Source organism: Megalops cyprinoides, chromosome 6 (assembly GCF_013368585.1).
Source record: "Megalops cyprinoides isolate fMegCyp1 chromosome 6, fMegCyp1.pri, whole genome shotgun sequence".
Classification (NCBI taxonomy): domain Eukaryota; kingdom Metazoa; phylum Chordata; class Actinopteri; order Elopiformes; family Megalopidae; genus Megalops; species Megalops cyprinoides.
Window position 1 is genome coordinate 29,618,596 of NC_050588.1, and position 60,948 is coordinate 29,679,543.

The following is a 60,948-nucleotide window of genomic DNA, read 5'->3' on the forward strand; positions in this document are numbered from 1 at the left end:
TTCTATTAGTTTCTTTATCAGTCAATGTGGACTGGATGTACAAGCCTACTGCAGTCTACCATATGGGGAAATCCAGTTGATTTCCCATTTTTGGGGCCTTGTGGCAGTAAATAAAGTTTATCTTCATGAATTCAAATTGTTGAAAATTAGCTCATGAATGCACTGCCCATACCAACGCAATACACTTTTCCCAAACAGAAAGCATGAAAAATGTCAGCGTTGGAGAAACACCACCGGATATACCGCTAGTTATGCTGAAACAGCTATCGCATTCTCAAGTGCTTGTGACTCCCTCCTCTTCAAGGTTATCAGCACATATCCCTTAATAGAAGAGCTGTTATTGTTGTTTTGATTGTGGTCTAAACATGGAGCCGATGTCTGTCTGCCTGGTTTTTGCTACTTTTGCTTCTACTTCAGTGGGAATTCAAGACCCATCACTGTCTAAATTCTCCCTCCCTCTCCACTCTCCTCTCGCCCACTTGTCAGTGTTGCCACCTTTACTTCAGTTATTTCTGAAGTTTTTTCAGACGGTTACGGAGGTGTTACAATTTTCTGATTTTTAGGTTTTCTGTGTGATATTGTTTTCCACTGAGGTTCTGAGTCCCCTCTTCACCTGTTTTGTAAATCCTGTATCAATCCAGCTGGATGGGTGGAGGCTGAAAGACTACCGTTCCTTCTAAAACGCAAACAGCATGTCATTTGTATGGAGACCATGTCTTGATTTGTAAGGCAAAAAAGCTGTGCAACAACATAATTGTCAGAGGAAGTAACTCGCTTAGTAGAAGATGTCTGGTGCTAGCAAAAAAAAAAAATCAGCATATTAGTTCATTCAAAGATGCATGTGATGTGTAGTTATGCAGCTAACCATCAGAGAGGAAAGGAAGAGTTTGCTCCTTGCTTTCAAGAAAAGGCATGGTATATTGCAGATATACAACTGTGTTTTTGGAGGAGGAGCAAGATCAATGGAGAAGGCAACCAGACACATTGTACTAGCTCTCGTCATTCCTCTGCTTTGTGAGAGATTTAGGTCACACTTAATTGAAATGCAGGCACCTGTTAATTAGAGAAAGCGATGTTTTATTTTTTCACTGAATGTCACTAAATTAATACCAGCCTCCTTTTAATCAGTATGTAGATCGTCATGTTCCAGACCTTCTACCGTTCTGCTGCTCAGCTGAAATCAAAGCCAGACTGCAAAGATGATCATTAAGTGATGCGCAGCATTAATGTGCCAAAGATTTATTTCTGATGTCATTACTTTAATTGAGAGAGACAATCTCTTTCTTCAAGAGGAAAAGAAGCCGATCATTGCACCTCCCCCAAGTTAGTCTGCGTAACGGAGCCTGCCAAAGTAATGCGTACCTAGTTTTCTTCAAACTTCATATGTTAAAACACTTTTACGTGCCGCATGACCAAGGCCTTTTTCCTTTGGTTCCCCGAGGTAAGTTATTAACCTGTAACCTTCCAATCCAGCGCTGGATTTCGTCCCTCTTTCATTGCACCGCGTTATTCCTCAGAGAGTTTTGAGTGCTTTGAAATGAGTGCTCTCTTTTCTGTTTTAATACCAGTGATACTTCTCCACCGATTCAGCAGAGCCCAGGGGTCCCTGCTATCCACCTTCCCTCGCTTACACCGTCTCACTAACATGGAGGACTGCTGACGGTGCTTGGTCGCTGTGAAAGCACTGTGTCGTGGCATATTCTGATAAACAACACTCAACAATCACATCTTTTTAATCCTTTTTTACTTGCCCAGATAAATCAAAGCCTGCATAAATTTGGGAGTGGAGAGTGGCAGATCTGAAGACTGCATTTCTTATTTTGCAACCACAATGCAACAATACGCTGCTGCATCGCTGTTTGAGTGAAAAGAAGGATGTCGCTTAGAGCTCACATTTTCAAAACAGTCTTTCTGCAGATGGAGGCAGTCTGGGAAGGATTTTATTCAAGATAACGCAAGGTATGGGTAATATTTTCAGAATGAAACGACAACTTGCAGTTTTTTTTTAATTGGGAATGAAAAGCAATCTTTGTGAAACAGGTGCCTGATACACTTGTCAAAACAATTAAGTGCAGTTACTTAATTATCACTCTTTCCTGCTTTTTGAAGCTCTTGAAGGTTGAAAGGTGTATCTGACAACATGAGAGACTTTAAAAGAGTGGCAGTTGAAATCCCCAGAATGAATTAGCTTTTCTCTTTGCAGTTAACTAATTGCGTTTCCATTAAATGTAATCATTTGAATATAATTTGACAAAAATAATGCTAATCATCACACTTAATGCCTCAGTAATCCTTTCTATTTACCAAAACAATGAAGTAGAGCTACTTGGCTCATATTTCTAGATATGGTAGCATGTGTTTTAGAAAATACCGCATTTTTTCAGGTGGAAGAGTGTTATAAATACCTTCTTTTCATTTAGAATATATATGTTTATTTTCTGTATTACTTTAATGTCCATAGAAATCACCATCAATGATAATACTGATAAAAAAAGTAATACTGTGTACTCCTAAGTTAAATTGGAGGGTACAGCTACCTGGTGAATTTATCTCAAATAAATTCAAATGCGCTCAATTTTCTGTCCTGTTTTACCTCTGGGGGAGAAGTTTGAAAGATGCATGGCCACCACCCATTTTACATGGAGGAAGAGAGTACAAAGTAGAATAAAGATGGCCGCCAAAATCCAGCATTGCAGCCCACAGACCAGCAGGCCTCCGCTCATCCGCGTAATCGAGTTTAACACAAGCAGGGTTCTCTCGTCTCTAATGTACGACTTCGCAGAGGATCTAGGTCAAATGGCTTGTCTCGTTAAGTGGGAGAAAAGCATCATCGTTGGGCCCCCACAAAAGTGGGTTAGCGGCTGACAAAGAACAAAAGCGAGTTTGTCCCCATATCCAGTTTTCCCCATTCTTGCACGACTGCACAATTACTTCAAGCGCAGCCATGACAGATTGGAGGAAGTTCTGTCCCCCTCTGACACATGGCTAGCATGAAGGGTTAAGGGCTTGGGCAGAAATGCCAGTCCACGTCGAACACGGTTTAAATGTCTCACCGCGTCATCGAATGTTTACATTTGAAGGGAGTGCGGTTTTGTAGAGGAAACGTTTCGGCACGACACGTCCGAGCTGTCGGCCCGACGAAAAACGAAATAAAGTTGGATCAATGCGGAGTTTTAGGCGCGGTCAGCCCCAAGAATGACACGCGGCCACAGTCGTTGCCATCCATCTCCCTCTCCAATCTTGGGAGTTCAGGTGACACAGATAAATGTCCTGTGTCAGGAGGGGTGACACAACAGCAAATGAGGTCACACCGCTCCAGCATCAACGGAAAAAAAACACACTCATTGATTCCCTCTATTAATTAAAGGCTGTTCTGATGTACAATGGTTGGTATGAGAACCCGAACATCAGCAGAGCACGGAGCAGGGGATTGTCAGAGCATACAAAATTGCTAGGATTTTCTGATTTTCCACATCCTGAGTTCCTCAAATGTTGCTGGCTGAATTGGCTTTTAAACTGCTGCTCTTCAAGCTATAATTTTTTTTCCTACACTCTCTACCGTCTGCTAAGATGATCATCTGCTTACAGACTATCTCCTCCATCTCTTTGTTCTTCCATTTTCTAATATCTGTCTCTCTGCATCTTTTTGCCTCTGCACTTCCCCCAGTGGCGGCTGAAATGTGCAGTCTTAGTGCCTTAGCTGTCTCATGAAATACTTGTGGCTTCTTTTTCTTCTTCTTTTTCTTCTTCTTCTTATTCTTATTATTATTATTATTATACATATGCTCTACAGAGACACTTATCAAAGATGACTCTCAGTAGTAACATGTCATAGTAGCATGTATTCACCATTTATAGAGCTAGGTCTTTTACTGAAGAAATTTAGATTAAGTACCCTGCTTAAGGGTATAACAGCAGTGTCCTACCCAAGTCAAATCCTGTTCCATAATAACTACACCATTGCATAATAGCTCTGCTTTTGTGCTCACCAGTTTTTCTACTGTTCACACCTCTGTCACTACCTTCATTGTACTTGCAGCTTGCATATTTCTGAATCACATTTTTCTTTGAAATCACCCGTGGTTTCTTTGTAATCGTGATATCTGTAATGTTTTCCACTAGAAATAATTCTTCCCAAGGTTAAATGTTTGCATATTAATAATGATTCCATTAGTAGTGATACAGTGACTAGTTGATGTTTTTTTAAATATAATTATTCACTATGGTTTTATTTTAATGTTTTATGTTTGTCTGTATTGTGTGTTACATTTCATGGAATAGATGTGCTGGAATTCATGACATTGTGGAACATTATTTCATATCTATTATTTGTAGAATATCCCATTGCCTGATGGTTATAAGAAATGGCAATGAAAACACAGACACTGTAAACACCAAAGCATACAAAATAACAAAAGTTGCTCATATGCCTTGGAAATGAAGAATGTTCCCTTGGCCTGGTGATTATATGAGGTTATTTGTGGGGGCTTGCGCATGTTTATTCATTAATGCATTTGTGGAATGCAAGCGCTCACAGAGTGTTACTGTGTTTGCCTCGACAGTCCTTTTCCCAGCGCACAAGGGGCAGCTTTGTGTCTCTGTCACTGGGCACAGTGGACAAAACCCGAATGACACACAGCGTGGGCCAAGCCAGAGGGAGACGGAGAGCGCGAAATGTCAGCTCTCCCATGCCTCTGCCCCGCGGATCATGAGGGTCCAAGAAGGGAGAGAGAGAGAGAGAGAGAGAAAGATCAGCACAGTGTCTGCCGAGGCAACAGCAGCAGTGACTCACGTCCCCTATTTAATTTCCTAATGCACTCTTGGAATCGCAGATCTAATAAGAGGGAGAAGGGCCCTTTCGATAATGAAAACTAGCCCTGCATCTCCAAGGCTGGAAGCAGGGCGATGGTAGCAGGTCAGGAGGGATGAAGGCTCCCATAAATTACTGAAGGACTGACACTCTCATCACCAAAGACTGGGAGACGGCAGCAGCCCCCCCTCATTTACACTGCAAAGATGCCTCAGTAGCGGTCTGAGGCGAAAGGCTTTCGGTCGAAGGGCTGACGGACTGCTGAGTAGCTTCTTCTTTGCAGTGGAGAAGAAACATCAATGATTTTTCAAGTCTGATTTCACAGCGGCCTCTAGCTGTCCATGTTCCCGTCCATAACAATGATCGCACAGCTGATCTCTTTGTTATGAAGCATTGAGGATATCATGTCAATGTTAATTAGGAAAAAGAATGGGCCCGGAGCTGACAGAATCTCTCATTTGAAGATATAATCATGTTTCCTTTTAGTGCTCATGGCTGTTTTTCTCTGATTTTCAATGAAACGCTTCTATTAACAGATCATAGGGTCTCTGAAAATAATTGATTAAATTGGCCTACTTTTGATCCCATACACACAGACGCATATACATACAGATACAAATGCAAACAACAAATTGGCACTGGACAGATGTTACTCGACCTTCTACATTCCAGCTTCTTTAGCTGACAGTCTTCAGTGAACTGATTTCCCATTCATGTCTTAGTGAAAAATCTGACTGAAAGAAAAGAGCCCATGGGGTCTGGGCATCTAAGCACCAGAATGCTATATTATTACAGATGTATGAGAGTACAGCGTGGAAATACCTCATAATGGTCCAAATAGTCCTCTGTTGGCTTTATCTGCGCATGTTTAATAGCAACCTGAATGTAAAATTAGCAAAGCTGTCAATAACAACAGCTGTCATACACATGCTTTGCTTATGAACAATAATTCATCTTTACCAAATCAAAGAAATTCACTAGGTAATTCTTACATGCAGTCATTTGAAGGTTAAATTGCTAGGTACACCTCACAGCATATTGACTAATACCTACTGGAACATTCCTTCTTGAAAGCGTTGGTGTTTGCTGACGCCACGTCATTATGCAGCTATGTTAACCCAGCTAACCTCCTTGCCTTGGAAAACAGAGAAGTGATATAGCAAATTTAATGAGCCTGATTCTGGCCTGACGGTGGAGAAGGGCACAAGTCCCAGCTTGTGAAGAGAACCGGGCTGGGTTGCAGAGCTGAGGAGAACATCAGAATGTTCTTCTGAGAGCATGCATGCTTTTCTTTGTCAGTTTGTTTGATCACATGGATGATTTCACCCGCATGGCTCTGTGCGCATGCACTTGTGAGTTTGAGTGGCTGTGAGTGCATACTGACGCAGGGACACGGTTCGTCCCTTTACTGGCTAGCAACAGTGGTTTTAATGTAAGCGTATGCTTGGGCTCCCTGAGCAAGCCATGTTACATCACGTTGCAGCCAAAATCTGGTGTTGCTTACCGGAGAAGCTTAGAGAGAGAGCTGCTGTAACCGTCCTGCCCTGTTTTGGTGTATCTGCATTTTGATAGGGAAGGGAAAGGGTTTAATGTCCCCCGGGGTCCTTCTAAACCTGTGTTTGTGACTGAGCATTGCTGGCATGACACGGGACAGTTTTACCATTCTAAAACCAGCCTGCTTTCCTAGCACGGGATTATCTCTGTCTTTTAGCCCTGCACCACTTCAACAAAGCCAGTGCTGAAATAACCTTGCTGGCTCTGCTACAGATATGACCTGGCCACAGCTAACAAGGGGTTGTGGGTCCGCGCTGTTTGTCACGGGGGCAAAAGCCAAGCCGTTCATAAGGCGTCAAGATGAGGATAATAAATGTATTTATGCGATAAATGCAGGTTGGCTGAATCGTTCTGCATCAGTGTGTTTTTGTTTGTGGTTAGGGAAGTCTCTCTCTCCCTTCTGCTGCCGAGTGCCTAAAATATTTAACAAGGCTTGCGCTATTTTTGGAATTGTGCGCAGTTTCTTTTTTTTTCAGCTTATGATGCAATAGCTCTTGGTATCACAGCCCCGGCACAATTTATTGGTGTGTCCACCAGAACCAAACGGACAGCCACTCAGACGGAAGGCTGGCTTCCTTGCGAGGGGCCGGTCCTCCTCATAGTTCAGTGTTTGTTTTCTATCACAAGGGATTCGAGGATGTATGCAAATAGGGCGGCTTTAGACGCTCGGTCCACAGACAGGCTCCGAGCCTGGCGGTGTGCATGTTAATCAGTCTCGTTGCATCGTAGATCTTTCTCTCTTTTTTTTTTTTTTTTTTCCCCAAACATTTTTTTTTCTCATGCTGCTGTGCACCTGTCTGTCAATGTGACAGACAGCTGGCTTCTGGAACAGGAAAGCTCGCCTGAAATCCACTGTTTTCTCAGACACATCCCTGTTTAAACACAGCGAGGCACGGGTGTGTGGTCCAGGTGCACAGATGTACCTTCGGAAACACCTTGCTTGGTATTAAATACAAATGGAGAGCGGTGAAACCTTGGACCTCCCAATAAAGCGGGAATGAATGTGGAAAAAAGGGGGCCTGGTTTGATCGATGGATCTCAGTAACTGCACTGACAGTTGCTTTCTGTTTGATCCTCGCATGTACAAACAGCAGCGGTTGCTAAATATATACTTGCCTTTGAATTCATATTTTATAGACATTCATGCGTTGACACTGCGACAAACACACCTCAGCATTTGTGAATTTTATTCAGCCGGTTCCTCATTAGAGACTCTAGAGACCTCTTTGTTATTGATCAGCTTTCTAGAAGTTGTTTTTTTTTAGGGGAAGCGTGATTACTGGGCTCTCTGAGCTGTTTTTGTAGGCAGTTGGTGTTATGAGCATTTCTTGCCAGGACTACAGCCATACAGGCTTATCATAAATGTGGTCTAGACATGATTTGGATTATACAACCCTTAATGTCCTGGATTACTGGATGACACAGTGAGTGAAAGAGGGTCCCAGTTATAATTTTTGCATTTGTGTGTATGAAAGATTCATTGACTCTGTGTGTGTGTGTGTGTGTGTGTGTGTGTGTGTGTGTGTGTGTGCGTGTGTGTGTGTGTGTGTGTGTGTGTGTGTGCGTGTGTGTGTGTGTGTGTGTGATTGGTTGTGGCTGTGGTGCTGCTATGTCTTGTCAATGATATTGAAAATCATGTGGACCAGTCCCAGGCGTGTAACCTTCTAGGGGGGGATACGGATTGGCCACCCAGTGTTTCCTTTGAAATAATGGGATTAATAAATTGCTGCATTTTGAGAAGGAAAGCATTATTGACGGCGAATGTAGAACAGATGGATTTTTACAGCAGGCTTGGGATGGTTGTGAAGGTCACACATATACTTGCCCGCTGTGATTGAAAGATGCATTTAAATTATTTTTATTTACTTATTTGGCTGACACCCCTATCCAGAGTGACTTACAAATCATAGGGCCCATTTTTAGAGCCTGTTATTTACTGAAACATTCCAGGCAAGGTACCTCCTGTACTCAGCTCCATACTTCTGATTCTAACATTATCTACAGTAGCCTACAATATGTTTGTGCTCAAAGCACAGAGATTGTCCTGGTTAATTTAACAGAGAGATCATCGACCTAGCCAGCCCATGAATACGGTATTATGTACCTTAAAAAAAAAAGCAAAAGATGATTCCTTGAGTACTAAATTGAAATTGTGATCAGAATTATTTTATAGGAGAAAGATGGGGACATTTATTATTGGCTACAATGCTTTGGTATTACTTGGCTGTATTAATTTCACCAAAAGTCACCCATCTAATGAGGCATCATGCCCCTCCTCTTTTCCCCTCCATGCAGTCAAGACGAGAGGCAGCAGTACATGGTTTTTGCATCGCGTCTGAATTTTTAATCTGTGCTCTGGCGCCAGAAGTGGGTCTGCTGCCTTCATCTGAGATCAATCAAACCTGCTGGAGATCTCCTGTTAGCCAGACATTAAATTAAAAAATCTGTATTTAGCATTATGAAGAAAATGGATTTGCCCAAAATGTCCTACTTTGCCATCATAAAGTTGTCTGCAGAGTGGACCGCTGGAATATTACAAAAGAGAATGGAGCTCTGACTGTCATCACAATAATATGTGTAAAATCATTCAGTGAGACCACTGAATGGCATAAAAGGAATTTTAAACAGTTTGAAATACCAAAGAACACCCAAAAAACAGGAATTACTCACAAATCAAAAAAACTAAATGAACTAGCCCAAAGGTGAAGGCTCATGTTAAAATGAAAGCAAAAACACACACGTACCAGTGAAAATGAGCTTCTTGTTCCATTATATTATATCATATTATGTACAGTATAATGTTAAATTATGTACTGTGTTATGTATGCATGATATGCATTCATACCATATATATGTGTATAATTACATTCTTTTGCACTTATCTGCACATCAAAAAATTACATTGGAAAATCTTTAGAAAGCTATTTGGAATTAGTTCTAATTTTCTGTATGTGAAGGCTTATCTAAATGAATATATGTTTTGAAGCTATACACCTGCATTTCTTTATGTGTGGATGAATTCTTCAAACAACTTATTTCTGTCTCCTAGAGAGATATTAGCAGTGATTTGCTCAAATCAAAGATAGCTCTGCTTTCACACATTAAAATAATCTCAGCTGTATTGAGATAAAAAAAGAGTTGAATTAAGCTTGACCTACTTGGTCAGAGTCTGACAATCTCCCCAGGAAACAACGTCAGAAATGAGGAGAGGAAAACTGAAACCAGAAGAGAGATCTGGAAAATTTGCAGTATCTTTTCAAAGAGCATCAATATTTTTTTTTTTCGTTGGCTTATGAAAGCGGATGTTGCCCTCAAACTCTTATCCTTATCCCTTAAAGTTCTTTATACTTGCTTATCCTACTCTTAACCTATCACCTCCTTTGGGCTGCCCCACACTAAAGGCAGCGGACACAGAGAGAATAATGACAGAGTTATAAAACATGCCATATCAAACCATGGCTGTGTGCTAATTTGTAGATTATGGGGTTTAAGAAAGAACAGCGTGATGTATTGGAGTCTTTGCAACCTGAAGGTGCTAACAAGAGTATTTTGTACTAGTTTGTTCTTTTGTTGACCTTTTAACAGCTTTTCATAGGCTCCACATCTGGTTTCACAGAGGGGAAAAAACATGGCATTTGTTTTGTTATTCTAACAAGATTGCCTTGTGCAGAAGTAGTTTTCAGCACTGTTGTTTTAATACATGATATATTTTACCATGGTGTGCAGTATTTGAATGCTCACAGCGATGACATTAATGAGCATGTACACAGGGATTATAGAAGTCTGTGGCTGTTTATGAATGAGGAAGGGTTCCTGTAAGAGGAGTAGGAGCACATAACACCATACCCGGGGCTGCTTCGCAGTTAAGAGCTATCGATCAGTCCCCAGCACCCTCCCCCCGGCTCCTCTCTGGTGGGGTCTCAGGTTCTCTGACTCATTGTTCAGTGGAAAAAGAGAGGGGGGGGGGGATAATACAGCAGACAGGGAGGAGTGACCTTCACCCAGACAGAGGTCAGAGGGCTGTAACAGTCTGTTCAGTGAATGTGCGCGCACACACACACACACACACACAGAAGAACACACACATGCGCAGAGACACGCATCTCCACACTGTGGTCAATAAGGACGGATGTGCTGCTAGGAGTGTGAAGAGGAACATCTGTGGAGGATACTGCAGGCTTCCCAGCAACAAAAGGGGCCTGGTGCAGCCTAAGTACCATCGCGGGTCTAAGTACAGCAGAATGCTTGCTTCTCAAGGGTAGCAGCTTTTATCACCTAATCACTTAATCTGAGAGGAGGGGTGGGGATGGGTGAGGCGGGGACAGGGGTGGGGCCCGCCACTTGAAACCCAGTGGCTACTGTTGTCCAAGGAGCTCTGTGAGCGCAGTTTGCGGTGTCCTTTGCCAAGTGCCCCTTTGCACTTCTGGCGCTGCATGCTAGGTGGACAGGGCGTGTCTGAGAAACAGGATGCTGCCGTTCACAGAGCGCCTCTGCCCCTCGCATTAACGGAGCTCCCAGCACTTCTCGGAAGCGTTAGCTCATGCCAAGTCTCAATATGCTGAACGGCAGCTTGCTTGGTTTCTGCCCTTCGCAGGCACAACATATGGAAGCTCACACTCTACTTTCATCAATTTCCTGGCAGGGAAATGTCTCCTGTGTGTGAAAGCTTTGGATGAAAGTGCAATTAATATTTCATGGCCTACCTTTCAAAAAAGTATACATTTTAATGTATGGCATGGCTTCTCTCTGGTATGTTACTTTTTTTTTGTTTTTTTTTTATGTTGCCCCTAACTCTGAAGCGGAAAAATGTATAAAGGGGTATTTAAAAGGACTATTGTTTGTGCGGTGCTGTTGGAATGTTTTCCGCCTGCCGTTGCTTTGAGCCGGCTGTTGACCCTGCGAGGCGTCAGCTCTCTGTTTGTGTCAACCTTGCAGGGGAGAGGAAGGGAAACAGCACACACCTGCATTTCAGAATTGAGCGTGCAAATTGTGCTTAATTAACCTCAAAGCACACTACTAGTGCAGCAGAAACCGTTTATGGCCGGGAGGTTTTCAAGGAAGGGGGGGGGGGAGAAAAAGATTAGAAGTGAACGCTGGCCAGATGTCCCTCTCGTTAATTGTGAGCGTGGACAGCAGACGAAGCGAGTGCCCTCGAGAGAGAGAGAGAGAGAGAGAGAGAGAGAGGAGACGGCCGGGAACCGGGGGCGAAGAGCCAAGGCGAGGAGAATTATTCACGGTTTGAGGTGGTAACAGGATCGCACTCTTACTGCTATGTGTTAATGTGGTCTCCCCTCCATCAAATCTGCAGGTCCTTTTGCAACGAGATCTCACCCCCCCCCCCCCCCCCCCACACACACACACACTTCTACTCTGTAATTAGTGCTCAGAGTTATTTGTGAAGTCAAGCCAAAGCACATGCTTGACCACCGGTCATACTTTTTAAACAAATATCAAAATTCCACTGCAGCAACAAGCCGAGTCCCCTCTAGTGTTTGTTCGAGTGGATGGAGTTATTATGGAGAGTGGCGATCGGCCCTTTCTTCTGGGAGAGTAATAGCTCATCCACCGAGCTTAGAAGCTTTGATCCACTTCTGTCCGGTCACGTATTTTATTGCGTGGTCTCTATTTAATGGCATCTGGATGTTTTTCCAACGTGCAGAATAAGCTGTTTTTAACACAGTGTTCATATACCTTTCAGATGAATAGCTGAAAATTCTGTTTGCTACTCTTTAATAGCACCTTCTGGCATTTTTTAAATATCTTTATCAGTTTGTTACCAACCAGGGTGATGTCCTCTGAATGACTCCTTGTACTTCTGCTGTTTTCATACCATTTTTTATTGCTTCACTTGAATTACGGTATTCCTGTCATTTTCTGATAAATTGCTGTTGTTACAAGGGGAGTTTAGTTTGATGTGATTATAATTGGGAAAATGAAATAAGAATATGTATAGGGAGTCTCTGGTAAGTCTCTGCAGTTGTGAAATTACCATATCAGAATATCATTACAGATAACCCAGGGCATCTTCCTCTAGAGCAACCAGCAAATCTCTGGAATAATCTTTCACTCTAGCCTTCTTGGAGAGTTGGATTGTAATCACTTCGCCTTTGTTCGTTTTGTAAGTTACTGTTATTTTTGTGTATTTTTAACAGAGATGTCAAACGGTACTTGAAAGCCAGATCAGTCTCATTTTAGCAACAGTTTGAACGTTAGGTACAAGGGACAGAATGGCCGTGTTTTATTGGCTGCAGGACCAGGGAATTAACTCTGCTGATGTACAACACATATAAGATGCTTAAAGCTGAACAAGAAATCAATATGTGCTGAGAGGGTTAATGGGGAGAAGAATGGAGCAGAGGACTGGCAGACTTGACAGCTGGGCTCATAGAATTTACTGCAGCAGTAAGCTGGCTGTAGTGGCAGGCTGCAGTCTAAAGGGTGGTGATGTGGGGGCTGGGGGGTGGGGGGGGGGGAACGACAACCCCCTGGAGAGGGGTGTGTGGAGTGGGGTCTGACTCTGTTTGGCTTAACACCATGTGAACACCAGGGTGACAGCCCACCCCCCTCTCTCCGCACCCTGAGCCCTTGGACTAAAATTTGACAGAGCCAGTGACAGAGACAGCAGGGTAAAATGCAGTTCTGTAGTCACAAGTCCTCTTGAGGGAGCACGCCTGCGGTGCCTGGCGTGTCCGCGTGGGCGCGTTCCCCGCTCCTACCCCTCTGAGTCAACAGCGGAGCTGACATCTTTCCGCTCGGTGACTGCGGCCGCCTCCACCAGCGGCTATCTCAGGTGATGAAGGAAAACAAATCGAGTCAATGGCTTCAACTCACGCCCCGGTGAATGGTTACATCTAGATGACACTAACTGTCACGTAACAAGGCTAGGCTTTATGTATGAAGGATGCTGATTGTGAACTAATGAGGCCAGGCCTCTCAGCCTGTCAGAGGATGCCATCCCTTGTACTCTCCAGGAGTTTTAAACGGCATCAAATCACAGTTGCAGAGACGCTGCACAGCAAGCCTAGTTACCCTAGCATTGTATTCCAGTCAGTGATTTCACCAATAATGCCAAGAATTCAAATCCTTTTAATGTAATATCTTGTGAGATGTTGCTCCCATTCATTAAATCATTCTTCCGTTGTTGGTCAATTGTTGTCGCTCTCTGCTTTTAATATGAAATAGTTGTCAGAATTGTTTTAATCATCTGTGGAAACACCCATACTGTCTGGGAGGGGAGGAGGGGACTGACTTGTTTCCAATCCAGTTCCCCCTCGGCCACTTCAGCAATGTGGAGAAACCAAGCTTGCGTGCCCACTGTAGCCGTAAATACTGCTCAATGAGTGAAGAAGGGAGAGGGCAGAAGAAAAGCTGGCATTTTTCTCATAACATAATTTAAATGAGTGATGTACCCTTTGTTTCGCGAATTGAATTACCTGGTAAGATTGATTACAGTATATTGTATGGCTGCTTATTTTGTAATGTAAATAAATCAGGGGGTCACCTTCAGTTAATTACCTACATTTCGTCATTGCCTGCCAGGAACATGTGCATGCTCTCTTGTTTGTGCACATATGCACACACACACACTCACACACACTCACGCACACACACATTTATGCAGTGCTGCACTCTTAAACACACTCTTCCATTAAAGGAGTTGATTTTTTATGAGGTTGCTCTATCACCAAGGCTTAAAGGTGTCAGTCTGGCACCAGTTCATCTGCTGACAAGAACGGGGTGTTTCCTGGCAGAAGCTAGTGAATGGGGGAAAGTAAGGTGGAATAATACCCAAATGGATTGGAAGGGGATGTCTTGAAACATGCTCACACATGTTAAATGATTAAATGTTGCTTGTTTTTTTTTTCTGTTGGAGCCTAACAGAAGCAAATACAAACGCACAGAGGAGCAAAGGGAAAATACTTAGGAACTGAGGTAACATCTTATAAGAGGTCATTACATGAAATAATAAAATAAGCTGACTTATTCCAGAAAGCCACAGAGACTGAGTCAAGTGATTCTGTCAGAGCAGTTTGCGTACCTTTATCTGCGGCCGAATGGCGTTCCATCCCTTGGCGCTCGGTTTAAACCAAACGTAATGTGTGATTAACCCGAAGTCTGCGTATTCTTGATATGTAATTATTTTCTTTTTCACTTGTAATTGCACCCTACCCTCAGCTTTGCAGTACACTGCTAGGAGCAGAGGTCAGGCCCTTTACAGAGTCTAAGGTCTGGAAATGGAAGTGACATTCCCTGTAGACCTCATTAGATCTGGAAGGGGAAGAGATGTGCGCCTGACCGCTGCTGTTCGATTCAGCCGAGCTGTAAGCAACAGAGCTTGAACCTGTAAAACAGACACACAACATTTCTGATTTTGGAGAAAGACAGTAAATATCTCATAAGAAAAACATAAAAGGAAGGGGCACGTGTAGAGGAGACATGATGTCTGTCAAAGCAATCATGCAAAAACCAGGTAAAAAAATGCAATTTAGATTAAGAATCCAATTAAAATTCAATCACAACCTCTGGAAATAAAAAAAAAATGATTGAAAAAAATTACAGAATTAATTGGCGAGAATTATCGCAGGCTTTTGCGCAGAATAGAGGATCATTGGCAGAGCGGTTTTTAAAGGGGGCATGGAATGCTGTTGTGCCAAAGACCACAACAGGCTGTCTGGAACACCCTCCCTCCTCTGTCAGTCCAGCTGTCTCCCCCACCCCAACAGCTGAGGGCTTCCCAGATTTCCAGGGCACACGCCCGGCACCGCTCTGCTTGTGCAGCTGACATCCCTGTTCCAGCCCCGCTCCCCGGCACTCTGCTCTGTGCCCGAGCCTTTCTGAGCTCTCCCCAGGCCCCAGGGCGGAGGAATCCAGCCCTCTGGGGTGGGTGGCATGTGCTGTTGTTTTAGCGCCACGGAAGGCTGGACACAGGCGTCAAGCGCCCAAGTCGAGCGTGGCAGACATTTCTATCAGAGCCTGCCTCACCACGGTCTTCCAGAAAAATACAGTGACTCCTAACTGTGATATCCAAAGCTCTCTTTTCCATTCCATTAAATTTTCAAAAGTAAAACGTCAAAGTCCCCCCCCCCCCACCAAATTTAAAAGAAGAAAGTGTCTTTAAGTATAGATATCTTATATGTATTTAGGTCATTCTGCACCATATCAACCAAAGCCCTATCAGATTTATGCTACACTCAACCTTTATGTTGTGGAAGACAGAATTCTCTCAGGAAACCATTCAAAACGTCTCAGCGCGACATGCTGTAGATTACTTTCTGAAACGCACAAGTTTATAGATGTTGCACCTAGTCTACTCCCCTCTGATTTTAAATGCATTTGAAATGGTGGCCTTAGAAGACTTACTCAGTCAGGGAAATCTCTGGTTCATGTAACACGACACGTCATGGCTTATTTTCACTTGATAAATTAGCTTCGTGGACAGTGTAGAAAATAGCGCGCTATCACTTGAAATACCAAATCTAACCAAAAACAGGCTATGGATTGAACATTGAAAGCAAACATTTTTAATTCTTGATGTATTCTTTATTTTGTCAGCCCAAGCCTTCCCCAGGGCAGGAAACAGGCGATACCCAGTGACAGAGCAGTGGATCAGGGAAGCAAATCTAAAAAAAAAAAAAAAAACAAGGGGGAGTTACTTTTTTCCGTCAGGTACTTTGCAGGATGACCTTCTCAGCCTGCAGGTGAGGCAGTCCGAGCCGTGCCTGCGGGGGGGGGGAGGTAAGACCCCGGAGCAGGAGAGTGAAAATCGAGTTTCCCTGCTGTGCACACCGCACACATTGCCAGGCCCAGGAAGTATAATAACTGCGCTGGTTTTGTGGAGCATCTAATTAAATAAAAGGGCCAGCTCCAGGTTATTACTTCCCCTCAGTTAATAGCCACTCAGTCCCCGTGTATATCAGTGAACATATTCAATTCAGAAGGAGCTCAGGGCGCGCTCAGGCATACTTGTGAGAGGAACTGAAGGCTTGACATTTGTAAGGTTAAAATATAAATTCACATGTATGCATTTTAGAAAAGATTTTTATACTTCAGAGGCAGGCAGAGTAGTAAGAGCTTGATGCTTTCATCCAGTAAACTAAGCCATATGTTAATTGGGTAGTCAGACAATGGCTGTTATTGATGCTATCTGGGTTCAAGGAGGCTACCGGAGATACACTGTACCTTTACCTCTTTTTCACTCCACTGTTAATCCCTCTTCAAGCTGATTGAGTCACAGCTTGAACCAGGTCACTAGTAACCCTGTAATTCCTAAGCCTGCGGTCTGAATGCTAATTTAAGCAGCAGCAGCACAAAGAGGGTGTCTGTTCGTCTATGGGGTTCTCGTGCTTTTAATTGTGGGCAGGAGAGATCCGAGAGGACATTGCCCCAGCACACGAGTTCTCAGCACAGTACAGAAGATCATGTAATAAACACAAAGCGCCATGCAATAACATCCCTCAATCCACCTTTTTCTTGTTACTGTGGAATGCTGACATATTATATTATATACTCAATTCAGTTTCACATTACAGTACATTATTTTTGCCTTTTTTTGTTAATTCATATTTCTTGTGTGGCTTAAATCTAGTGTCCTTCCTTCACTCTTAATATCTCTGCCCCACCTTAGCCCTCATCACCCCATGTATGAAAAGAGTCAAAAACTGCATAATACCTCATTGTAGGGTGTAGAACATTTTTGACCCTGCCTCTCATGGTTCAGAATGGAACAAAAACTATTATAAGGACTAAGTGGGCACGTGTGAGATAGCTAGACTTGTACTATAAGGTTACACATTCAATTGTCGTGCACTGCCGTTGTGCCATTAAGCAAGGCACTTACTCCGAATTGCTTCAATAAATATGCAGCCGTGTAAGTGATGAGGATAAGGGCGTCTGCCAAGCTGATAAATAAAATAATACAAATAATAGTAATAATAATAATAATAAATAATAACTGGAATAACAGCATAATTAAAGCACTAACTGCAATATTTTCAGAGGTCTGATTTAAGCCTAGGATGGATGGTGATGCTACGAATGTATAACAGCCAGATTGGTAGATGGCTGTCGTTAATTTTATGTTTGCATTTGTTTATGCTGTAATGCTATTTTGTATGTAATGCTAATTTGTAGTAAATACACATCCAAATATTCAAATAATTCCTAAACACTGCAGAGAAGTTCTTGGTCTCTAAATAATTACTCATTAGTGGAATCTGTATTCACACTCTGTTCACACATTTTTGGTTTACAATAAGTATATTTTAATATATTCATCAGCTAGCACACAAGAGTTCTCATGCTCCCTAAAATGGATGTTTAGTCTCTTGTTTAGGGTGTTTGGTCTTGTTAGCAGTCAGATGACAAATGTTATAATCCTGGCTGAACTGACCAATACGTGCTCTGATGGGGGAATATTGAAATGATGAAATATCCTCAAAACAAGCAATTGTGTGATTTGTAATGCAGCCAATGTATGGCTGTGTTAGTACGATTGTGCGCTGTGATATTGGCAGGCCAGCATGTAGTACGGAGATGCTGTGTCTGGAGCAGACGCTTTCGGTCGGAGCCATCCCTGTCTCAGCTCGGTCAATGGCTAGAAGGTTCTTTGTCCGGCCCCATGGCTTATCAACAGACCTAGGAGTAAATCCCCGCCGGTCATGAGGCCCTCCGGTGGTCAAGGTCACCCGGGCTATTTATCTCCGTGTATCTGAGCTGCCGGTCACCGCGCACGCACCTCTTGACACAGACCATCCTGTCCTCAGTATTCGGCGTCATCGCGCAGAGGCCAAGGCGTGGCCACCCAGCTTCTGCCTTTACCTTAACCTCCCCTGTATTTGGCAAGGAACGTTGCTCTTTAAAATCATGACAAAATTGCACACAGTGCCAATTTACCTGAAAATAACTAGAAGTATAAATTTAGCTTAACACTAAATACCAGTTATAGCACAGCTCTGATACCCCACCAAAGAGCCAGATTTTCCACTTATATTTTGTCACCTCTTGTTGTGTTGTCATTGCCTTTTCACATACAGTACAACAGTTTTGGTTCATGCAGATGCATTAGAATAGTCTATAGCACCGAAACACATTTTAAATTTATAATATTTAGGGATGGGAAGGTCCCTGCTTGCTGTATTCAAGTAGCTTGATCCATTACAGGAGCTACAAGACACAGGCTCTTATTAAAATTATACAGATAATTCATAATGTCACGTGTAAGCAGTTTAAATTATGTATTACTGCACTTCTGAAACATTAACAAGCAGGAAATACTCAGCAGTGGGTCGTGATCTCTACCAAATAGCCTGCATCTTGCTCATTCCGGCAGGAGCTTAACTGCGATGCTGTTTCCTTATAAACTTAAGCAAGGACACCCTATTTATATATAGAAACAGTCAATGTCTGCTAGAGCATACTACTATTACAATCAACATAATTATAGTGATCATCTTCACTGTCACCATGAGTCAGGCAGAAAGAGGCAGGGGAGGCATCTCTTCATGGACCAATTCTGTCTGTCAGGGCTCCATCACATGAGGGGCGCGTTGCCGCTCGGCTGCTCCGGCTTTAAACAGAGGGTGGCGTCACCCACGGACAGACACGTGCCCACCCCCCCCGGCTCCTGGGCGGATGCATTACAGAGTGACATCACCGCCCAGGAGCACCACATGCGCCCCAGAGCCCAGTGTGCACTGCAGCACCGAGTCGGTTCTAATCACGGAGTGCCGGAGCTTTCGGTACGGAGCAAACACACTGTCCTCATTAATTCTGTTACATATTTACCATCCATAGTACTGCATGATACAATAATATTAATATTACTTTCTGCAAGGATCCCAACATCTCACCCCACATGTAAATGCATGGATGATATCACTATTCCTATATGACCACCAACAACACCAAGAGCAATGAGAACATTTGTAACAATTGGAGTTATACTGTATTTTATCTGCTCTTGGATATTTGGCATTTGTCTTTGAACCCTGACTGGTAGTTAGGGAGCTGAATATGAACATGTGAAGATCAGTTAGATACTGGAGATGTTATTAAAATTGAAATAATTTCTGCATTAAAGGATCCAAGCCCTTTTACTGCCCGTGTTTGAACAGAAACACCTCTGTCCTGGAGTCTGTGCCATTAATGGGAATGATGCTTGCATTGCCGTGTTCTCCAGGAGGTGGCCCCCAGAGATTTGCCATGAATCAGTCATGCGTGGGGTCAGTACACGGGAGGAGCTTGGAGCTGGGAGGGCTAAAGGAAATTTTAACCCCATCTAGGAAAAGCATTATGGAGAGCTTCAATTATTCATTGCCTCCGTGACAAAGTAGTGTGGGTGATAAAAATTCCACAGCGTGCACTGAAGGACACATGGACCAGCCCCGCTTCTCAAAGCAAAGAAATTAATCCCGTGCTGAAAAAGAAACCCTGAAGGAATAGCGCCTCGACAAACATCTCAATCACTTTCCATTGCATCTGAACGTGTCTGATTTAGTCCATCTCCGACGTGCATGCACACACACACACACACACACACACACATACACACACACACACACACACACGCAGACGCACACACATACACACACACATACGCGCACACACACACGCACAGGCACACGCACAAATGCAAATCCACCTCCTGAATACCTCCTACCGCATTCTGGCAAATAGAATAAAACACTAATTGTAATAAATGTCCAGGCACCTGTTTGGCATATCCACTTTCTCCCTGTTGCTGCCTTTCCTGACCATAGCAGCGCGGTGGGTCAGTTTATTGGCTCTGGGACATGCAGAGGCCTGCCATATTAGATTGAATGGCCTTGACAGACAGGGGCATGATATGTGAGCCATGCTTCAGGGACAAGTGCACCATGAAGCCCCGCGCAGTCAGCTCCGGCGCTGTGGAGCTGGCCTTGTGTGCTGCATGCATGCAGATTGCCAGGAGCAGTCCACGAGGCCTGATGAGGCTGCTTATACGTAAGGAGCGTGCAGAATGTGCACAAGCATCCCGATCTGCAGTTTCACTCATGACTATATTAAGAGGTCTGTGCATGTCCAGCATGGATTTACCACAATGGGTACTCCAAAACGATGGGAAGCGTTATGTTCTCCCTGTTTACCATTTATAACACACGCTGATCTTTTGTGCTTGATGTGTGGCTTAATTTGAATGTTTACATATGTGATTGAAACTATTTCACAACTATATGCTCCATTGACTGGTCCGTGACTGTTTTTTTTCTCAGTTGCAAGGAGGGAAGGTTGAACATTTGATTTAAATTTTTTTGTCCGTGTTAGCTCACAGACGGTACATAGTGCTCAGCTTAGCCTGAATTCTGTAGTGACAGGAAGGGTGTCAATGAATGAATTAGGCATTGTAGACTGTCTTCTTGGCTACCCCCCCCCCCCCCCCCCGTGTATGGGAAGAGAATCACCAGGGCGCTGGGAGCAAGGCTGTCATCCATTACACCGAGGCTGACAGCATACGCGCTCTGTCACCACAGGACACAGAAAAGTAATTTACCCTCTGCCAATTGTTCTTCATTAGCGAGAATGTTTTATCTCTTACAGGGCGGAGAGCGGGCATTGTCATCAATTAGAGATGGGCAGGGACGCACACAGACGTGTCATCACTGGTCCAAACGCTGCCAGACTCGTCCAGGTGTAACCACCGGGAGCTCGTTCCTGCACTTGGACTCCCCACAAATTAACAGGACGACGAGCTGCAGCGGGAAGTGACGGCTGTCACTTTGGCCGAGGGCTAATAGCACAATCTGCCCCAGCGCAGTTAACTGCATGACATTGTCGCAAAGTCCCAAAACGGTAAAAACTGGATCCGTTACAAATGCGGATCATGTGACGCAGATTTATTTTACATGCCCGGTCAGATTTGCGACCTACTTTTGGTCCGGAAGTCTTGTGAGAAATGTCACAGAGGCGAATATCAGCTGGCTGCTGGTTCACAGTAAACACACACCCACACCTGCAATTACACAGGCATGACAATCGGATCCTTAATTAACCTGTCGGCGGTTTCAGTAGCAGTGAAACAAATGAGTCAGAATCTGGGTCGTGTTACGCCAAGACAGATGTCTAAATGTTTGCCTCCAGTTACTTGAAAGACAGGTTGAGCAAATAGTTTCATTTCATCTACGTGCAGAGATGTTGCTTTTTTTTGCACTGAGTGATGTCTGCTGGATTTTTCTTAAGCATTCCATGTAAGTGGTGCTTTCGCACTGAAAGCTTATTTAATTCACCCTTAAGCTTTTAACTGACTTGCCAATTAATTTTTAAATTATCGCATGGTCTTGTTTCGCATACTCTTGACGCCTGCAAATTACATCAATGTGTGCAATCTGATATGGATGTGCACTTTGCATAACCTTGACATCAAAACACAGGAATATATAAGTAAACCTGTGAAATATAAATGTCTTTTTAGCCCTTGTATGATACATGCATACATATGGTGTCATGTGTGTGATAAATACCAAATCACAACTAACGTTTTCTGTGACAGACTCCACCAGCCTCCTGCTCGCACAACATCAAAGGAAGCGGTGCTCGGTGTGCAAGATGTCTTTGAAACAAACAATGGCACATGCAACACACTTGCAATTACTTCATTGCAAGAAGGCAGAAAGCAATTCCCTAAACTGTGTTTTCTGCCACCATGTTGCTATTTCGAGTTCAGACAGATGACAGCTCAACAACAAGACACAAAGCAAGTTAACTGGGGAAGCTGCCATGACCATTCCTCTCTTTAATATGGATGTGGAAATGGTTGCATTATTTCATGTCAGAAGTACGTCGTTATCAGATCTCGCAAAAAACAACAACACAATGGCTACGCTGTTGGTCGTGCTTTTCCTCCGCGGTGTCCAGCCTGACAGCGCTGTTCCCTTGCTTCCACAGCACTGTGAAAGGGAAAGAAAACAGCCTCTTTGTGCCGAGCTTCACCTGCTGACGAGCCTCTTTCATGCGTCTCCCTGTGCCGGACTCCCACATCAGAATGAACTGTGAGCAGGACTTCGGAGAAGGGGGCATGAACGTGACGCTCACACTGAGACTGCTCATGCACGGAAAGGTGGGGCTTCCTTCCCGGGGTACCAGGTGTTGGGGGTTAGGGGTAACTGGGGCATGAAGTGTTGAGGGATGGGGCTAACCAGGGTGGGTGGTACTGGGGTGTAGGGAAAATTGGGGGAGGAGGTATTAGGGAAGACAGAGCTACAGTACCAGTCAGTAGTTTTTTCTTTTTTTTTCTTTACTATTTTCCACATTTTAGAATAAAAGTAAAGACATCAAAACTATGAAATTACACAAATGGAATTATGCAGTCACCAAAAAAGTGTTAAACAAATCCAAACTATCATAACTATCTATCTACTAACTATTTTAGATTCTTCAAAAATAATTTAAAAAAAAAAAATTTTTTTGGAAAGAAATTCATACATAGGCATCAACATCGGCAACAATATTTATATTTGTGTAAGAAACAAATTTCAAACATTTAAGCATAAGTCTTTAGTTCAAAATGTCTTTGAACGCATGGTTCCCATTATATTAGCCAGGTGTGTCTAAACCTTTGACTGGTACTGTACCTGCAGTAAGAGGTGTTGGGGGGTAGTTCTACCCGGGTGAGGATGTAAGGCAGTAAGGGAGTAAGGGCTACTGCTCCAGCTGTCAGCTCCGTAAGGGAGATGTCTGTTTGTCGTCTGTTTGGAGGAAAGCTTATACCCAATCTCCAAGCTGATTGTAGTCACAGACCACTCTCTCTGGCTGGAGCAGAATGCACAAAGCACCACAACTGGATTTACAGGCCACATGGAGCGTTTGGAGACAGCAGCGATCAATATAATGACATTTCCTGTGTTTCTTTTGCAGGAGGTTGGCAGCATCATTGGGAAGGTGAGCTGTTTTTTATTATTTTATTTTTTAAATTCCATTAACATCCATGTTTGTTTGTATGCCATAGTGTGATGGCTGTATTTATCATCTGCTGGTAGCTGTCATTGATTCAACTCAGTTAGTAATGCAGATTCAACTGATTTCTGTAGAGTGAAAGCTGGTATAATTATATGAAAACTTAATGTCTTAAAGCCAGCCTTTGCATTTTTTCCCCCAAGATAGAATTACTTCTAATTACCTCTAATGTTATGATACAAGCGATTAAAGAAATCTTTTAAAAACATGGCAATGGCAAGTCAAACAATTTGTCTGTACAAATAGAGCAAAGTATAAGCATCAAAAAGTTGACAGGGGAGAGGACAATCCTTTACTCGTTTAGCCCGAGGGGTGTAACTAAGCGTGGCCTCCCACTAACAGTAGGCCCTAAGCACAGGGTGTGGGCTGCTCTCTGCTCTCCACTCGGTCTCTCTGGCCCACGCCTGCTCTGCGGCAGCGGAGTTAGCGTTGGCTTGGCAGGGCCTGAAACGCTCCCCGACACCGGGCCGTCTCTCCTGGGAAATCCTGCTAATAAGACCCTGGGTCACTGCCAGCCTTTCCATTTCATCTTTCTCGAGAATGCTTCCGGACGCGCAGCACACACCAGCGCAAGTCCTGCGCAAGAAAGGGCAGCAGTGTGGAATAGTGGTTAGGGAGCCAGGGCTTCTGAACACAGTGGCGGCAGGAATGGATCTTGGCTGAATCTTGAAATGCTGTTGTACCTGGACTGGTGCATATAAAGATGTGTGAATGGATAGGGTTTAAAATATCATTTGCCTTGGATGAGGGTATCTGCTAAGCAAATAAGTACTGATAATAAGAATAAAGTCGTCAGCTTTAGCAATGTCAGTTAGAGCCACAGTGGAACTATGGCATGCTAATTTGTTTTTTTTTTTTTTTTGTATCTGCTTTTTTTTTTTTTTTTTTTTTTGGTATATGATTATAAATCATTGTGTAGCTTAATTAATGCATTTATCCCACTATCATAAGGCGTTATAAAGCTTATATATCATATACCTTATGATATTCATAATGCTTTGTACTGTTTGACATAAGTATTTGCATATATCCATGACGACTTATATAACCCACAAAGTGGCAATTTGCATAAAGTGTTCAGGCAAGAATATAGAATGCATTGTGCGTGCTATAAATATAATGTGACATTTACTCATATGAAAAGGCTGTGCCATGAATGACACAATGCACTTTGAAAGGTTGCAGTATATTATAAATCTCCAAGCAGCATATTATAGAATGACTTGTGTAAGGTATTATGTCTTGCATTCATAGGAAAATCCTGTCAGAAGTGACAGTGTATCACCTTATGTCTGTGCCTTTGACACTGAACGTGCACAGCTTCTGTATCTTCACAGGGACATCATTGTATTGGATTCTGTTCTCCGCTAGACAGAATAGAATGGAAAGGGGCCTAGAATGTGTGAAATATGTGTTTAAATCCAGGGACAGCTGTTAAATGATGCCCACATTTTTCACATCTTTTTGTACAAAACAGTGTGAATGTGAATCCAAAGACATAATCTTGTTTGTCAAAATACTAAGGGGTTTCCTAAAGGTACAATTTTGGTATTGAAACAGTATATTGGTATTGAATGTATGGTTTAATATGTGTTATTCATCCATATTGTTTACAGTTATGCTAACCCTTTATGAACTGGTTACAAAATCTCATAAGCGCTCCTGTGCACTCCAACATGATATTCATAGAATTCCATTACTTTGTCAACACCCCACACATTGTGAAATATTCTCTATGTACTGTGTCTGTAGTGTACATAATGTGTTATGTATTCTTTCCCAAACACATTATGTGGATTTTAATTATGTATTATATGGGTTATCATAGGCCATGATGCAAGGACATATGTCAGACATTACAAAGCATTACAAAGGCAACATGTATGCATTAGTTAAGCAATATAATGTTTCATAATCATACACACAATGTGTTACCATTTTTAGTCAGCCTTACTAATAATTGCTTATTATATTCTACACTTGTAATTTATCATTGTGTGTGTGATATGAATCAGAAGCACATTGCTTAAATAACCTGTAAAGAACAGTGAAATAAGAACGCACTTTCCTCAGGTATGTGATTAAAGCATTACAGTGCATCTGGGCTGTGTGATGACTAAATTCCTCTCCTCCGTCTGTAAGGCTGCATTGCCAAATGTAATAACTAAGGACTTGTTATATGACATTATTTATTTGCTGAGCAGACAGCCTTATTCAGGATGACTTAAAGCATATTATCCATTTATACTGCTGGATATTTCCGCTAGCAAATCAGGTTAAGTACAATGCTCAAGGGTACAGCAGCAGTGCCCCACCTCTAAATTAACCCCACAAACTTTTGGTGAGGAAAAGGTATTAATAAAGGAATAATGGCAGCCCTTGATTGCATTTTTTTTTTGTGATAGGTGAATGATGAAATACTCAGGATCGGTTTGGGTTGCCGCATGTCTGATTGTCTGTGTGTTCAGCCTGGCAACGAGGGGTTAAGCAGGGGAAAGCACAGGGGTAATGTTACGGATGCTTCTCCGCAGTATCCTCTCTTCCCCTGTACCTACCTCAGTCTCCACTTGTCACTGACAGACGTAGAGAGAACGAACAAAGACAGAAAGAAGAGAAGGGAAAGGAAGGGAGGGGAGTGACATAGAGGAGAGAGGATATGACAGAGAAGTCTGACTGACAATGCTACAAGTCGGTCAGACGAGGTTTTTTTTTTTTTGGTTCCTCGCATTACATGAAGAATGTGTCTCGTCCAAACTAAACCTCAGAACCCAGCAAGACTTGAGCAACCAGGGCTAGTCGTGTCCACTGTGGCTCCAAGAGCACAGGCACGACCATGTCTTTGGTATCAAGAGGGCTACCCGCTCAAGTGATTGAAGGCCTATTCCCCAGTCACATCAATCTCTAGCTCCTCTATCGGAAAACTAGTTCCTGGGGGATCCATTCATGCAAAAGCCACATCACTGTTTAGTGGGGCCGAATTGATATTCATTTGGAGCATGTCTGAGCCTAATCAAGCCCATTTAATTATAAGGGGCATAGTGAAAGGCCATTTGTTTTTCACAGAGCTACCAAGTCAGATTCTGAGTTTTTATGTTTTGTTTGTTTTCCCCAGAAAGGAGAAACTGTGAAGAGAATACGAGAGGAGGTAAGCTGTCTGACTATTATTTATCACCCCCCATGCTTTTGGAATTGTGCACAGTGTGTACACAGTGGAACTGGGTGCCAAGTGTTGTTAAGATATATAGTTTTAACCATATATCCAAATTGTTAAGTTTCGTAAGGCTGTTTCCTGTGAGGAGGGAAAAATTAATATCAATCCCTGGTTCCTCCCTATTTTTCTACACGGATGGATGACAGCGAAGCTATTGCCATGCTGGTAGATGCTCATGCTGTCATCCCGAATAAGTCATATCAGAAACAAATGACCACTCTCCCCTCACTATATATAAAAAGACAGCTTCTTACACTGGTGAGAGTGCTTCAAAAGGGGATACATGAATATTTAAATGAATATTTTTCCACCTCAAGGGCAACATGCACACGCACACACACACACACACACACACACACACACACGCACGTATGCGCTTGCGCGTGCACACGCGCACACACACAAAACAAGATTGTAGTCCTTCAAGGCCGTTACCTTAAGAACAATGCCAACAAGCTGAGATGAAGTGAAGCATTTTGGAACCAAGGGAAGGATGGAGCAAAGCACACTGGAAAACTGCTTTTTTTATTTCATCTGTAAAGGTGTTGATATGAGGCTGTGTCTCTGCATAATTGATCACTCCAACAAAGCCATAGCTCCTCTGTGCTGTAACACTGTCAACAGTCCAGTGTATTTGATAGACATCCTGTATTTCTCCCATGAAATAAAGAGTAATGATTTTTTTTTTCCCCTCCATACATGAAACACGAAAATAGCCCCTATTTTTCTAATTAAGATCTGAGAAGGATCGACTTGCAATCCACATCAGGGACTTGAGTGTGGCCATTAATTTGTCAGCATGAGCTGACGCAGGGTCATGGAGGGGTTACCTGCAACATCAAAGAGACAAGTGGAGCTGAGCTAACCAAAGCCATATACTTTTTTATGTCCTCCTCATCAAGGATATTGAAGGCGCCTTTTTGCCACAGCAAAAATAGAATACATAATGAAATCTCTCCCCCTTGCATCTGTCTGTCAGGGACGAATTGCAAAAGGCGTCCTGTCACTCTGTGTAGAAAATAACGATAACAAAATAATTGTGAAACCATTCTCTCCTTATTGACTGGAGCGAAAGCTTCATATGGGAAGCAGCAATATCCCTCACGGAAAGGGGATAGTACTGAGTGATAGAGAGATCACATGTAAGTAAAGGAGACAGGATGAGCCCTGCAGGACAATGAATCAGACAGCCAGTCCAGGCTCAGTTCCTCTCTGTGTGAGTGCTCTCTGCTTCACTCATCGTCAGATGCTCTCCTTGCCGAGATACTGAATGACTCAGTGCGATGAGGAAGTACACAATGATTACATCCCTGCTTTTTGCACGCACATTTCAGCATTAAAGAGATTATCTAGCTCTGCTTAGACAACAAAAACAAGCGCGGGACAGAAGACGGCGTTTCACCAAAGTGAATGATTAACATGCCCGCCCTTTGAAAGACTGACGCTGTCTCGCTTTTGCTGTGCCAACCGGCCGCAGACGCGTGGCGTGCAGCGGGTGGGTGGGAGTTATCGCGTTGTCTGCCTTCTGTCCCCCCACAGAGCAGCGCGCGCATCAACATCTCAGAGGGATCCTGTCCCGAGAGAATCATCACCATCACTGGCCCAACAGACTGCGTCTTCCGAGCCTTCACTATGATCACACTAAAACTGGAAGAGGTAATGGATGCACCCACACACACACACACACACACACACACAGACTCGCAGAACCACAGAGTCATGCGCTCAGACTGAGACACTTCAGGGTGTACAACGATCAAAGCATTTACAGGTGCCCTTCACTGCGCAGGTGTTTTATTGCAATTTTCAAAGCCAAAGGTGTCAGTCCTTACGGTTTAAATTAACTCCCTCACCTGCTGGAAAACCTACACCGGTAATCAGCTTTTTTATACTGTTTCATTAAAGGTTTTTTTGATCGCTGTGAAGTAAAGTAAGTTATAATGCCGCTGTTTCCTCCTGACTGCACAAACACCCAGAATGGTATTCATTAAACATCTGTTGGATTCTCCGGCCTCCGCCCCCTCCAAACCCTACTCTTTTCTTTACTCATGAAGACAGTTGTCATAGTAACCCTAGGGGCACCCTGCAGCTCGGCTTGAACCGAGCACGTGCATGTGTCTAACTGCTTAAATTAATAAGGAGGTCTATTCAGGTCTTGGCCAGCTGTACTTAAACAATCCTCCATCCTGACGGGATTTGGGAGAACTCAGAGCACAAACAAAACACTGCAGTGAGAATGTGAGCTTTGGCGCAAACAGGCTCTGCTCGGTTATTATGTGCACTCTAATTAAGAGAGGACAGACCAAAGCCAATGACAGTTAACCCTCAAATCACTTCCATTACTTATGTCCAGAAATAAATCTGTGCTGCCATCCTCTTAAGCTTGCAAAATTCTCAAAACATAAGCGTTTGGCTTTTCTTATAGGTCACTGAAGGGGACATAATTCATTTTAAGTTGCAAGTCAATTACTATTGATGTTTTATGAGCCTCTGCTGAGAGAATATAGATTAAGAAAACGAAGATGTCTTTCTGTATGAGTACGGCTCCAAACCCTGGGAAGCATTTCTACAGATTTGCTCGGAGAATTACATAGAGGATTGGTTGGAAAGGATTATTCTGTTCACAGCTATTAAGACGTAATGCATATTTTTAAATTAAATCTAGAAGGTGACGTTCAAAGCTTTCTGATCCTGATGAAGAGAGATGGTCTCCCTTGGAATGGGAGAAAAAGTCATAAAGTGTAAATCCAGCTAGAGCCCACAAAAAAAGGGCAAAAACTAATTTTCTTACTCAAGCACAGATTTGTATATTTATTTTGACTTTATTTCCTGTGAAACTGTGCTCAAAAGAACTGTCCGTTTCTTCAGAACTGTGATCAAGAGGTTTTGGAAGAGCAGGTCAAATGTGTCACTAAAATGTGTCACTAAAATAATGCCAAAAACCTCAGCAAACTGAAAGGCACTCTGTTTGGAAAAAAAAATGATATGCGTGTGTAGTATCCTACTTACAAGTGTGGAGACAAAATCATTCAGCCCACGTATCGAGATCTGTGCTGATGGGCAGTGAGGCAGCACATGCTATTTACATTTCAAACACAGCAAGAGTCCAGCTTTCACTAATTGATTGCACCCATCACCGGCCACGATTGAAACCGATATTTATTACCTTGCTTAATTAAAGGAAAAGCCGCACTGAAATTGTGGCCTTCACCTGACTAATGGGCACCATGCCAGGTTTCTTTCAGGCTAAGTAGCAGGACTGCCGGTAGCTCTACTTTTAGCAGAATCGCAGCTGGTTAAGACTAGACGCAGAAGGCTGTGTTTGGTAATTGTGCGGGATTCAGTCAGCGATAAACTCTTAAAGGTCCAGGCAATGGAATCAAAGAAAGGGAATAAATACTGTCAAGAGTGTTTGTGTGGAAATCAATGGAATGGCAGTCAAAAGCTTGTCTTAACTCGGTTCAATCAACTGTAACCTTTACCAAGCAGAATCATCGACCGACCCTCTGAAAAAACATAATTGATTAAACAGCGCTGTATAAATAGCATTGTGCAACTAGAATCTACAATCCCAAAGATTCAGACCAAATCCCCTTTGGCCAGCGAAGTGCTGTGTTCTGCGTAAACAGCTCTCTAACACGTTTCTGCTACCTCCCTGCATCCCCCAGGATCTCACAACCCTGGTAGCCAATGGCACGGTCACCACTAAACCCCCGGTCACCCTGCGGCTGGTCATTCCTGCTAGCCAATGTGGCTCTCTCATCGGCAAAGGGGGCTCCAAAATCAAGGAGATCAGAGAGGTGAGGGGTGCAAGTGAACACAAGTGTGGTTTCTTCCGTCGTCCTGCAAATGGCTTCCATTTTGTAGTCTCATGCTCTGCTGCACATTATTGGCATTTTTATTGGCATTATTTGGCATTTATTGGCACATGTCATACTTACTGTAGTTTTGTAACTGTAAAGGATTTTAGGTGGCAAATCATCTAATCATCCAACTGGAATGCGTTGTTTTTAATGAGCTTCATTCGAAAATTAACCATAGACTTTTACCACTGACAGAGCACAGGGGCACAAGTACAAGTAGCAGGGGACTTGCTGCCCAACTCCACTGAGCGAGGGGTGACGATATCTGGGACTCAAGACGCCATTATCCAATGTGTCAAGCTTATCTGCACTGTCATCCTGGAGGTACCATAACACCATTACTACAACCCCCATCAGCTAACACTACACAAATGTAGATTGTATGCAAGGTCACTGCATAGCTAAAGACATCACAGTCATTAACATTGCAAAAAAAAGGTGGTTATTCGTTTGAAAAAAGATAATCAAAAAAACTAAACAAGAAGGAAGTCCTTTTTCAACACTTCCTCAGAAAAAAAAAAACATGTTCTGTTAAGAGATTTTTTTTTATGATGTTTATTTAACCACTTGGTGATTCGTAGCCCTGTTTGTTTTTTTTTTTTCCACACCGTTGTTGGAGCAGACGGTGGAATTGCCAGTCTGATCCAGTCTTTTAACAAAGGCGGTGAGATTTCAGTAGGATTCCTCACCACCGGGGCCTTGTCACCTACTTGAGGATGCAGATTATGCAAAGTAATACAATGAAGCGGCTTTAAAACATGCTCCTCATTTGTGGAAACTGAAGTAAAGCTGCGCCACCTTGATAAATAAGCTCTTTCCAGATCAATATTGCGTCTCCTCTTTCCCGTTTTATTATTGTTTTATCAATGTATATAGCCTCCACCACCAGCCTCGAGGTTATTTTTTATTAAAGTGTGTGCGCGTGTGTGTGTGTGTGTGTGTGTGTGTGTGAGAGAGAGATGCAAGCACGCAAGTGTGTGCGTAAATATTTAACTGCTGGAGGCATAGGAAGGAAGAAGGAAACCAACGGTCTGGCTTTATCATTGGCTTTGGTGGCGAGTGGGGAACAGGAGGTGAATTCTAGCAGACCCAGTTGCTTTAACGTGCGAAAAATCCTGATTCTTATGATACTATTACTTTGTTATCATAGACAACACACTCACCATAAGTCAAGCCATCCTCAGCCCTTTGGTTGTGTGGAATTGTGGCTTTTTTTTTTTCTGAGGGAGCTGTCTTTTTTACTATCTACACACCACTGATGCCTGTTCTTGTTATCTACTCCCCAGTCTCCTCCAAAGGGTGCCACTATTCCATATCGTCCCAGCCCGTCCCCCGGAGCCGTCCTTCTCTCTGGGAATCAGGTGAGAGCACAGGGCAGAGCCTCGTCAGAGCCCCGCATCCTCCACAGGGCACGAGAGATCACGCCGCAAGAGCATCCATTTCATTTGCCATGTGCTGTGGATCAGTGCTTCTCATCTAGGAGACCAAAGGGGGGGGTTGCCCCTCCCACCTTTTTCATTGCTATATAACTATTCATTAGTGACAGGGTTAAGCACATTGTTGAAGCAACTAAGATCAATCACCTTCATGAATATTCATCATCATCAAATTAGTTTCAGTAATTTCAAGGGAGGAGGTTAATTGGAATTGGAAACGGTATTGGTTGTTTGAGGTAATGTTTTACATTTAACTTTGTTTCATAGAGCAGCACAACTGGGGAAAAAAGTTACAGTCATTATCTAAATTTTGATAAACAAAAATACAAATCCTTGATTTATAGGTGCACCAAAGCTCTTAAGGGACTCAAATAATTGTGGAATGCAGAAAAAAAGAAAAACAGTATAATGACAATGATAAAGGATCATGATAAAAATGAAGCCATGGTCTGTTTTGTCTCTGTTTCCTGTGTGCATTTAAGGTTTTCGAGGCCTCTGAGTTTGGGTCACACCCTCTTTTCTCAGTGGCTCAGGGAGGTCTGGATCTGCAACAAGTGAGTATATTTTTAGTAGAGGACTCCCTCCCGGTGCTTCTTAATTGTAGTCTGCCTACCTCTGCCTCACCTACAGCAAAGGAGAAGCAGGGGTGTGGAGATTTTATTCAGCCTTGTTTATATTCGCATGTTGCAACCAGACGCCCTGAGCCAGGGAAAAAGCTAGTATTTTTGTAATGGGAGAGCGGGTGGAGATGTGAGGTAATGTAACAGAGAAGGTCAGTGGAGAACCGCTAGTGCATGGATGCGCTTTATTCACAGCACAGCATCCTGAGGTTGCCAGCCTGGAGCTTAATGCTTTGAGCTTAATGGATACGGAAAGGAAATAAAGTCAAACCTTGCCCAGTCTGTGGTTTTCCACTAGAGAGGACTGAGGTTGAAAAAAGAAAGAATGACCAGCTACAACAAAAAGAAAAGTCTCTCTCTGGTCCAGTAATCCAATGATGGGTTAATGACTGATTTCCTCGTGCGTGCTCCTTCCCTGCATTGTGTCCCTGTGTTGTGTCGGTCTCATCACACCGCGGGCCAAACGGGAAAGGCATGTGACACCGGCGCCGAAACAGAGAGTGCACGTGATGTCAGGCAGGCGCTGGACTGTGGGTAGCAACTGCTGGCATCCTCAGAATTGAGTTTAGATAAGTGCTGTCTGGCAGGGGCCTGGGGACTGTCAGCATCAGAGCCGCTCTCGCTAATGAAGGCCCTGTGTGAGGGAGAGGGGGGAAAGATTACGCAGCGTTAAGTGGTTCTGCAAGGCGATTAATGCTTTTATACATTATTTACGAGTGCACGGAGTACAGACAGGAGGAGGAAGGAAATGAAAATAAGAAAGTAAATAAATAAAATCGTTGGGATGGTGCCACCCCCTGCTGCTCTGGATGATGCAGTGAAATGAAGGCTTAGTGGGTTGGGGGGATTGGGGTTTGGCGGGGGGGGGTGTTGGGGGGCTGGCAGAAGCACAGCGAGGCAAACAGTCCGAGGAGTCTTTAGCCCACCTCAGGGGATGAGCTGCCTCCATGTCGACAAGAGCATCAATAAAACCTGTGACCAATTGCCTTCAGTGACCCAAACTACAACTACAACAGGATTTGGTTGTATTGGCTGTAATTTGTGCATCTGTGTCAGTGCTTTCTGCAGCGTTTTTAAACTTTTGTATGTAGTTTTATGGCCACTGGGTGCTATATGGAAACCTTACTCTGTTGAGAGCTTTTGGTTGTATGCTTTATTTTGCACCCATGTTTGGTATTGCTTATTTAAAAATGAATTTACCTATTTAAAGCTAGTTTAAAGCTGGCACAATACACACTGTCTTTAGGCTTTTATTTGATGTGTACATAGCTGTGTTGATTATTCATTTTTTTATCTGTTCCAGGCCTACACTGTACAGAACCAATATGGCATTCCACATTCAGAGGTAAGGGGCTGTAAATTGAAATTTGGCCTTTTATTAAAATATACTAACTTAAACAATGTGCCAGAGTTCAGTGCCATTCTCTGTTATGAATCCTTACTGTGTTCTTTTCCCATTCCCTGCTCTCTCCTGCATCCCCTTACCTTTATTTCTGTTCCTTTTTTTTTTAGTTGGCCAAGCTTCACCAGTTGTCCATGCAGCAGGGCCTAGCTCCCATGGCTCAGCCAGCCACCCCTGTCCTGCCTGGTATGTATCTGCTTGGCTCAAGGCCTCAGGGGAAAGGCAGGCTCTGGGGGGTGGATTTGGGGGGGGGGGGGGGGTGGCTGGGGGAGAGGGGGTCATGGATACACCAGTAAAGTGAAGCCACATGGGGTGGGGGGGGGTGGGGGGGGACAGACAGCCTGTCATCAAGCTGCTCTGGGTGAGCACTTCAGCTCCACTTTTAAACAACATTGTTGGACTTCCAAAGGCATTTTTTTCCTCTCTTGTTATTCCCCCCTGGAAATAGCACTCTATGAAGTGCACAGTGACAATCTAATTGTAAAGGGTCAAGTAAAAAGCTGATTGATTGACTGATTACTTTTATTTTCCTCCCTACCTATGTCCTGTGGAACTGGCAGGGTCAAGAATGTCCATTAAGGACCGCTCCATGATTAAGGACTCCTTTGACATGGCTGGATATAAGACCCACATCTATAGGACCTTTTTAACTGATCCCTTCCCTTCTTGAAAATATCATGTAACATATATACTGTTCTATTCAGTACTTTCAGAATGGTGGATCCTTTTTATAAAATATTTCAAATACTAGAACCATGGACATATGAATATGTTCAAGATGGGCTGTAGGGCTTCCCAGCAATCCTGCATCAGCACAGGGCCTGAGTAATGCACCTGCCCTGCCTTGAGCATATGGTGAGGGTAGATTAGCCGGGTGAAATGGGGCCAGTCCTTATAGGGATTTCACAGTAAGCAGGAAGGCTTTTAAAGTCAATTTAGAACTTTACAGGAAGCCAAGGAGGGGACTTTTTTCCCTAGTAGATGTGTAATATTGTCCCTTAGTCATCTGAGATTTTTTCCAGACATGTCCCGATTTCCAAACATGCCCCAAATGTTTATTTGCAAGTTTTGTTGGCTGAAGCTGGAAGTCAACACTGAATGAAAACTGCTTGTAAAAGCAGTAGTAGTTATGCCTGTATGTCTGTAAATAAATACCCTTACACGGGTGTAAGCATCAACGCATAATAGTGGGACAATAATTCTACCACAGCTAAGGCAGAGATGGCATATCCATCATGATATGGATAGGGAATTAGATTATGTTCCGGGTAAAAGCTCATTAGTCATGGCTGTGTCTCAGTCCTTTTAAAAACCCCTCCCTGCCTATGCGCAAAGCCGAGCAGAACCCCTAATATGAGCGGAAGTGTGAAACAGGAGACGCCGCCAGCCGGCGTCCACATCATTAGGAGAGCAGGTGATGGCATCCAGGTGGCATTGACAGAAATGATGAAAAATGAACTTCAAGCGGAGACAAATCCGGAGCACGGAAGAAGACATCACGAGTCGCATCACTTTCACTACGCGCACACAGACAACAACAGTGCCTCCTCTTTTAACAAATGGATTTTCAAACACGAGCATGAGAATAAATTAAATGTGAAATCCCATAAAAGGGGAGACGTGACAGCCTGTCCAGATGTATGATAGCCATAGGGAGGTAATGGGAGTAGGTGTGATGAGCAAACTGAGATTCTGATTCTCTGTTCTGTTGGATTTCCTTATTTCTCTGCCTCTGTTCTCTCAGCAGGAATAGAGACCAACTCCCAGACCACATCCCAGGAGCTCCTCATTCCAAATGACGTAAGCAACCACTTAAAGCATTTCCTCACTTTTGTACATGAATTGTAAAAGCTGCAATGGCATGGAATTATGGGTTTGCAGGGTAAGACACAGGTGAAGTAGGTGACCTGGTGACAGTTGCAGTGGACCTCATGATGGAAGTAATCAACATGCTCTGAGAACTGTTGAGTCACAGTTAGAGCCAGGATTCACCCGAAGGCACAAGGGATCTTTCGATTGAACTCTCACTCCCTCTCTCTCCCGCTGCTTTCCTCTATTTTTCTCTCTCTCTCTACCTTTGCCCCTCTCACTCCTTCTGTCTCTTTCATTTTCTCTCTCTTTCTCTCTCTCCTTATCCTGCAGTCTCCACAAAATCCCTTCATGATGTCTGGCATACTTGGTGCTTCTCTGCTGTCAAAACAGTGCAGTAAATAAACAGACCAAGAGCCATTCAGCGTGCCCTCTCCACACAATGCACCCCGATGCTGGGAGTCTGGCTTAGCATGCCACAGATGCTTTTAAAATGGGGCTACCCAAATTCCCCCGGTCGCTGAAATCACTAACGCTTTTGGAGAATACTTTAATCTGCTGGCTTTTGGCCTAGGCACCAGTTTCAGTCATTCTCCGTATGTCCATGTGACTCCATGTGTTATTTCAGTCTCCTTTCTTCATCTGGCCAGTTATGCAAAGCAGTCTCTGTCTGCAATCTATTGAGATAAAACAGTGCACTTAGCTTTAAAGAGCCACAAAGGATCCTCATTATAACAATGAGTTGCTTATAATGATCTATGGCCAAATCAGGAATGAGCCAATATAGACTTGTGTAAAAATCTTTTCTTATGAGGAACAACCCCTTACAAGAATAAATTCACATTATAAGAACGTGATTTTGGTAAGGATTCTCACAGCACTTGTGTGTGATCATCTTGAAAAACTCCAAAATATCCACAGGTCAAAAGAAAAAAAAAACAGAAGTTCTTTTTCTAGAGTATAAAAAAACGAAGAGAGTGGTTAAACCTGACACAGAGTCAGATGTTCTCGTTCAGATAAAAATAAACAAGAGAGCAGTTATTTTGTAGGTGGATGAGCAACACTTTAACCAAATTACTGGGGAGTCTGTGTAACTGACAGTTGAAGGCACAACTACAGCGTGTGCAGCTTAGCATGCACAACAAGAGAAGGGGCCTTTTAAGATGGATTTCAGGAAGGTCTTTGTCACACAGCAAACAAAGCTCCCTGTCTGATACTTCTGGGGTCAAGATGAAAAGGAGTCAAAATCAACAGTCACATAATTCACTACCGTTTCCCAAAGTGCAATACTGAAATGCCACAAGGTTCAAGGTTCTCTTTGGGAAAAACCTGATATGAAAAATACAGAGTATCGCTAACGGACATGAAACGTAGGATTATTGGCGTGCCATCACACAAGGAACACATCCGCCTCAGTTCCAGTGATGAGCGTATCGTTGTACTTCAGCCGCGTCTCCCTGGCAGTCCAGAACTTGGGGAATAGGGCTGTGCAGCAAACCGCACAGCCGAAACAATCGAAGGGCTAAGCGAGAAGACCGCCCGGAAGGCAGACAGAGAGTCAGCAAGCATTTATGCCTGGAGAAGCTTTATCTGGGAGAAATGGTGACGTCCACAGCCTGCAAGCCTTTTCAAATTACAACTGCAGCAGGGAATCACCAAAAATAGACCAGTTACCATTTCAGCACAGTGCAGCTTTTTTCTGCAGCAAAAAAGGATGATGACAAGACAACCTTACTAAGTAAAAGTTTTAATCCCAGATCTGTTGCTTTTTACACCAAAAAAAAAAAAACATCAAGCAGGTATTTTAGAAATATTGATGACATTTGACATATTAGCAAATGAAAGCAGTGTGGAGCTGACCCACACAATAAAGGGCATGGTGGCAGTAGGGAAGGGGGGGGGGGGGAGGGTGAGTCTCCCCACTGCTTGACTGTGTCTCCCTGGCCTGTCGCTTGTCTGAGAGCACTTAGTCCTTAAATAATCAGCAGTGCCATTAATAGCCCGCAAAACCAGAGCGGGTGGTGTGACGAATCAGGCGCTGTGCGGGCGGGTGACTTCTGAGGAAAGGAATTCTCTGCCGGTGAAACGCAGGGACAGGGAGGGGGGGACAGAAGAGGGCCCTGGGGGGGGGGGGGGCGGCGGGCGGGGGGCGGCGGGCGGGGGGCGGGGAAGAGGAACAAAAGGGGATCTGTCCGTCAGCCACATGCCGAGCTGCCAACACATTCATGTTGGTGTCGCTTCATCATTGTCCAGGCCCACGCTATAGGCCCCGTGTATCAAGGTCGTGACACCAGGGCCCTGGGATCAAGGTCCTGACGTAAGAACCCTGCAGCTAACCCCCGGTTAGAGCCTGAGCGACGGTCACTGCACATCTGATTTGGGGAAGGTGCTGCCAGATCAGTCTGGTCTAGATCCACACAAGGCCCCCTTGGGGGCCAAAACAACCCAAACAGCGGGCAGAGGAGACAGGGCTCAGCACCTGTCAGGGGTTAGCACTTAACCGGGTAGGGGGTATAAGTGTAACAGTGCCATCAATGAAGAGGAATGGCATAAATAATTCCCCTTTGTTGCTGCAGAATTTCCTTTTTGATCCAGGTCATTAAATTATTGATACATTTTGATACATTGATACATTTCACTGATGAAAAAGTTGATATCTTCAGCTTCTTCATCAGAAGCTGATTTCTGGTAACTATATATATATATATATATATATATATATATATATATATATATATATATGTATCATTGACATTTGAGAAGATTATAAAGACATGGCTAAGACAGTGAATGGCGTATGTGTAGATTTGTTTACGCCTGCTTCTTTCTGCTAACCAGCGAAAAGAAGCATCTCTGAGACGCTCGTTCAGGAAGGGATACTTTTCCGAACTTGCCTGGCTCCGAAAATCAATAGCCACTTAGCCACACAGATTGACGCGAAGCAAATGCACACTTGCTTGTCTCATTTTACAGAAGCTGAAGGGATTGAAATTGACGAGGGGATTGGGAAGAGAGTATTAGCTTGCCCTGATAGATGGAGTGACCCGTGTTGTGCAGCAGGGAGACAAACAATGAGATGTGAATGTATACCCCCCCCTCTCTCACAGGCACACCCTGGCTCCACACACAAAGCTAGCTTTATCATCTGCCATAAAGCCGGCATTTACATTCAGACAATGCATACCAGTAGTCAACAAAAAAATGCAATGTACAGTATACACATTCATTACTTTGAAACTCCTTTGAAATGACCGGTTTGATCCGATGTTGCTGGCAATACATACAGTAATGCTCTTTATCCTCTTTCGATAGCTTCAGGAAAGAAATGCAACATCGTGTTGTCAGCCGTATTTTCTTTTCATGAGCACCCATGTTTTTTTTCCGCTCTCTTTGTCCTTTATAGCTGATTGGCTCAATCATCGGCAGGCAGGGCACCAAGATCAATGAGATTCGCCAGGTTTCTGGGGCACAGATCAAGATCGGCAGTCAGCTGGACAGTACTAGTGACCGGCACGTCACCATCACTGGCTCTCCCATCAGCATCAACCTCGCCCAGTACCTCATCACCTCCTGGTAAGCTCCAGCACCCAGAGTCATTTGGACCAGGCTCCCAGCACCGTCCATGCAGGGGACAGCAGTCCAGCAGGTTTTAACAGCTCTCAAAGCCACTACAGTGAAGTAGGAGGAGTGGCTAAGCCATCTCTGCTGAGACAGTAATTAGCTGAGTGGGTAGAGGAAAGCTCATTAGCGGGAAAAGTTGAGGACACCACAGCTTTGAAGTCGGAGAATCCCAGACCAGCAGAATATTGTTCAAAAACATACATTGGTGAGAAAATTTTAATTGTTTCAAATCAACATTTTTGTCAATTCATCCAATGTCTAATAGGGAAACCATTCAGTGGTTAAGAGTGGAATTCAATGCTGTCAGAGGCTTGAAGATTTATGCACAAGGCCCTCCTGGCCAGTGTGGACATACAACATGGTATTGAAATAAAATTGATATTTCATGTTGCACCCAGGATAGTATTTATTATATTCATGTGGAAATGTATCACTAAAAAGTACAAATCAAACTACAAGGCCACAGTGATTAAACAAAACCATGTCCATTTCAAGTAAATACTTGTATCCATTTTGGTAAGATGCTGCTGTTGAAATACCAATGAAGGGATTAATAGTAATTCAGAAAAAAATGGATAAGGAGACGTGAATAGAAAACATAAAGGCATAATGTACACAGTGCGTTCCCAGAAGAAAAGGACAATGATGACAGCGTGTCTCCCCAAAAGCCAGCAGATCAAGAATTTCATTTTCCAGGATTTGCTGTGTGATTCCATCTCATGAGCAAGAAGGAGAGAGAGCAAACAGCATGTGCTGGATCTGATGGCAATTACAAGTTGTCATTTTGTAGTGGATACAATTAATTGCTGTCCAATTATACCCTGTACGGCACTTAATATGTCACACTTAGAAAACGTAATGAGAGCAGAAAAAAAAACACAATGGATCGGCCTTTATTCTTATTAATGGAAACAACTTTTACAACACTCAACTGTCATACCACAGTTTACTATGTGTGAATGTAATTCTAACCATTTCCACAACTCTGTAATGGGTATAGCTGATATTTGGAAGGTGCTGTCATCAGTACTGATAATTTTACCTGTGTCTCTAAGTTGTGTGCTGTATTGACACTGAGAATGTAAAGTTCTGTGCATCTTTCTGTCAGGTCCTCAGCTGGGTATCATTCTACTCATGCTACACCCTGGTGTGCGTTCAGTTGGTAGAACACACACTCGCAAAGAGCACTGCTTCATTTAAGGACCCCAGAGCACACAAAAATACACCACATGTATTTCTGAGAAGTCACTGCCAGGAGCTGTGCTATTTGAATTTATCTGCATGCTTCACTTTAATAAAATGTTACCTCTGTCAATAATGTTTTGTGGAAAGTTACCACAATGCAAAGGTAGCCAAATGTCAATAAAAAGAGGAGCAATACTCAAACAGCACTATGTTAAAAGCAACCCTCTGATGTGGGAGTGTTTCATTAAAACACAGATTGAATCAACAATCCTGTTCTGTGGACATTGCTTCCCATCAGGATTGCAACAAAATCAAGACGTTCTGTTCGACGGAACCAAGCTTCTGTCTCAAAATGTTCCATCAGAAATGTTTTGCCTGGTGAACGCACCCCAGAGTTCTACATGACCAATCTGGCAGTTCTCTGTGGAGATGTCACGTGCCTCCGCTGACTTGCAAACACATGGACTCTTCTAAATGTGAGAACACGCAAAGTGTTCGCATGTGTTTGCAATTTCTCAGTGTTTTCTCAGACGTTTCAAAAATAAGAAAATCCTAATGACAATTTAAAATGATTTTGTTTCCCCTCCCCAAGCCCTCACCCAAGCCATCTCCCTGAATTAAACAGCACCTCCCCCATGAGTGCCAAGGCCCCCCCTCAAATAATCTGTTGCAACCTCCAGCAAAACACACCTCTCTTATGATTTATTTTTATTTTTATTTATTTATTTTATTTTTGTTATTTAATTTCTCTCAATTTCTTTCTTTAACATGTCTTTTATTTAACCTTCTAACCCTTTTCCATCCGGACCTCTTTCCCTCCCTTTCCCTCTTCCTCCACCCACCTTCCCTCCCTCCACTTCCTCCTCCTCCTCCTCCTCTTCCTCCTCCTCTTCCTTTCCCTTCCGCCTGTGCAGTTTAGAGACCGCCAAATCCACTGCCCAGTCCTCCTCCATGTCGACCCCTGTTGACCTCAACATGAGCTTCACCCAGCCCGCCTCCCCCGCCTCGTCCTCCGCCGCAGCCCTGGCAGCGATGGGCGGCCTGCCCCATGCTCCCATGCTGGGTGCTCCCTATGCCCTCCCCCTCTCCAGCCTCCTGGGAATGAAATCCGTCCCCTTCCTGGCGCTCTCCACCCCCGCTGCCACAGCCGCAGCTGCTGCAGCCGCCCCCGCCCATGGGACCCTGGCCTCCTACACCGCAAAAATCTCCTCCACCAATGGGATCAAGAAACCCGAGAGACAGAAGTTTGCACCTTACTGATGTCCCACCTCCCAGCTCCCTCTTCTCTCCCGAGACAAGACAAGGGAAGGGCATCTTCTTGTGTTCTCCCCTCTTGCCTGATGTAGCCGTATAGTAAAGAGACTGTATACATTTTTGTTTTGTAGCTTGTCCTTTAACCACGAAGAAACCAGGAGGACGTTGGCTTATATAGATAGTTATATTTATGTTATTTGCCAAGATAGCCTCTTTAAGCCATAGACTGTTCCCTCTTCCCTGATCTCTCCCCTGCCCATCCCTCTATCTACTGTCCGCAATTATTTATTGAAGATAAAAAAAAATATTCCCTCAAAGAGTTTATAAATTAAACACTGGTGACTGATGCTCCACTACATGTATCAGCTTTTATACAATTATGTCTGTGTATGCTCCTGTATACAACTTCCTGAAGGTTTTTTTTTTAAATATATGAACGATGTACAAAAAAGATCAAATGTTTTTAAAAAGACAACAGATTGAAATCTCTCTTTGTGCTATGTTTTTTATGTGGTTTTTGTCACATTTATTTCAAATGTGTTGTTTAATTTATTTTATTTATTATGACTATTTCTTTTATTGTTAACGTTCATTTTCTGAAACGATGGCAGGAATTTTCACACTATTTTATTTTTTTCCGTCCTGCCCTGGATTGACTCAACAATGAAAGGTTTTTGCCTCTGATTGACCACAGATGCGGTACTTCCTAACCGAGCAAGGTTTGAAAATGAATTACCTTTTATCTTTTTTTCTTTTTGTTAACTAGGAAAAGTGTGTTGCCACTTCTGAAATGTGATTATAATTAAACGCGCTGAAACAACATGCTAAAGCCAGGTCCTTTTCTTATTTCTAAATGCCAGGGGACAGGACTACAGCAGCAAACCATGTGACAACAGAAACTGGCTGAGTTTATAAGGAGCACTTCATGCCCACGTTGTCCCCCCTAGCAGGAAATGCAATGCATGGTAACCGCCAGTCTAGTATAACAAACTTATGCTGCATGTTGTCCACACGCACAGACTCAAATGTACACACAGTGGAACCACTGTACCAACAGACGTCATAACAGCAATCTGTGCTACTGAAGAGAGACACTTAATTGAAACAGTCTTGAGAACACACAGCATAAAAAGAGTGGAAATGAAGTTCAGGCAAAAAAAATAAAAAATTAGTTGTAGCTGTAGTTATTACTGTACGGTATCATCCACCAGGAGATTCTATGTAGGCTTCCTTTGTTCAGGTTTTTATATGAGCTCAATTATTTTTATAAAACCAGATCTTTTCAATTGAGTGTGGCCACTATTATGAACACAGATTCATCAGGAACACATTCATCCATGGTATTAAGACCTTGACCGGTTGTTTTCATCTTCTGCACTTTGATTTATTTGCATGAATACAACCTGACTGAACGTCTATGCAAAGCATCTGTCTATGGCTCGGCCAAGTATTTTGTGTTCTGCACCATTGGTAGATGTATGAGTCTACTGATGAGGAAGGGCTATTCAGAATAGTATTAAATGTGGATTTCAGGCATAGACAGTGCTGCTCCCTGCTTTGTGAACCAAAAGAGTGATGAAATATTCATGCTTTCAAGTCATGCACTTTTGGCACAAACGTACACACAAAATTAAACACCACTAATATGTTTATTACACATAAACTTTGCACTTGAAAACTGTATTTTTAAGTGAAGGCCAAAAACTACTTTAAAAAAATGTACAATTAATAATTTCCCCAGACTCATAGTTTGTTTTGCGCACAGAGGTTTGTCATTTGTGTCTAACTTACATTTTTTGTGATTCTTTTTATTTCTTTCCATTCATTAATACCATTCAAATAAATAAAATCAATGCTGTATTAACCTGAATCCAGTGCTCAAATGTGTCTCATCTTTGTCAATGGGTAGACGCTAAACTGTAATTACTGTGGCTTACAACAGCTTGACCCTCAACCTTTTGGGGGAGTACTCCATCTTTTGTGTCAGCTTTTAAGTTTAACCATCTCTAATCAGATATGATTTGCAGGTGAGGGCATGAAAAAAAAACATATCCTACAAAGGAGGGGTATCAGTGAAGACACAGCACCCACCCAGCAGGGTGGTGTGGTTATTCAGTCATAACAGAGAGACGCGGTGATGTACAAGGGGGCAGGTGAGCCAGGTAGAAAATCCACCCACCTGCTGGCCTTAATGACAGATCCCCAACAGTAATTTCACAGCCCCAAAGCACTATCCCCCTCTGGCTCCCTGCCATCACCTACCAAAACACAAAGACTACAACACGGAGATGAAAGCTTTCTATGAATAAGCTAAGTCTTCAACAGCTGGCCAAACACAAACAAATTCTTGCAGGCGTCAGGGTTGGGTTTGGGGAGCGGGGTGTCATAGCAACTATTGCAGCAGACCTATGTTAGAAATATACAAAGCACAGATACTGGTGTGCCCTCAGCAAGCACACAGACGGAAACATCACTCTGAGTGTACTTGAGAAAATACAAACTTGAATCGCATCACTGTCACTCTTACTGTTCCAAATTAAAGAACAGACACAAAGAAGGGAAAAAATCAAAGACAGCAAGTAATTACACTAGTGATAGCCTCTCCAGGCAATATTTAGAATAGTAATTACAATTTATCAACAATTAAAAGACAATCCGGACACAAAGTAAGACAGAAACGGAAGGAAGTAATTACATCAGTAATCGCCACTTTGTTGTTGAGAACTCAACAAAGAGGGGAAGAGATCAAAACTGCTGACAGGAGATACAAAGAGGCATCACAGTGAACTTTGATATTCTAATACGTAAACTTTGTCTATTATAACAATTAACAATTATTATATATATAACAATTAAAATTAATTAACAAAAATTCCATCTAACTGCAGTATGCGTTACAGCACATATCCCCGTGTAATGCGGTGCTGTGCTATGCAGGCCTATGTGCTTTGCAATTCAATGTGAGATTAAAAGAATACATAAAGATGATACGAGCAAAGCATAAAAGATCAAAGTTGCGCTGGCACATCGGCTATGGAGGCTTACAAGTGAATACCAAGGAAGTGAAAATGCTATTTCCAGCATTTGTGATGCGTGGCCATGTTTATAGAGGCAGATGGGGAAAAAAAGCAAGGTGCTGGTCAATTGGGGATAGAGGCAATACAAATTGTGTTACCCAGCTAAATCTAAAGGAATACATTTTCACAGGTGTCTGTTTTGCATGGATTGAATTTGAGTGGAAATCTTAAATATGTGCAAGTCAGCCAACACTAACCAGCATATAAATAAGGGAAAGGGGTGTGCATTGTAGCAGTGTGCTGCCACCTGTAAAATAAGCCTGCCAGTGGGAAACAAATGATTACATCCATTTCCAGGGTAGTACACATTACTTTTTTTCTGACATATATGGGAAACCAAACATTTTCGTTTCACACCAAATCTGTATCTGCAGCTCCTCCACGCACAGTTATTTTTGGGGTCTTCATCCAAGGGGACCTTGAAGTACAAAAATGGGATCCTCAAAACAGTCTTCAAAAATAGAAAGCATTTCATATTAAATGTTGCAATACACCCAACTTCCTGCTTAATTCAGTGGAGGTGTCAAACAGTACTTGCAATACTGTTCATGCGATGCACAAAATTGCAGTGTAATTGCTGCAGAAGATAACATTTAAAATTTTCATGACAAATCTTTCATTTAAGATTTTTTGACAATACGGGGAAAGATGTGAGGTTGTAATCTGCTGTACACTGACCCAGGGTCCTATCATTTCACGGTGCAAACACCATACAGGCAGAGCGCAGAGAACAGACACGCTCAGTACAAAATAAATTCACCAGTACAGGGTGATTACAGTGAATATGAATTTTCTGCACTTTACAGGTTGGCATCCAATCGACTGGTATCGTGCGGCCTCTCACACACTTCACTCTCCTGGCGACTGCTAGCAAACAAAGCCAGAGCCTTTAGGGAAGGGAAAACAGATGGACAGAGCAGGATATGCAGATACAAAATGGCAAATCCAGCCCGGGCAAATCCGGGCCCAGCCTTTACACAGGCAAACAAGTCAGAATCTTCTCAAGCCTCCACACTTCATTCGCTTGGATGTGTTTATTTCAAAATCATCCAATTAACGGGGAAAGGGGGTTAATATTCTCTAGATCTTCCACGCACAAAACAGGATTAAAATGAATTACCTGTATGCATATATAATCCAGATTTTGCCTTGTTCCACCATCTTTATGATGAAAATAGCTCTGAGCAGGCCGTATCACCACATGTCCTTCGAAGGATTTAAACAGTGACAAAATGGATAATCCTTTGACAACTTCTGTGCTCAGTTCCATCTTGGACTTGTACTAATTAATATGATGTTGGGCTGTGAGGAATTATGGTCATTACACAATCATCTGTTTATCATTAGGCCTTTACAATCTAAAGTTTTGCAATCCAGTCAAATTATCCACTTTGATGCCATTTTTACATCTATTGCCATGTTGTCTGTGCAACCTTTTGTCTAACTCGCTGTGTTTAGTTAACTCTATCAAGTGACTAGGATAAAGTAATTTAAGGTTTCACCATTCCCCATTTTTCATTATCATCGAATGTGTGATTTGGATCTCTGGGGCAACATTAATAAAAATGACTGACACTTCTGTACCACTACTGCTAGCTTTTCTGCTCAAATGCATTCCTTAATCCAATCCAGTTTAGTCCCTGCTGTTACACGGTACATCTCAGTGATGTCAGATTTCAGGCTCTCGGGGACCAGTAGCCAAAGGGGAGAGGCGTAGAACAATGCAAGTCTCCATTCTCAGCAACCATCTGCTAGTTGTAAAATGCAGTAATGTGAATATAGGGCGGGCTACCCAGTGACATGTGTATGGGATGGGGCAGGATCAGGGGTTGGGCACCAAAAAAAAAACAACAGACTGGCAGTCACAGGGTCATCATCCAACTATCCTCCTTTTTGTAGTACAATGTACTATTAAGCAACCACTAGTTATCAATTACTTTCACATCTCTCCTCTCATATGACTCCTAAAAACTGCGAATAAGACATTTCTTAATAATAAGCCCATTTAGCATCTCTGCTTGGTGTGTGTGTTTCTTTTTCTTCTGTTTCAGCTTGAGAACAGAACTGGTTGTTTTGTAATGGAAATTATAGCTTTTCATCCAGGCCTTGAGTGTTTCCTGCTCCATACAATGGTCTTGAAAACAAAGTGAGAATTGCTACACTGTGGCAAAAAGAGCCATCCGTGAGGTGGGTATCTATTTTAAAAGCCCTGCCTTCCAAAGTTTTACTGGCAGCACCAATGGACTTCTTCACGGTTTAAAAATACACCCCACAATCTCTCTCTCTAAGAAAGACTCCGATTGTTGGAAGGGCTGACTCTGATCAGGCGGATAGTGTGCTTTTATGTACAAAGGAATGTAGTTGGGCAAAAAGGTTGTTATGAGGCTCATCCATAGTTTTATACACCGCAGACAGCAGGCAAGGCAGTATGTTACACACAAACACAGGTCACACAGCTGTTACCCTGAAACAAAAAGCTTAGAGACTAAAGCCTTTGCACTGACATCATGTCCTTGTTTTTTTAGTCATCATTATTTAATCATCTCTCTTCAGTCATTCCTGCAAGTGACTATACACTCTTTCATGAGGAGGTATTTTACACATATTTAGTAATTCACGTACCCCACACTAGAAGTCAGTGCTGTAGTGTAACAACAGATTGTTGCAGACCCAGTTCACTGTTTGGGTCGATTGGGGAGGGGTTGGAGGAGGTTCCATTGATTTTCCCTTTAATGGATTTTATTGGAGTCTTGATGATTCCGCATTAATATTTCATTACTTTTTTCCATTTCCTGGGCTTTAAGAGCTGGTGCTGGCTTACAGTTAGTAGGGTCGGTCGATGTAGATACCAGTAACCGCATCAACAAAGCCCAGAGACGTACTGGCATACACCCCACCCACGGGACTAATTTTCACTTCATCATTAATCATGCAAAGAGAGCAGAAATTAAGCAACTTAAGTCATTCTGCAGGAAGCCTATGTCTCTGTTTACAATTCTTTAGACAGAAAACTTGACCGCCCATGAAAGCAATAGGATAGGACACCAAGCGTGTTTCAGGAAGTATCCATTTCAAAATACTTTGCTCTATAAAAGAATTGTATTAACCTACTATTGTGTATACAATTAATTGTACTGAAAACACAGTGACCATTTAGGTCTTAGGTCTGAGGTCACATTTCATTGAGCTTGACACAAAATCCGTAAATGGGTCAACTATACAGACCCTTGAACAGGTTCAGAAATATTTAAGTGATTTTTTTAAATTTCACAATAATCACATTTTCCAATGAAAATATGAAGGTATCTTAATCACCTATTATGTCAGTGTACTTCCTGTATTCTTCCACAGCCTGTTTTTATCATAGCATTTTACAAGGGTATTAGCAGAACTGGGTAAACTATGTATATACAGTGCTTTCAAACAGAGTTTAATTTGAATTCAGAAATGCATTTGAAAATACAATGAACATGACTGCTGAAGGGAGAATCTGAGAATAAATTTCAAATACATCTTCAGTATTTGACATAAAGTGTTTTAAAATCCATTTTATTTCAGGGATTTAAACAGAAACTATTCATTTGACAGCTTTCTGTTGAATAAATACAACTTCAGTGTTTGCACATCCATGGCTACATAATATAACTTTCCCACCCTCTGAGTCCTTGCAAAGCCAGGTAAGCACTTTAAACCCTCGGGGCTTCAAAGAGATTATCAGAAACTGAGGAGAAATTGTAATTAGTTGTTTTTAAATTCTAAATTAGCTTTGAAAACTTAACTGTTATTTTGCAAAAACATTTACTGAAATATACTTTTAAAAGTACTTTGAGAAAGCATTTAGTTATTTATAACACTTCTCAACATTGTTTTCAGAAATACTGACGAGTGCACTAAAATGTTATTTCACATGCAAATATGAAAATACCAACACATTTAAATACTTGTGCATTTCACCCAGTATTGGTTAGAAGCGTCTACACATTATTCATTGGTATATCCACTGTCATGATTTGCAAAGTGCATATAATGATTGTTCACTTGGCCTCCATTATTAAACAAAATTGTTTTAATGGAAAAGATAATGTATTTTGTTACATTCACTAACTTACTTCCATGTATAAACTGTAGCAGTGCCATTTTAATCAAACCACAAAAGAAACATTGGTTGAATGATGCAATTAATCAGTCAACACTTTCTTGTTACCTTTTTAATGCTAATTGGTTGGCAATCTGGCAGGTGCAACATTTGCTTCCCGCCTTCAGCACAGAGAAGGGCACCCGGCACTGCCCAGCACATACAATGCAAAGCAACTACAGAATTGACAGGCATAGGAAAGTACAGAGACGTAATGGCCAAACAGTGCTCTTTGTATGTTTGTATGTGTCTTTGAATGTTGCCAGCACACACACTTGCAGCCGGCGGGTTATGATGTGAAAACTCACCCACCTCGTCTCACCTTCCTTTTTATTTTGAGAACCTTTCCATAGTGACTCCACAGTCGCTGGCAATAACATCATTGTCTCCATCTTCGATCACTACAATGCCGCCTACAATTAGCCTTATGACTAATCATAACATTTACATGGTTCCTATTAAATTAGAACACAACACAGACACTTTTGCCTTTGGAAAAGCTATAGTGAGGTCTGGCAGAGATATAATTCAACTACTGTAGTTCTGATTCAATTACATATTATTTGGCCAAGCTACTGCCAAAGGAATTGCGTGTAAAGCCCTTCTGATAAAGAACAGACACGTTACTATGATAACCTTAGTCGTTTCTCCTACTGCAAATTGCAGAAGACTGTGAACAGGATTTCACATACCAAATTACTAGCACAGTAAAACATTTTCACATATCTTCCATTACACTAGTGCCTATTAAGCCATAGTATCTTAATAGATAGCCATCACTAGCACACACTATACTGGCAATGATAGTGTGCTTTCATTTGCATATCAAGAAAATTAGTGTGACTGTGGATCTCACTGCAAGTTCACTGTTTTGCATACCACATTCTTGTAAGCCTGAAGTGTCTGGATTTTGAAGAGACAAAGCGGTTATCAAATTGTTACGATGGCAATAATAATAAACAACCACGTTGAGTACACCATAATAATACCAATGGTGACATGGAGCTCGACGGGAACTGCACCAGGAGGCGAGGCTCTCTGTGTGGGAGTGCTTAAGTTTCAATTAATGCTTTGATGCCACACGGCCAAAGCGCACACACAATGCTGCAGTCGTTTTCCCTCCGCAGAGATGGAACAAACCCCCGCAGGACAGATGCACACAAACCTTATAAACACTACAAGACAAGCTCCTGCAGATTCCGCTGTCTTCTTACAAGCAAACAGCCAAATCAATTAAGTGGTGTGCCACTCTGAGCGCAGGAAGAAGTCTTGTCAGTGAAGAAGAGGGATGGCTTTATCCCGCAGTCAAGTGGGCCGCATGGCTTTGGAGCGTCTGCAGGGATGTGTCAGGACCACCTGCTTGAAGTAAAACTACAAAAATCTCAGCCTGATCGCTTCAAATTACACAGTGAACGGTGTAGCAGATCTTGGTAAATTTATATCTGCTTACAACCCTGACAGTTTAACTTATCTTTCATGTTGCTTCATGTGCAAATGCAGGAAATGGATTCAACAGAGCAAACGCTCATGAAATTACCAAAATAAGGTATTATGAAAATTCAAGTCTCATTCCTGAACAACCCCTCCAGTCAGTTCGGCTGGGTTTATCAGCTTGTGCAACAGCTCTCAATCTGTTCAAGTTCATCTTCTCCTTTTATGTTTAACAAACTAAAGAGACATATGCAGAGCGTTTAGTTTGCTGTTTAATTCTTACTGAGTGTTGCTTCAGATAAGGCCTTTGTTCTAAGACACTTCCCACTGAAACCAGCAGGGATAAACAGCTAGCCATCTTATATACCAAAGGTTATTCAGAATCTTTGGCTATACTGACCCCTAGTGATTACAACAGGCACTCCCCACATTCTCTGCTTCCCTTTTTGGTACCAACACTTGCAGAGTCTAGTTGCTTGGTTACTATTTTAACCTTCACACATTGTTTGGAAAGCAGAGTTCTCAGGTATCTATGGAGACAGGTCTAATGTCAGTAGAAATAAATCATTCCTCATTGGATGACAAGCGCTCTCCAAGGTAATTTCAAAGGTGCCATCATTGCCATACCCATAGTGAAGTATTGTCTTGAAATCAAATCATCCACTGAGACAAGACACATGAAAGACAAAATAAGCGTGACAATGTTTAAAAACAAAATATGAAATGTTTTACTGATGTTTCATACAGCATAGTTAAAATACAAAGGAAAAAAGCTTAGGCTTAAGCATAGTATAAAAAATGGAATGTACTAGGAGAGTATTAATTCTCTCAGAAGGTAAATCATAATTCAGTTCACATGTAACAAGGGAGCAGGTCCCATTTTGTGCAATTAGCAAAGGGCAATGGTGTTTGCCGTCAGTTTAAAAATAACCCTTCGCAACCCGCAGGTACCAGCTTAACTGCTGGCTTTATCATTTGTAAAATCGTAAAAATGTAGTGAAAGAAATTTTATATTTGGACATTTGTGTCCATAGCCCAGTATCTGTCAGTTAATTAACCCTTCTCCCTCCCTCAATATGTCAGTAATGCTGCTACTCAAAAGATCAGTGTAGTTACAAAATGCATATCACCAAGTGAAGCAAAGGCATCGTTTACAATGGGTAATAACTTTATCAATGGAAGCTGGTCTGGAAGAGAACATTAGGGTTACTGTTACAATCAACTTTTACCAGTCAATGCTCTGTTACAGTAATTTTGACTGTAGTGGTAAGGATGACATATTAGTGTTTACCTTTTTGGTTCACAACATTCCCAAGCTGACAGGTTGCCAGATGTCTGACAGTATAATAGTACCATTTATACAGATTTACTTTTTTATTACTTAGTGTTCCTTAGAGGTATCATGTAACTGAATTCACCCAACACTTGGTCATCAGCATTGTCTAAGAATAATCTAGTCAACTGCATTGTTTGATGCTTGTAATAATGAGTGTATCTGGTGGGTATAAGCAGTGCTGAGGTAGTTACGGTCTGTTCAAACGTATTCCTCACACTATGGCCCTCCTGCTTACATACAACAGAAATATAATGACACTAAGTTAGGTTTTTAAAACGCTACTTCCCAGATGTCAGACCTGGATTCATAACAGAATGCTTACATTCCATTTGCCATGACGATACAAAAAGGACACTCAAAACCATTCAGTCCCAAACACAGAGCACAGCAGGTGAAACGGAACAGTGAGGCAAAATAGAGAGCTCTTAAGAATTACAGAAAAATACCTTTAAAAAAACATGACCCCCCAAAACAATTTCCGCTTGCACTCCTCAGTCAAACAGGCATCCATTAAACTGGATCAACAGGAAGGGGGGTAAAGCAGGAATTACCCACAATTGCACCCCCCTGCATGAAACACTTGAAAAGTTACTGTAAGATTGTACTGGTGCAAACAGCACTAACTCAATACAATGGCATTATTTAAAAAAAAAAAAAAAACATTAAAAAGACAAAATGTTCATTGAAATTTACTACCTCTGGAATTAAATCTACTTGGTCAATGTTTTAAATCCAATTTCAAGCACGCCTTTCATTTTCTTCTTTCTGTTACACAAAATGTAGCAGCATTGCTGTGGCCCTCCCCTTGTAACAGGAACACCAGCTTTATGTTTCTTTTTCCTGCCCTTTAAACCCCAAGAGCATATCAATCCTCTAAACCTGCTGGCACAACAGGAAGAAGACACAACGACTGTTAACAACTGTTTCTCAGACTGAATCTTTAACAATCACGATCACCAGGTGATCCTCCTCAAGCTTGCCCAAAGTCCTGAGAGCAGCCTGCAGGTACTGCTGGGAGAATTCGCAAGGGGGGAAGGCGTAGAGCATGCCGCCCGCCTCGCCCTCCTTTGGGCCCCCCAGGGGGAGGCCGATCACGCCCGCCGCCTGCTTGTTTCTGAGGTAGGTGACCAGGTTACGCAGCAGCCGCCGCTGCAGCCCCGGCTCAGGCGGGGGGGCCGCCCTGTCAACTGTCCCCTGTACCGCCAGCAGCACGGCGTACCCGTCCGGACCGCCCAGCTTGACCCGGCGGGTCACCTCGTCCAGTTTGGGCTGGTCCAGGCGCAGCCGCTGTGCAATCTTTAGCTGGGCGATCTTGCCCCCCTGGGCCTGATTGTCCCTCATGAGGGAGTGGAGGAAGACGGGGCCTCCCTCTAACATGTGCACGTTGGTGGGGAAGCAGCTGTTCTTCAGGACCAGGGCTCCCTGCCACACCTGGGTCAGGGTCTGCGCGTACTCCGACAGCGTGCTCGGCTTCTTGCTGTCAGGTTTGGACTCATTGGCCTGCGCTTCTGCCTCGCCATCGCTGGTCCGGTGGTTCCGCTCCGGTTCATGCTCTTTCCTATGGGGTGCTGAAGAGTCGTGCCCATCCTGCACTGGCCGGTCCTCACTCGAGTGCCGGCTGCCGTCGGGGGTGTAGTCCCGGGGCTCCAGGGACGGGTCTGAGGGCCTCCCTCGGGGCCTGTCAGGGCTGTGGTCTGGCGACCCCAGCGCCGCCCCCCGCGCTTTCTGCCGGCCCCTGTCCTCAAACTGCCGCTCGCTGGACGGGCTCCTGCGCTTTCGCCGCTCCTCCCAGGGCTTGCCCTGCCCGCGCTCCGCCTCCCGCTCCTTCGCCCAGCGCTCCCGGCTCCGGCTGCGGGCCCGGCCCCGCCCCGACGCCTCCGCGTTGTTCCGCCGCTCCAGGCTCTTGGGGGGGCTGGTCCAGTCCCTGTCCAATAGGCCCCTCTCCCTCTCCCGCTCAGAGAACAGCGGGCGCGTGGGGGTGCGGTCGCGGGCCCTCAGCTCCCTCTCCAGGCTGCGGTGCCGGCTGTACCCGTCGGCCAGCAGGTCATAGTGGGCCGGCAGGGCGACAGGCGGCTGGTACTGCTGCGGGTAGGCGCGCGCCTCCTCGGCCTTGGCGAAGTCGACGCGCAGCCGCCGCTCGGGGCCCCCCAGGGGGAAGCCCCGCATCTGCGCGCAGGCGGCCTGCGCAGCGTCCAGGCTCTCGTACTGGATGTAGGCGAAGCTGTCCCCCTTCACGTAGTCGATGGTGCGGATGCTGCCGAAGCGGTCGAACTCCCGGGCCAGGGCGGCGAGGGAGGTGCTGGGCCCGAGGCCGCCCACCCACAGCCGCGTGGTGGGGTTGGCCTTCCCATAGCCGATCTTCACCGGGTTGCCCCCGATCACCCGTCCCTGCATCGCCACTTTGGCCCTGTGCGCCATGTCCAGGTTCTGGAACTTGAGGAAGGCGTAGGCTCCGCCCTGGCCTCGCGCCGGTCGCTTAATAACCACCTCTTCGATAATCCCATACTTGTCAAAGCCTCTTCTGAGCTCTCCCTCTGACACGTTGTGATCGAGGTTACCAATAAACAAGTTCCTTGTGGCTCTCTGGTCATCCTCTGGCTTTAAATCCTCCTCTGCTAGCTGGTAGGGATAGGACCGCCCCCTTTCATCTAACATACCATAATAGTCTAATACCCTCTCCCGTTCCCTGCTTAACCCCAGGCCCTCTACAGCATAGTGCCTGGCCCTGGCGTCTCTGATGTTACTGGCTCCTGCGCCCGGAGACAAGGACCTTTGCCTGTAAGGGTAAGCAGCATGCAAAGGCACGTAGCCCACATCAGGCGGCGTGCAGCTGCGGCGTCTTAGGTACAAGGGTTCCACTTTAAGGGGGCGATCATATAGCACTAACCTGGCTTTGGAGTGCCGGGCTTCCTTGGCGTCATCTGGATGCCTGAAATTGACGTAGGCGACCCGACCCAGTTCGGGAGTGTGGGAGAGCTTAACGCTGACGTCTCCAAACTTTTTAAACTCGTGAAACAGTCCGTCCTCCACATGCTCATCAGGTAGCTGGGAACCCAGGTTGCTAATGAGCAGAGTCTTGTATTCCAAGCTGCCAACTCCTCGGGTGCTAAGGAGCTCGGCTGCCGCCTTGCTCGTTTTGGGTAACACAGATGTAGTCCGCAGTGGGGGGCGGCTGATCACACCAAGGTCGTGATGGTGTTGCCGGTGATGCGGGTCCCCAACCGCGCCGCGTTCCTCCCTAAGCCGGGGCTTCTCACGCTCTCTGCTGCGACTGCGACCCTGGTGTTTGTGATAATTTCGACTCTCGGCGAGGAGTGCAGCGAGGGGTGCGGGCGGACCGTCGTCCCTGCGACTTCCATCCCGGTCCCGATCCCTGTCCCTTATTCGTTTGGCTATTGCTCTCGCAGGACTCGAGTCCCGCTCGGCCTGTCTCTTCATGTTTTTTTCTTTTTTTAATGATGCTCAAACTTTTTTTCTTGCGCCTGCACAAATGATCCCTTACCGTTTGCAAGTCCCTCGGTTTTTGATATCGCTGCACCCAAACGATAGCAGTAACCAAAACGAAACATGCATTCGTGCCACCAGACGTTTTAAAACTTGAAATCTGGAGAAAAAACATTTAAATCATGTAAGCATCAGTGAGCCTGTATCCAGGCCGCCATCTTGGACAATAGGAATGTGCGCGCTCCGCGACTGGGAGGAGTTTGCGTCTACGTGAGCAGGAACTGGTGACATCACACGCAGATCAGGAGGATCAATTCGGGATTTTCAAAAAATCATGTTATTCCCAAATTCATTTTAAAATTAATTGCCTTTATAATATTCAGTTTAAAATGTGTGTGAATCACAAAAAGCATTTAGGCCTTTCCTCAACAGCTTGGCATGCCCCCCCAAAAAAGTTTAAAAATCTGGCTGGCGGTAGATTGCTAGTTAAACAGATGGTGCACGGTTTCAGGAATGCTAGTTATCCTTATAGGATTAACTGGCTTTGTGTTTTTATTGGTTTTTTGACTTGTGAATCGCTTCACTTCCAATTCCAAGATGGATTCGGTGCCCTCAAAACCCAGGACGACTTCACCGTGTGCCTATCTGGCACATAATGTGTTAAAAGTAAGAAGAAAAGCACAGTCTTCTTTCATCTTCTTCACGGGGTATGTGCAAAACTTTGCTGGGCTTTCTCTTTTATGTCATTTACACCATGAAGAGGTCATAAAAGACTCACTCCTCATAAATCCACTGAAAAATTGTCCTAAGCTCACTTCACCTGCTCCCAGTTAATTTCCTCTAAAACTGGTATTCAAAATGTATTTAGTTAAATGGCCCTCATAACAATTTTTTTATAATTAACAACACGTGAATACACATGTGAAAATTAAATAACAGCAAACAAATAACAGGCAACTGTATTATGAAAGGTGAAAATAAATGAGTTATGGATAACATTAGAATTACACAAACATGATTAAAAGTAACACAATAAGATATGTAAAAACAGCTAAACAATAACAACATAATAAATGATAGCATGGACATTGTTTTTCTTTATTTCTTTTTTGCTTAAAATGTCCCTTTAAAGGTTAATCCTTACAAATTAACTACGTAATCCTAAGGTAAAAAAAAAAATCAAATGAAAAAAGTTACAAACAATAAAAATACAAAAGCAATTTGAATTCTGAACAGAAAATACATTGATGACAAGACATTGCACCGGAAGAGTCTGATAGCCCAGTTAATTACTCAAGCTCCATCAGCACTGGTACAAAACTGTGTCATAGGCTAAGTTAGTTTTTCCAAATAAGCCTACTGAGGTAGTAAAGTGCAAGTTTCTTTTATTTTGGGTGCATTGAACAGCTGCCAGTTTTATTAAAGATGTCCATCTATATATGTATCTTAATTACAATAACGTAACCATCATTGCAGGAAAACAGAGTTTTGAGGAATGTGATATTTAAGGATCATAATATGATATTAGCTCCTCAATAATTATGAAATCAGCTCTGCTTCAATGCTTACAGAATTTTTCACATCCTCTCCAATCATAACACATACAGGGAAAAATAAGAAGTGCTTTACAAGAACATATATTTGTGGCTGTCAGAAAACATCATTGTATAAGCCCAGGCATACATATGTTTTTGAAAGATGCAATACAATACACAGTATCAAGTCAAATCTACACTTCTGTGGTCATCGTTGGTCCCTACATTATACTCACAAAGTAGAGTTAGTCAATAGAGGATGTTTATGTCTGCCCCCATTCAATGGCATGCCACAACGAAATAATTAAATATCTCAAAAAAGTTTCAAGGATTATTCTCTTCAACAAGTCAGCAAACATTTAAAACCAACATGAACCTGTGATAATCAAACTGACAGGTGATAATTTATCTCTTTCAGATTGCAGAACAGTGACATTTTCAATAAACTTTGAATATGTTTAGTCAGTAGTAATTTGGTAGCAATATCCATTTAAGTTCAGAGCAAAGAGAACAGACTATTTTTGCAATTTCAATAGTACATCATTCCAAAAACTATTGTTATATTAAAGTAAATTTTAAATTATGATATGAAAACAGCTGTACAGCAGAGTCACACAACCCAAAATATTATGCATTTCCCATACTCAAGCAATATAACACAGCAAAATAAATAGAAACTTTTTGTCAATGTATTTGTGAGACATTCTCTGATTGTCATAAATACAATTATGTGTACAAACATTTTTCAGCAACTTAGGTATTAGACTAATATCACCAACTACATCCAACCCTAAAGAAGCAAAAAAAAAAAACAACCAACTTATTAACTATTTACAGACGCTATCCAAACATTTGATAGTACTGTCAATAGATCCTTTACTGCAAAAGGATCAGTGTTTTAACAATGAGTTACATCAATTATTATTGCTTGCATCACAAAGATGTCTGTCCATTTTCATGTTCTTTTTAATGAAAAAGAATTCTCTCACAACCTTGGTACATTATAGGTCTTGCATTGAAGATCAATATGATTGAAAAACACCACCGCTTTCTCCAACTTCTTCACAAGTGCTCTTCCATTTGAAATGAAGACTCTGTCTTTTCATTAAAGCCCATCTCTCCATGAAGAAAATTCACATACTCTATCAGGTGGTCCACCAGGCAGTGACAGATTCCCCCACCTCCAAAGCCACGAGCCCCTCCCCAGGTAGATTCTTCGACTGAAGTCAGAGCTCTGTCCGCGCTTTGGCTGCTGTGGGGGCATACTTAGGCATGAGTTCATTAATCTTGCGGATGAAGTCCGATTTCTCCACACAGCCTTTACATGTCTCTCCCCACTCTTCCAGAATCTTCTTCAGGTCCTTCACTTTCATCTTCTTCAGGTCAACACTACTCAGGTCCACTTGTTTGTCTGCAGAGACAAAGTCCTGTTTAATATGCTGGACTGATGAATAAAATAACAGAATGAGCCAGTTCATTCTTATATTATAACAGATGGCAAATCCTTGGCTTCATTTGAACTGGATAACAACTGTCTTCATACTGTTGTCTATACACTGTCATACACAGATAAAGCTTTCATTCGGTTAACTTTGCAAAAATGTAATGGTGCAGTCCTTTAGCACATATATCACCAATTAAAAGTGAAACATGATTGGCTTACCGTATTTCAGTTCACAGATCTGACTGTCCTTCTTCTTCAGCTTTTCACAGACTTTCTCCACAGGTACATGGTAGCTCAAAGGTTTGGAGATTTCATTTATGATTTTAGTGGCTGCATCACTCGTTGCTCCCATGTAGTAACACTGCAAGACACGTGCAGCATAACATCTGACTGTGCCACCTTGGTTTTGCAAGGTTGAGTCCAGACAGAGTTTAATACAAACTTACCAGCCTGTTTTCCTTGCCCCTGGCATCTTTGCATGTCTTCACCAATTCCTTCTCAATGACTGCACTGTTGAATTCCACATTATTGTCTTTCAGAGACTGATAAAACCTCCCCAGGAAGCTGATACATACTGTGATGACAGACAAACCAATGGTTAGCCAACAAGCAGTCATATTTCTTTACCACAAACTAACGAAAAGGAAGACAACCAATTATGCTTTTTCTTACAACCAACTCTAGTTACTAAATGTCTGATCAATCCACAGATGAGGAAAACAAGCATACATTCTCTCCAAGATGGCTAGCAACTCTTTTATACAAATATGACAAATACAGACAAATATGATTAGCTAGGTTGTCAATTATAACGCACAGAATTGTACGTACAGAAACTCGACACTGCATTTCACTATCTAGCTAGTCTACGAGTTTTCTAAAATAACAGCCACATATCGAATGCGACACTATAGACACAAACACAATAGCTTGCCAGCAACTGATTACTTATCGTGCTGTTATACAAGCGACTGGATGAACATTAGTACATTCAGTTAGCTAGTTAGGACTACTGCGTCTAAGATGACAACAGCTATAAGAACGCGTTTGCTATGCACAGCAGTTAGCCAAAACTCACCCTCACACTCCCCCTCACTTAAAGCTTCGGTACCACTAGGTACCAAGGAAAGCGCAAGAGCAGTAGAGAAGACAGTTAAACAACGCATTGTGTGCACACTACTACAACGTTGTTAACGAAAATTTCTCTATCGTCTCTACACTCAAATGATGCCCGGTTCCACGGCCGGCTTTCCAAACCCAGCACTCAATATTCTGATTTCGCTTCCTGATGAAAACCCCGCCCAAGAAGATGACCCATTGCCTCCTGTCGTCAATACGGTTCCAGTTCTCATGCTACAATTGGCTCCTTCACAGCAGCCCTCCACGGACTTTATTCTGATTGGATATGTGGAGCTTGTTCCGGGGCCGGCGTCCATTTGTCGTCCTACTATTGGATAAATCACTCTGGCAACTTAGAAAGATATGACGTAGCCCGTGTTTTGATCACTGAGGGAAAAGAGAAATCGCAATAGCACCGTAGATTTGATTGGATCTCATCGGCATCATGGCATCCTTTTGCGATTATGGTTAGATGTCAAATATGCAGGCCCAGATGCGCGTAGGATGCTGCATAATTATGAGTTAAGCGTGTGTTGTTTAAACATTACTGTTTCTAAAATGGGCTTAAGTTAGATATGGATTTTGTGATTTCAGAACAACATAGATTAATGGAACTTAAGTTTCAATCAGTTGAATATATGAATGTAGTGTCATGTCAGTTTCTAGCATGACTTCCCCTTATTATTCTTACTCATATTATTTTGTTTTTGGAAATAAGGTAAAAGTGATCCCTGTTACTGTCTATATTTCTAAAGATTATGCACAATGTAATTTTTACAATAATAGGTTAAAGCTCATCCTTCACGGGCCTCTTGTCAAACTAACGATAAAATTGCGATAAAGCAATTGTTGTTAACTTTGCATGAAAAAGTTAAGCATGTGTTTCCATCATATATTAGTTTCCCACTGGGACTAACCACATTAAATGCCAATTGGATAGGAAAGTTATCATGATGCAGGAGGAAAGGACAAGGACATACAACAACAAGTCAGGTTATTTTCTTGACATTCTCAGGTGGGGCACTGAGGCACTTATTCTGTCTGAAATGAGGTGCTTAACCTGAACTGCTTCAGTAAATACCCAGCTGTATAAGCAGATAATATGTAAAAAAGTCACTCTGGATAAGAGCATTAAAGCAAAAATGTAGTGTAATGATGTGAATAGTTCATAGGCCATTTGAATGCAAATTTGATGTAGAGAAAATGGCACCATCTACTGGGGGAAAGCAAAACAGTGATCCTGTAATATTGCAGTTGATATGATAGATATTTTCGTGGCCAACACGCTATCATTGATCCAAGAGGACAACATTATTATTTCAGGGTATATGCCTGCTATTCATTCTGCACTGCTAGAAACAACCTTTAATCAAGCCACAGTAAGCGTACATTTAATTTGGCCGTGCATTAGCGGCAATGTTGAAACATGTACATTGAAACGTGTGAACATGTAATTTTTCTAAACTGTCTTAAAATTGGGAAAAAAAAAACAATAGACAGACATGAGTCGATAAAACATTATCTTTAATGTTAGGCATTATTAATGAATTCCACATCACAGCGGTTAAGTGAGTAGGAAAAAATGTGTGTATTTACATCTAAAATCCACATCACAGTTCATTCATGCTAACACAATATATACAAGAAAGTACTTTTAGAATACTTGTACAAATGTT

General features: G+C 42.9%; 3 protein-coding genes across 7 annotated transcripts; 1 reads left to right on the plus strand and 2 right to left on the minus strand.

Moving 5' to 3' along the window:
- The first annotated feature begins 22,284 nt into the window (after positions 1-22,284).
- pcbp4 (poly(rC) binding protein 4) lies at positions 22,285-42,058 on the plus strand. 5 transcript variants are annotated; one of them, XM_036531641.1, is made up of 13 exons: positions 22,285-22,454; positions 23,252-23,275; positions 26,463-26,495; positions 28,101-28,217; positions 30,230-30,361; positions 30,620-30,748; positions 31,711-31,785; positions 32,343-32,414; positions 33,784-33,825; positions 33,993-34,068; positions 35,627-35,682; positions 39,095-39,264; positions 41,412-42,058. In XM_036531641.1, exons 1-13 carry the CDS (start codon positions 22,347-22,349, stop codon positions 41,755-41,757), a joined length of 1,380 nt encoding a protein of 459 aa, XP_036387534.1. In that variant the 5' UTR covers positions 22,285-22,346; the 3' UTR covers positions 41,758-42,058. The 5 variants fall into 5 exon arrangements, with proteins under 5 accessions (XP_036387534.1, XP_036387535.1, XP_036387538.1 ...); XM_036531642.1 differs by having other exon boundaries at positions 35,630-35,682; XM_036531645.1 differs by lacking the exon at positions 41,412-42,058 and adding an exon at positions 41,090-41,247.
- A 10,420-nt stretch (positions 42,059-52,478) lies between these two features.
- Positions 52,479-55,391, minus strand: rbm15b (RNA binding motif protein 15B). Its single transcript, XM_036531731.1, has one exon. The coding sequence runs from the start codon at positions 55,166-55,168 to the stop codon at positions 52,658-52,660; it is 2,511 nt and encodes an 836-aa protein (XP_036387624.1). The 5' UTR covers positions 55,169-55,391; the 3' UTR covers positions 52,479-52,657.
- A 2,336-nt stretch (positions 55,392-57,727) lies between these two features.
- On the minus strand, positions 57,728-59,398 carry manf (mesencephalic astrocyte-derived neurotrophic factor). The gene is made up of 4 exons (XM_036532297.1): positions 59,232-59,398; positions 58,600-58,727; positions 58,373-58,514; positions 57,728-58,120 (listed from the first exon to the last, which is right to left on the minus strand). Exons 1-4 carry the CDS (start codon positions 59,317-59,319, stop codon positions 57,936-57,938), a joined length of 543 nt encoding a protein of 180 aa, XP_036388190.1. The 5' UTR covers positions 59,320-59,398; the 3' UTR covers positions 57,728-57,935.
- Between the last annotated feature and the right edge of the window lie 1,550 nt (positions 59,399-60,948).

Coding starts and splice junctions, on each gene's coding strand:
- rbm15b (XM_036531731.1), bottom strand. CDS start 55,168: ATGAAGAGACAGGCCGAGCGGGACTCGAGTCCTGCGAGAGCAATAGCC.
- manf (XM_036532297.1), bottom strand. CDS start 59,319: ATGCGTTGTTTAACTGTCTTCTCTACTGCTCTTGCGCTTTCCTTGGTA. Junction 58,728..59,231: donor AAGTGAGGGGGAGTGTGAGG/GTGAGTTTTGGC, acceptor CTGTCATCACAG/TATGTATCAGCTTCCTGGGG. Junction 58,121..58,372: donor GATCTGTGAACTGAAATACG/GTAAGCCAATCA, acceptor TTGTCTCTGCAG/ACAAACAAGTGGACCTGAGT.
- pcbp4 (XM_036531641.1), top strand. CDS start 22,347: ATGCGTCTCCCTGTGCCGGACTCCCACATCAGAATGAACTGTGAGCAG. Junction 23,276..26,462: donor TTGGCAGCATCATTGGGAAG/GTGAGCTGTTTT, acceptor TGTTTTCCCCAG/AAAGGAGAAACTGTGAAGAG. Junction 30,749..31,710: donor TCTGCACTGTCATCCTGGAG/GTACCATAACAC, acceptor TCTACTCCCCAG/TCTCCTCCAAAGGGTGCCAC.